At 34.9% G+C, this 72,089-nt stretch overlaps 6 protein-coding genes and 3 non-coding genes across 9 annotated transcripts; 5 read left to right on the plus strand and 4 right to left on the minus strand.

Moving 5' to 3' along the window:
• The first annotated feature begins 5,204 nt into the window (after positions 1-5,204).
• On the plus strand, positions 5,205-5,949 carry LOC130988840 (11 kDa late embryogenesis abundant protein-like). Its single transcript, XM_057912790.1, has 2 exons — positions 5,205-5,338; positions 5,613-5,949. The coding sequence occupies exons 1-2, from the start codon at positions 5,264-5,266 to the stop codon at positions 5,805-5,807; spliced, it is 270 nt and encodes an 89-aa protein (XP_057768773.1). The 5' UTR covers positions 5,205-5,263; the 3' UTR covers positions 5,808-5,949.
• Positions 5,950-11,837: 5,888 nt separating this feature from the next.
• On the minus strand, positions 11,838-17,916 carry LOC130988841 (uncharacterized). Its single transcript, XM_057912791.1, has 6 exons — positions 17,778-17,916; positions 17,229-17,307; positions 15,324-16,892; positions 12,606-12,887; positions 12,419-12,526; positions 11,838-12,333 (listed from the first exon to the last, which is right to left on the minus strand). Exons 3-6 carry the CDS (start codon positions 15,345-15,347, stop codon positions 11,935-11,937), a joined length of 813 nt encoding a protein of 270 aa, XP_057768774.1. The 5' UTR covers positions 15,348-16,892; positions 17,229-17,307; positions 17,778-17,916; the 3' UTR covers positions 11,838-11,934.
• LOC130990533 (uncharacterized) lies at positions 15,369-16,890 on the minus strand. Its single transcript, XM_057914761.1, has 2 exons — positions 15,521-16,890; positions 15,369-15,444 (listed from the first exon to the last, which is right to left on the minus strand). The coding sequence occupies exons 1-2, from the start codon at positions 16,888-16,890 to the stop codon at positions 15,369-15,371; spliced, it is 1,446 nt and encodes a 481-aa protein (XP_057770744.1).
• A 4,593-nt stretch (positions 17,917-22,509) lies between the features above and the next one.
• LOC130988842 (zinc finger CCCH domain-containing protein 14-like) lies at positions 22,510-25,826 on the minus strand. Its single transcript, XM_057912792.1, has 3 exons — positions 25,536-25,826; positions 24,851-24,911; positions 22,510-23,500 (listed from the first exon to the last, which is right to left on the minus strand). Exons 1-3 carry the CDS (start codon positions 25,600-25,602, stop codon positions 22,744-22,746), a joined length of 885 nt encoding a protein of 294 aa, XP_057768775.1. The 5' UTR covers positions 25,603-25,826; the 3' UTR covers positions 22,510-22,743.
• Positions 25,827-35,680: 9,854 nt separating this feature from the next.
• LOC130988843 (60S ribosomal protein L21-1-like) lies at positions 35,681-38,237 on the plus strand. The gene is made up of 2 exons (XM_057912794.1): positions 35,681-35,976; positions 37,600-38,237. Exons 1-2 carry the CDS (start codon positions 35,740-35,742, stop codon positions 37,855-37,857), a joined length of 495 nt encoding a protein of 164 aa, XP_057768777.1. The 5' UTR covers positions 35,681-35,739; the 3' UTR covers positions 37,858-38,237.
• Positions 36,143-36,266, plus strand: LOC130991085 (small nucleolar RNA SNORD14). Its single transcript, XR_009091048.1, has one exon. It is a non-coding gene; the product is annotated as a small nucleolar RNA SNORD14 (small nucleolar RNA).
• On the plus strand, positions 36,536-36,658 carry LOC130991123 (small nucleolar RNA SNORD14). The gene has a single exon (XR_009091086.1). It is a non-coding gene; the product is annotated as a small nucleolar RNA SNORD14 (small nucleolar RNA).
• LOC130991059 (small nucleolar RNA SNORD14) lies at positions 37,209-37,331 on the plus strand. The gene has a single exon (XR_009091023.1). It is a non-coding gene; the product is annotated as a small nucleolar RNA SNORD14 (small nucleolar RNA).
• A 26,040-nt stretch (positions 38,238-64,277) lies between the features above and the next one.
• Positions 64,278-67,504, minus strand: LOC130988844 (zinc finger CCCH domain-containing protein 14-like). Its single transcript, XM_057912795.1, has 3 exons — positions 67,118-67,504; positions 66,626-66,686; positions 64,278-65,361 (listed from the first exon to the last, which is right to left on the minus strand). The coding sequence occupies exons 1-3, from the start codon at positions 67,179-67,181 to the stop codon at positions 64,587-64,589; spliced, it is 900 nt and encodes a 299-aa protein (XP_057768778.1). The 5' UTR covers positions 67,182-67,504; the 3' UTR covers positions 64,278-64,586.
• Positions 67,505-72,089: the final 4,585 nt, after the last annotated feature.

The following is a 72,089-nucleotide window of genomic DNA, read 5'->3' on the forward strand; positions in this document are numbered from 1 at the left end:
GGGTTATATGAAGCTATTCTTTATAGGGTTAATTGCATCAAAATACCTTACATTTTTCCAAAATTTGGTTTTTTGACAATCTTTTTAATTGTAGCAAAAATTTCATCCATATTTCAATTTATTGCAATGTCCGTCCGGGAAAAATTTCTGGCCAAATTAAATGAGAGTTGGCAGCCGGAATGCTGACGTGGCATCAAATATGCCAAATCACACCCACATAAACTCATCCCACGTCACTCTCTCTCTCTCTTCCCCCATCCCCCTTTCCCCTCTCCCCGTTGGCTCTCTCTCTTGTAGACCCCTCCCCCTTCTCCACCCCAGAGCCGCCGCATCTTCTCCGGTCGGCGAACCCTTCCCCTTCTCCACCCCTCCGAGGCCGCTGGTGTTGGCTCTAGAAGATGCCACTGCTGGTTACAGTCCGCTGCCGATTCTCCCACCTCCCGCCGCGCCACTTCCTCCGCCTCTTTCTCTCCTCCACTCGATTCCCGACAGATTTTCGATTGAAAGATGCCATCGCTGGACGATAGAGAAAGCAGCGTGGGGTGATATCCAACTGCCAGATCCGCCGATGATCCACCCCAGATCCAACTACCAGATCCGTCGATGATCCATGTTGGGAACTTTATGGAATATCCTAATCCTTATTTTGATGATACCAAAATCCATAGATTTCATTTGTAATAGACTAGAACTGCTCGAACTCAAGTGTTAGAGTTCTTTTTCTAGTTTAGTTGCTGTTCTGAAGACTGAAGACTGAAGAACGAAGGACTAAAGACTGAAGACTGAAGTTACCGACTGAAGCAGCAATCGAAGAATCAGTCTTGAACTGATTACTTAATGCGAGCCACGTGGAATCAGCGGACTGATACTAAAGTCAAGTATCAGTTAAACATTCTTTCCCGGACTGAACCTCCAACGTTCAAAGGAAGCCACATACTCCAGAAGTACAGCCGCATTAAATGCAGAGATCTCAGGATCGTCATTTCTCTGCAGAGGTCATTCTTATTTGGTGACTACTTTATCAGAGACGTCGCATCTCCTGCTCTTCCACATAGCCGTTCTCACCAAACAAGGAACCTCGAAGATTGAAGCCTCAGCCCAAGTTCAAATTACTCTCTAACGGAAGAAATCTTGAAGACCTTCTCCACCAACGGATCTATTCAAGACTTCTCCTATAAATAGCGCTCGATGATCACTTCAATCTTCACCGATTCAACAATATAAGCTGAAGCTCTGCCAAAATTGCTTCTCAGCCAAAGCTCAAATTCTCAAAGCTTGAATCGAAGAAGAGAATCCCAAAGCCAAAAATCAGTCACTGCTGATTGCATAAATTTTCTTAGACCTTAGGCAAACCTTGATTATCCAAAGCCTAGGTCAAACTAACTCCAAAGAACTTGTTCTTTGAAGTTTAGTTGGCAAGATTTCAAACCTCCCTTCGCGATAGAATCGAGTGTTTGAGTTGCAAAGGAGTTCAGGAAGGTACTTTGTCTCCGTGAGGTCCTAGTGCCAGTTCGTGCTAGGAGTGAGAAATCCAACAAGGTGTGTTGGTACTGAAGATTAGATCTTCAGTTGTTTCGGTTGTGTGCACCCGCAAGCACATGTTTCGGTTTGCTGTGCACCCGTAAGCACGAGCATCGGTTTGCAGTGTACCCGTAATCACTTGCAGAGTGAAGTTGTTGGTCTGATCAACCGACCGTGGATGTAGGAAGTGTTTTGCGAACCACGTAAAAATCTCTGTGTTATTTACAGCTTTCAGTATTTCATTTCTTACTTGTGTTCTTCCTCTCTTCAACTGAAAACTGATTAATTGTAAAGAGAAACTTAAGACTAACAACGTGCTCAACCCAAAAGGCTATTGCGAAACAAAAGTTTTCCGCTGCGTGTGTTATCAGTCTGACTGATCTGTCATCTGATAGTCAGTGAGATTTATAACATCTCTGTTTATCAAACTCGACTGAAGCCTTACGTGCATCAGTTAAGTTCTTGTGACTTAACTGATAACTCTTTACTGAAGAGTCTTTCAGTATGAGTCGTCAACCCTGTTTTGGTCAAAACTCTTTTCAGTAAACATGTGTCTGAGTTTGTGTTTGTAGTTTCTCTTTTGATCTCTGTATTAAGATCTTGACAAAAATAGCCTATAGGTGTATTCCCCCCCATACACCTATTCGAGACCCTCCGGACCTAACAATCCACCCCAGATCCACCTCGGACCGTCGCGATGGGGTTGAAGGGCTCCACGAAGTGCCCTATATCTGTCCTAGATCTGCCGGAAATTTTCGGCCTTGCTGCCGAAACTTGGAGATGATTTTTTGATTTGGAAATTTTCGATCGATTGAGGAATTTTGGCCTAGCCAACAGAGGTGGTGAAATTTGGGGGTTGTGGAGGCTCACTTGGGAGTTGTCTGTCGATCTGGCGAGGACGGAATGTGTGCATGAGGAAGATGGAGATGGAGCGACAGACGTGGCTGAGACGATGGAAGGGAATTGTTGCGGTTAGCGGCAGACGTGACTGAGACGATGGGAGGGAATTGTTGCGGCGATTTCAGAGCCGCTGAAATTTGGGGATCGTGGGAGGGGGGAAGGGAAATAATGACATGGGATGAGTGTATGTGGGTGTGATTTGACATTTTTGATGCCACGTCGGCATTCCGGCTGCCAATTCACATTTAATTTGGCCGAAAATTTTCCCCGGACGGACATTGCAATAAATTGAAATGTGGATGAAATTTTTGCTACAATTAAAAAGATTGTCAAAAAACCAAATTTTGGAAAAAGGTCAGGTATTTTGATGCAATTAACCCTTCTTTATATGCCTTTCGGAGTTAATTTATTTTTTTGAGACTTGAATGTGATAATGTATTTTTTAATTAACTTTCATAGTTATTCGTTCGAGAAGATTATGAACAATATTGTGATCTTTAATTAGGGCTGAATTAACTTGGTAATTGAATCAATAGGTTGAATACATAAGTTTAATTAACGTCAATGCATTCCCCATGACCAGTGTCTTTATTATCTGATTTTATTCTTTACATTTATTTGTTTTGCCTTGAGTGTAGTTTTAGTTCTTCGTCGTATTCTTGTTTGCTTGGATATTGGATTAGTACTTGTGTACGATTATTCATAGTGTTTTTTATTCTTCAGTTCATGTGGATAGGGGTGGTAATTGGTCCGGTTCAGTTATAACTGAACTGATTAGCGATGTAAACACTAACCAAAAATCGAATCAGTTTTTGGTTCGATTAACCGATTAAAACATGGCAGTTTATTCAGGCAGATCGAAATTTAAAAAAAAAAAATTGGACTTCAAATGTTAGTAATGTTTCTAAGTGAAGTAGTATAATTTTTACAGCTTTTATTTTATGTAATGTTCTGTTGTTCCTAGTTAGTGCTATGATTCTTTGTTTGTGAAGTTTGAAATTTTCAGAATATGTTACTCAAGAAAGGGTGTGTTTTCGTGACTTTGATTCAAAAGGGGAATTTACATAACATAAATGAGTTAAAAATAAAACCTTTTTGTAAAGGTTCTGCGGGGTTGGTGGCATGAGTATGTGCAGCTGTTGAAACTCTTAATCTTGCAGGGTTGATTTGTGTGAAACGATAGAGATAGAGTAAAATGAATGAAGGAAATTGTGAAATTTGATGTTGGAGTATAACCTTGAGGAAATGAATTTTGTGAGTTCCGTCAAATTGTTGAGATTGAAACTTGCTGCTCTTGTCAAAAAGGGTGAAAAATATCTAGAGAAATGAGGTTACTTTAAAAATAGAAGAATAAACAGTGATTGGAACATGGATGCACTCTATCCATCAAATCTTAATCTCTAATTAATAAAATATCTTAAGGTTTAGTGGGGTGATTGAGCTCAAGGATTAGTGGATTGATTGGGCTTAATGGGCTCAATGGGCTTCATCTTCACTACTTAATACTCCCTCCGTCCCTGAAATAAGTTCCTCTTTTTCCTTTTTGGGACGTCCCCCAAATAAGTTCATCTTTCTTTCTTTTCATTTTTGGACAACTACCTCACCACTAATAATACTTTATTTATTCTTACTTTTCACTTTTTCACCACTCCCAATACTAATTATAACACTTTTTCACCTTTTCACCACTCTCAATACTAATTATAACATAGTATTTTTTTCCACTATCAATACACTTTACCACTTTTCCTTAAAACTCGTGTCGTCCCCAAAGAGAAACTTATTTTAGGGACGGAGGGAGTATGAATTAAAAGGTTAAGGCCCAAATATAAAAATTAAAGCCCAACGTGCATAAATAATTAAAGTCCAACATAGACGATAATTTAAATATTATAAAAATCAATACTAATTATATATAGAATATTTCACATACTCATTTTCAAATTAGTATGCAATGCACAAGAATTTAAATGACTTAAATATTTACAAAAGCTTTTGTAAATCATTTTTGTTGGAATTAATAAATTTATTTTCTTTTATTCGGCGTGAAACATCCTGACTTCTAAGTTCGAAATTAATCTAAACTTAGCTACGAGGAAACGGGGTATTACAAATTATGAATTATAAAATAAATTAATATATTTATAATTATTTATTATTTGAATTGGAAATGTAATTTAAGGATTATTAACTATAAAATAAAATAATAAATTTATAATTATTTACTATTATTATTTAGATGTGGATTGTACTAAAAAAAAACTAAGAATATGAATAGAATAAGCCCTAATTATTATGCAAGGCCCGTAAATAGCCCATCATCAACCTCACAAATAAAATAATGCTAGCTAGGCAGGCCCAGATATTTTATTTTTACATCTCTTTCTGCTTTCTTTTTTATCTTTATCGGAATTCTAATAAATAAATAATCTTCTGTTGTTCACGGACATTTTATACTTGAAAAAGGAAATCCAAAAAGTTTCAAGAGAAGGATTGGTTAAATGATCAAAAAGTTTACACAATCCATTTATTTTTATTATATAAAATATAAGAAACTAACAGCTGAGAAAGCATGAAAACATATTTTTGTTAACAAGATAATACCTATCCGTTTATGGATATTGTAGAGGATAATATCCAAAATTTATTTATAACAAGTTTAATATATTCAAGGTGACACCTATCAGACACGTGCCAACTGTTTGTCCACGTGGCAGCTACTCAACTTCCTGTAACCGCCACTCATACCGTTTAAATTCCCCCCTTCCGCTCTTTCGCTTCACAAATTCAAAGGAAACAATTTCGAGTTATTTAGAAAAGGAAAAAGTTGAGAAAAGAAAAAATGCAGTCAGCTAAGGACATGGCAGCTTCAGCCAAATCTGGCATGGAGAAAACCAAGGCCACGCTCCAAGAAAAGGTATTTTTGTAATTCATTGGCCCAGTATCATTTTCAATCTCTTCATTTGGAAAAATTATTATATGGATATAAATGTATCATCACATTATCTGAATGAGTTCGTGATGTTCAAACATAGTAAATTATTTGAATTTATTATTTTTTTATAGGACATTTCTAATTTAATTTTTAATCAACCTTCTATACGAAAATTTTAATGTTTTATAATAAATTCATTGTGTTTCATATATATTTGACTCATTTGAAGCACTTTGGAAATGCATATATAATATAGGGCGAGAAGATGACAAGTCGCGATCCTCTCCAGAAGGAAATGGCGACAGAGAAGAAAGAGGAAAGGGTCGACGAGGCGGAGCAGCAGAAGCGCGAAGCCCAGCGCCGCAATGATGCTAACACCGGCAGGACACCTGATTACACGGCGGAGGAAACGGAAATCGGCGGCGGGCATCACGGCCGCGGCACTTATTAGTGTAGATGTTGTAATCTAGTAATAATGGAAAAATAAATGGGTCGATGCGTCTATGTGACCATCGCTTGCTTCTCTTGTAGTATTTTTTATATTTTGTAATGAATTTTCTGTGTGATTTTTATATATTTACCCTTGCTGAGACTGAGACTGGCCCCAAGCCCACGATTTATTTTTTAATTATATTATACTTCTTCCATTTCATTACAAATATTATCTCATTAAGTTTAGGCACAAGACTAACGAATGTAGATATTAAAAAAATACTCCCTCCGTCCCACCCAAGATGCTACATATTCCTTTTCGGGCCGTCCCAACGAAGATGCTACATTTATATATTTCGCAAAAATAAGGAATTTTAAACATTTAATTAACACTAATTAAATATTTCTTTATTACCTTCTCTTTCTTACTTTATCACTTTCTCTCTCTTACTTTATCACTTTATTATTACACACTTAAAACATTAATCTACAACTCCTTAAATCCCGTGCCAAAAAGCAAATGTAGCGTCTTGACCGGGACGGAGGGAATATATAGGAAGTAGATACAATGGGTTATTGGAATTGTTCTAAAAAAATGGGTTATTGGAATAATGTGACATTTGTAATTAAAAAAAAAAAAAAAAAAAAAAAAAACGAATGAGATATTTGTAATTTAAAAAAAATAAAAAAAAAGAATGACATATTTTTAATGGAATAAAGTGAGATATTTGGAATAATGAGACATTTGTAATTATTAAAAAAAAAGAATGAGATATTTGTAATTAAAAAAAAAAGAATGACATATTTGTAATGAAATAAAGTGAGATATTTGTAATGAGAAGAGAAAGTATTTGAGCTGGAGTATTTTATTTTATTTTTAATATTTTATGTAATAAAAATTGTAATATCCGTTTAAATTTACGATATTTACTATTGAACAAAAAAATTATGAAAATCAGCTGACCATGTATCCTGAGAGGTGACCTAAAATAAAAAATGAAATCAACTTGAATGAACTTTTGAATGTGTATTTAGTAGTATCAATCATGAAATCTAGCAAATCAAATTAAGGGTACTAAATTTTATTTTAAAGAATTTATAAAATAAAATAATTTAAGTCAATTAAATTTATTTTAGAGTTAATAAGTTTTGTAATTCTTTCATTCACAAAAAAGAGTTTCATATCATCTTGGATATAGATAACAAAGTTATTAAAGTTATTATTAATAAAATAATTGTAAACTTTGAATATGAATTTTAACAAAGTGGTTAAAGTTATTATAAGTAAAATAAATGTATAATTTTTAGGGATAGTATTAGTATAAAAAAAATTAAAACAAACATATATATTTATTTGAAAAATGAAATAAAAATATTTTCACTGTTCCATCTCATTAAGGAAAGTAAAATTGTAGTGTAAAGTGAATATAAATCCATATTTATAGTGAAAATTTATTACACAAAAAAAAACATGTCAAGTTGAGTGGGACGGTCCTAAAAGTAAACTAGAACATTGTCGTGTATGAGATATTGGTTGATGTTTTATTTACGAGTTGGGAGTCTGCCTAACCCCTCACCATTCGAGTGTTTGTTTTTAAAGAAAAAAAAGGGGGACGAAGGAAGTACAATTTATATTTGCATTGTTTCTTAGCTTCAGTAAGAACTGGGCAGCCACAAACTTTGCATTCACTTGCATATTAACTTATGCTCGTACACAGGAGTGTGTCGCATTCAATGTTTTAATTATAAATGTAGGTTGTCCATATATAATTAAAACAACTTACATATAACCTCCATTTGCATCTTGCACTATAAACAACTTGCACCTTACCATAAGAAGTCTTTGTCCACTTGCTATTGTAGTCGTTGGCAACAACTCATTGTTGAACTACATCTTAACACTCTTTCGCATCCTTAAATCTCATATCAAGCTCCACTTTAAATCATTAAATGGGATACGATGCTCTTAGTGTAGAGTTTGCTCTTCAGTTTTTTGTTGTCCTCTTCATCCAAACATTCACAAGAAGTATATGAACCTAAGTTATCCTCATCTGGTATGACAGCCACTGTAAAATGCACTTTAGAGTTTTCATGTAGAATGTCCTTTCCCTTTTGTTGGAAAATAGAAGAAATATTCTAACCTTGTTTTGATGATTCCAAAACTCTTAGACGTTTGTCTCTAGACTAGACTCTTTTCGAACTCAAGTGTTAGAGTTCAATTTTCTAGTTAGACTGAAGCGGCAAAGCTTGAAGACTGAAAACTGATGAAGACCTGACTGAAGAACTTGGACTGAAGTACTGACCAACTGAAGCTCACCTGAAGTTATTGCAACAATAAATGAAGGACTTGTACTAGAATGAAGAAGCAATCTTTAGTCGAAACATTCTCTAAAGACTTGTTTAAGGATTAGAAGAATACAGCGGACTGAAGCTACAAAAAGACGGACTGAAGATGCATTAAAGTACATATCACTTGGTTCTCAAAAAAAAAAAGTACATATCACTTAGACGAATAAAGATAAAGGATATCTTTTGGTACACGCCACATTAAATGCAAAGGACAATGCATTAAATATTGCTGGGATATGGCAAATCGTCCTTCACCGAGCAAAGTTACTTAATCTATATTACTTTACACTGTAACACCACCTCCCCATGCCTGAAGACTTTACCCATTTCAGCGAAAAGGGAGATAGAGGACGAAGACCCTGAACACAGATCAAATCAAGTGTCAACGGCAGTATTTGAAGAAGGATCTCCTCCAACGGATCTATTTTACATCCTCCGCCTATAAATAGAGCTCAAGGAACAACCTTCAACCTCACCGATTCAAAGACTTACGCTGAAGCTCTGCCAAAATATCGAGTCAGCTACTTACTTAGCAATCAAAACTTGAATCGAAGAAGAGAGTAAATCCTGTTGTAAAAATCAGTTCACCTGATTTATAAACACTCTCTTAGAAGTGTCTAGGCAACCATATTCATACATCCTTAGCCTAGTCCTTGATTACTCGAGAGCCTATTCTCAGTAATCTTAGTTGGAAGATTTTCAAACCACCCCTTTTCAATCGAGCGAAAATAGCGTTTGAGTGTTAGAGTTTTAGACGGTTGTCTAAACTCGAAGAGTTCTCAGCCCCCGCAAGCAACACGAGTGAAGTCTTAGCGTATCTGCGAGATTGAGAAAAGAGAAGAGAAATCCAACCCAGTGTGTTGGTACTGAAACATTTGTTTCAGTTGATAGGTTTGTTGTGCACCCGTAAGCACAAACGCAATCGATTGTCAGTGTGATCAACTGACCGTGGACGTAGGAAAGTTTTCCGAACCACGTTAAAAATCTCTGTGTCATTTACTGCTTTCAGTATTTCATGTTCTATCTGTGCACAAAGCTTATATACTGAAACTGTTAACTTGAAAAGAGAAACCTTAAAATTGACAATCTGATTCACTAAAGGTTATTTCCTTAAAATCGTTTCCGCTCACCAAGTGTTATCAGTCTAACTGACAAACCTTTGGGTAGTCAGTAAGATTTATTACACTCACTCTGATTTCATCTGATTAGACTGAAGCCGTAACTGAAATATTAGTTTGTCGACTTGTTCTTCATACTGAAGTTATCCACTGAAATATTTTCAGTATCAATCTACACCTTCTTTTAACTGATCTTGATTTTCACTAATCACGTCAACACTACTTACTTCAGTTATCGAAAGAAGTTTAAACTTTAAAAATAGTCTACTGGTGTATTCTCCTCCCCCTCCCTTACACCAGTTCAGGGGCCCAACACCTTTGTCTTGAGTGTCTTCCTGTAGAATCCCATTTCCTCTGTCTTCAGTGTTTTTTGAAACAATCTTCTTTTTTCTATTTGGCCTTTCATTTATTTTTCTAGCTTCAAAAAACTCATAATCTTCATTAGAGAAATCAATATCCTCCAGCCCATCATCACTTGATAATGGATCATCTTCAATAATTTTCTCATCAAGCTCCCAATTAGTGACTCCTAATTCATGCAACCCTCTTGTGGAATACCCTTCATCCACTCTCTTATCTTTCTCTTGTTCTACCTCTGTCACATCTTCTGTTACATATTTCTTGCACTCACAGAAAACTTCCATAATCTTTTTATCATCAACAAACTTCAATGCAAGACTAACAAAATCGGTCTCATCATCCTCATCAACATTCATAAATGTAAATTCACCTGTTTTCTTTGTCCTTGAATCCATATCTAGACCAAAAATCAACAAACAACAACTCATTAATAAATGACTCCTCGCACTTAGAAACATCATATTCATGGATGTCCAAAAACTTCTCCTATATATTGATTCTTGCTAACAAAAACTCCGTCATACCATATCCTAAGCATAAACCCGAAAGTTTACATTCTCTACAATGAACAATGAAGAGGAACTTTATAAGATGTCAAAAACAAATACAACCAACAATAACTTTGATTAAGTTTCAGCCACAAATAAATTTGCTAAACAAAAATTTCCTAAATTGACATCATTTATAAATTGAATCCACCATTTAGCAAGGTTCGAGCAAATGAGAACATGAATAAATTGAATTGCAGAAAACAACTTAAGAAATGAGAATATGCATAAACTCCATGGAAAATGAGAACACGAATAAACCAGAACATAAATAAGTTTTGAGGAAATGGAAACATAAATCAACATTATGAAAAATGAGAATTGCATAAAACAAATCAGATTTTCCTGTTCAGGGTGGAATTTTTGAGACATAAGAAGCTTCACTTGCTTGTTCGAGAATTGTGTGTCCTAATAGGTGGAGTTGCCCTAGTTCAAAATTGGATCCCGATCCTGATCGGCGGCGATGAAGGTGTCCTGATCCTGATCGGCGGTGACAGATGTGCCCTTGTTCGAGGATCGCGTGTCCTAAGCGTGGCGGCAGCTGAGGAGGTGACAGAGGCTATGGGCGGCAGAGGGCGGAAGAAGGTGGTTGTGTGTTCCTTCATAGGTGTGGCCACATGAGAGATGTGTGTGATTTTTTTCTAAGGGTTGAAGAAACGTAGAAATCGTGTTGAACCGTATTGTTTATTTGATTTTCAGAATGCGTTTTTAATTATGTGGATTTTTTTTGTTTTTTTATTATTATTTTATTCCATGTGTATTGACAACATGACTATTCACCGGAACACGTCAATTATCTATTGTTGAATTATTTTTACGGATCACAAACAAGAAAAAATATGAAACGATGAGTATTGTTTTGTAATTAACCTTAGGGTGGGACATTTTGAAAAAAATACTGAAACGATGAACAAAAAAATAATATTTACCCAATATTTTAAAAGACTGCATAATGATAAACCCACAACTAAAACCTCTACCATTAAAATCTTTAACATTGGACATTATCTACACTACCATTAGCCGACACACTTAGCTCACGTTTGGTTGGGTCACTACAAGAATCTGACCGATTACTGACGGAAAATTCCGTCGGTAAAGTCAAAAATTCCGTTGCTAAATACTAATACCGACGGATTAACGACGGCGCGCGTACGTCGCTTAAAATAAGGTCGGTAAAATTTTTACCGACGGAAATTAAATCTGTTGCTAACTTACCGACGGAATAGCAACGGAATGCCCGCCGGCTGCAAGGGGACGACGACGGCATCGTCTAGACTTACCGACGGAAATAGCAACGGAATTTTCCGTCGCGATTAGCAACGGAATCAAATTCCGTCGGTAAATTTCGTGCGGGTATTAGCAACGGAATCAAATTCCGTTGGTAATTTTCGTACGTGTATTAGCAACGGAATCAAATTCCGTCAGTAATTTTCGTGCGGGTATTAGCAACGGAATCAAATTCCGTTGGTAATTTTCGTACGTGTATTAGCAACGGAATCAAATTCCGTCGGTAATTTTCGTGCGGGTATTAGCAACGGAATTAAATTCCGTCGGTATTTTTTAATACAATTTTTTTTTTTAATTTGCATTATACAATTTAACGACGTCCTGTTACACGCTTCTTTTCAACTATATAACCATCAATATCGAAAACACCAAATGATATTTAAATTAGCATTCGAATAGTCATAACTTAACAAATTATTCAAATGTTCACAAATATATAATAGAAATATTCAAGTATTCAAAATACAAAAACACAACATAATCAAGATGATGGTCCAGTGGGTGGAGTGGGTCCAGGTGGAAGCCTAGCCAATATCTCCTCGAACATACGCTGCTGAGCCTGAAATCGAGCATTGGTCTGCTCATCTTTCTGCCTCATCTCCTCCTTTTGACGTGCTATCTCCACTAATGCATCCTGTAATTGCTGCTCCACGTCCATAAATCGTTGAGGATCGACAAGAGGGCCCTGAAACTGAGATGTACCACTCGACTGCTCACTACTCCGTAAGCTGGCTGCAAGTCCACCAACTCCAAACATTCTCTTCTTCTTGTCGAGTCCACCAACAGCCTCCACGTACACCTTGTTCATATCGATCTCTGGCGGATCAGAATCATCATCCACAGTCTGACTCTGAGAAACAACTATATCCTGCACTTTTTCCTACAATACGCATCAGGAGTTAGTACTTAAGAATTTGAGCAACAAATATAATAATTGAATAAGTAATTAAAACTTTACTACATACTCCAATCCGTCTAGACCTCTCGTCTGTATAAGTGCCATCCTTGTTCTTATGAAGGATCTCATAAGCATCATACAAACATTCAGTCGGCTCCACTCCTTTTCTCTTACCCTTTTAAAAACATAACAAATATAAAATTTTAAATATGAATGTCAATGAAAAATGCAATATGAATACAATTTCAACGTACCACTTCTTCAGCATACTGAAGAATAGACCTCGAACCTCCTTTGTGCTTCGCTTGACCAGTTCCAGGACCTAAAGGCTCAGACATCCTACACTTTTTCGCTATCTCTGATTTGGCTTTGACTTCATCAGAGTCCCAGTACTTATTCCAATTAGGCCAGTGGTCCTCGTGAATAAAAGGAGGCCTCTTGCTCCTCCTTTCCTTGATGTCATGGACAAAATCACTATACCTCCGCGCAGCACAAGCATGCCAAAGCTTGTAGACAGCCCCAAGGGATGTAAATTCCTACAATTAATATTCAAAGTCATTAGAACAGAAATATCATTTATTAATTCATAAGATTGTATAACTATAAAAATTATACCCATATTTGATGATGAGTGTAGTACGTCCAGTCTGTGTAGCCTCTGATGCCTCAGTAGGGACCGATGCCGAAGATGAAGGTGAATGAGTCAGCTGTATATCCCGTACAGATGCAGCAATCCCTCCATCTGATCCTGTGGATGATGTAGGGTGTCCTGCGGATGATGCAGCACCCCTACCACTAGAACCTCCTCCCCTACCACTAGAACCTCCTCCCACCATCTTCAAAAACCAAATAAAATTTACTATTAACAATTGTAAACAAAAATCTCTATCATCACATAAATAAATTATCTTCATATAAAGGCAAATAAACTAACTCTAATAGTCATCATCATCATCATCATCATCATCATCATTATCTTCTTCTTCACTAATCACTGTATCTTCCTCTTCTTCCACTTCATCATCCATATCTATCAAGTCGCCACTAGGATGAACTATGTTGGGTGCATCATCTGTAATTGTGTGTATTGAGCTCATAAATTCATCTTGAAAGGGTTGGTCGACCTCCACAGTAGATGCTTCAGTTGGTACTTCAACTTTAGATCTAGCTTTTATCTTACACACCTCCCACCAATCTTTTTTAGATTGAGTTTTACTTGGATAAGTACAATAGTACACTTGAATTGCCTGATCTGCTAACACAAAAGGTTCGTACTTTCCATACTTTTTGGTGTGGTTTATAGACACCAATTTGTATTGGGGATGCACCAATGTCCCATTCCGTCCCGGATCAAACCAGTCACACTTAAATAGTGTGGTTGTCTTCTTTGGCAGACCTTGATACTCAAGCTCACACACCTCTTCCAAACGACCATAATAATCAAGCTCGCAATTATTATCTGCACCCCTAATGCACACTCCACTATTCATAGTGGCTCGAGATGTACCATGTGAAAGCGTATGAAATTTGAATCCATTAACAAAGTAGCCGGGATATGTTGATATCATTGTTAAGGGCCCTCTAGAAAGACTAATAAGGAACTGATTCGTCACATTATTAACAAGGTTCGCCACCTAAAATATTGGAACAACGGATGAGTAAGGTAAAAAGGTTGGAAAGTAATTTGGAATAGAGTACTAAAATTGGCAAATAAAACTCACGTATGATTCGAACCATCTCGAAAATTCAGTTTCCATCTTACTATCAATTTCCCCCTCAGACATCCCCAATATGCGCAATGATTCGACAAATAACCTTGAAGCATATAATGTGTGAGTTAAATTCATATGTGAAATAATAAATTATACTAATTTTAGTGAAATACTTACTTGAGATATGTCTGGGTAACTTCTATACAATTCAATACGACATATGTGTGAGCAGCATGATACTCTTTGCTATCAAGGTATCTCGTAGGCATTTTCCCAAAAGAATGTCCCGTTTGTTTGAAAACGGACAGTCTATCAGGATGTCCATCAAACCTAATAGGATCTTGAGTATCGAAATTACGTGGCACATTCCTATGTTTGGTTCTCACATGTTCCTCAAAATAATAGGAGCAGAATGTGGATGCTTCTTCCACGATGTATGCATTGCAAATAGATCCTTCTACTCTAGCTTTATTCCTCACATTATTTTTCAACTTTCGCAGGTACCTATATATTAATCAACATATCATACTAAAAATATGTTTGAAGTGTATATAATTTCTATAAAATTTATGGATTACCTCTCAAATGGGTACATCCATCGAAATTGTACTGGGCCTGCAAGTCGTGCTTCGTCAGCTAAATGGACGGGGAGATGTTCCATTGAATCAAAAAAGCTAGGAGGAAAAATCCGTTCAAGCTTGCATATAGTGATTAGGATCATGTCACTAAGTCTGCACATATCTTCATTCTGAATGTTCCGGGAGCACAAGTCTTTAAAAAACAAACTGAGTTCTGTGATTGCATTCCATACATGGACGGGAAGCAATTCACGGAAAGCAATTGGTAAGATGCGCTGCATGAAAACATGACAATCATGACTCTTCATCCCAAACATCTTCAGCTTACTCAAATCAACACATCTCCCCATATTTGATACATAACCGTCAGGAAACCTCAAAGTTTTAACCCATTGACACAACACCTTCTTCTCATTTGTGTCAAGCGTGTAACAAGCTTTTGGGTACTTGTTTGTCTCTTGATTTCTTTGTAATGCAGGCCTTGAACAGTATATGTTAAGCTCTTCTCTAGATTTGATAGTATCCTTTGTCCTTCCTGGAACATTCAACACTGTATTGAACACATTATCAAACACGTTCTTCTCAACATGCATGACATCCAAATTGTGTCGAATTAAAAGGAATTTCCAATAAGGCAAATCCCAAAATATGCTACGTTTTTTCCACCCTGTGCCGTGCCTACGACTCGCTGCCTTGTTAATTGCATCTTGATTATCTTCAGTTACTTTCACAAATCCCATCGCTTCAATCTCTGCCAATATCTCTTGCCCAGATTGAACTTGAGGTGGTTGTGCAGTAACCACCTTATTTTTGATAAAACTTTTCTTATCCCTTCGGAAAGGATGATTCATTGGTAGAAACTTTCGATGGTTGTCAAACCATGATTGCTTGCCACTATGTGATAAAGTGAAAGCTTCAGTTTCATCCATACAATGTGGACAAGCTAATCTTCCAGCCGTACTCCACCCGGATAACATTGAGTAGGCAGGAAAATCGCTAATTGTCCACAGTAAAGCTGCTCGCATATTGAAATTTTGCTTCAACGACACATCATATGTAAGCACACCCACATTCCATAATTGTATAAGCTCTGCAATCAATGGTTGTAAAAAAACATCTAGTTTTTCCTTTGGGTTGCGTGGTCCAGGGACCAAGATTGTAAGGAACATAAATTGTTCCTTCATACACATCCAGGGTGGGAGATTGTAGGGTGTAACAATCACTGGCCACGAGGAATATTGCTGGCCCGATTGACCAAAAGGTTGGAAACCGTCTGTGGATAAACCTAACCTAACATTCCTCACCTCTGTTGTAAAATCAGGAAATATATCATTCAAATGCTTCCAAGCAGGTGAGTCTGAAGGATGGCGCATAACCCCGTCATCTATAGATGATGCATGCCAACGCATGTTTGCTGCCGTGGCTTTAGAAGCAAATAATCTTTGTAAACGTGGAGTTAGAGGAAAGTAGAACATTCGCTTTGCTGCTACTAATGTCTTTCCACTGCTTCTGGAGTCTCGATTGTTATTTTTGTAACGAGACTCGCCACAGTACTTACACTGAACCAAATCCCTATCATCCTCCCAATAAAGCATGCAATTATTTGGACAACAATCAATTCTTTGCGCAGGTAGCCCCATCCCACTCAGTAACTTTTTAGTGTCGTAAAAATTAGTAGGAGCCAAATTATCAGGAAGGATCTCTTTTATCAACTCAAGCCACTGATCAAAACATCTTTCCGACATATTCCCCTCTGCTTTTAAACTCATTACACGAGCAACAAGAGACAATTGTGAATGAGTTTTGCAACCGGGCCACAACTCTTTATCCGCTGCTTTCAACATATTATATAACAATTGGGCTTCCGGATTTGGGGGTTCTTCGATGTTTTGAATGTTATATTGGGATGCAGCAATATCCATAACCATATTCTGATAATTATCTTCATTAGCCTCTTCTTCTTCAAAATTATGATATTCAGTCGTGGCCATTTCAATTTCACCATGAAACCTCCAAATATGGTAATCCCGCACAAATCCGTTCTTTGCAATGTGATACTGAACATTATTTTTAGTATGGAAACGTATATTATCGCATTTCCTACACGGACACCTAATTTTTTCACCATCCATTAAATCACGTCTACTGTTAGCGTAATCAATGAAACCTTGAAGACCTCTTTGAAAATCGGGATTCAAAGCTCCATCAGATAGAAAACGCCGATACATCCACTCACGATTTTCACTCATTTCTACAATTTGGTTCATTTAAGTATGTTAGAAATTTAAAATCTATTGATTTTTTAAGTATGATAATTAATATAACACATGTTGAACACAAAATCTATAAATCAAACACAAAAGCACATACGCGGCTCCAAGCCATCACCACAGCAACAAAATGGGATGGAACACAGCCATCCCCCAACCTAATCTCCATTTACTACCTAGATACATGCTCATCTAAAATATATATAAAAAAAGAATAAATACACTTACATACATGCTCATCTAAAATTTTAAAATCTCACAATGGCTACCATTTGAGCCATACTAACATTTCAAAAGATAATGTAATGAAAACTTACTTGTTTTGTTACTAGCTTTTCTTTTCGATCACCTTGACTTCTTTTTTTCTTCCTCAAGAAGCAATGGTGGAGTGAAATACTACAAATGAGAATTAATCCAAAAAAGAATTAATAATTATTCAAGAACCAAAGTATATAAAATTATAATTTAATAAAACTAACAATCAAGTTTATTTTTCTTGAAAATACTATAATTCAATCAAGTTTATTTTTCTATTTTAAATCCAAATCTTCTGATTATGAGGAATCAAGTTAGATATATATATATATTATCTTCATTCCATCATACAATATGTCAATTACAATCCGACTCAAAAAAAATGTTATTTACAAATATAAAAGGAGTACGATGAACGCCAAAAACTTAGCAATTTTATGTGATATTGTGAGTAATATTATTCAGAATTCTCATAAATTAATTTATGGTGATTAGTTTAAAAAGTAAAGTAGAGAAAGATATATTTTTACAGAATATTAATACAAAATTTACAATAAAACATAATAGGATTTTTCAAATAATTAATGGAAATTAAAAAAAAAATTACAAACCTATGGAGCAATCCGACGGACGCAGGCAGCGGCGGAAGAGGACCGGTGGCCGCGGAGGAGGAGGACCGGTGGCGGCGGAGGAATCCGGCGCTGGCAGCAGAGGACACGGTGCCAGGGAGGGGCGGGGCGAGCAGCAGCGCGGCGTGGGACGGGCAGCGGCGCAGGGCGGGGCGAGCAGCGGCGCAGGGCGGCAGCGGCGCGAGGCGGGGCGACCAGCGGCGAGGCGCGGGGCGGGCAGCAGCGCAGGGCGCGGAGCGGCGCGGGGCGGAGCGAGGCGGGCAGCAGCGCGGCGTGGGACGGGCAGTGGGGCGAGCAGCGGCGCGAGGCGGGGCGACCAGCGGCGAGGCGCGGGGCGGGCAGCAGCGCAGGGCGCGGAGCGGCGCGGGGCGGAGCGAGGCGGGCAGCAGCGCAGGGCGCGGAGCGGCGCGGGGCGGAGCGAGGCGGGGCGAGCAGGGGCGCGGTGGAAACGGCGGCGTGGACGAGTCGCCGGAGGGGAGCACGCAGCGGGAGTCGCCGGAAATGGGGAATCGGAGGGGGGAAATTTAGGAATTTTGAGAAATAGAAGTGAAAGGTGTGTTGAAAAAATGAAGGAGGAGGCGCGGTTCATTCACCTTATTTTTAGGGCTCAGCAACGGAATAGCAACGGAAACTTCCGTTGCTATTTAGCAACGGACGTAATTTCCGTTGTTATGTTTAAAATAAATATTTTCGGTTATTTGAATTAATTATTAGCAACGGAATAGCAACGGACAATTCCGTTCCTATTTAGCAACGGACGTGAATTCCGTTGCTATTTAGCAACGGACATGAATTCCGTTGTTATTTTTAAAATAAATATTTTCGGTTATTTGAATTAATTATTAGCAACGGACAATTCCGTTACTATTTAGCAACGGACGTGAATTCCGTTGCTATTTAGCAACGGACTTGAATTCCGTTGTTATTTTTAAAATAAATATTTTCGGTTATTTGAATTAATTATTAGCAACGGAATAGCAACGGACAATTCCGTTACTATTTAGCAACGGACGTGAATTCCGTTGCTATTTAGCAACAGACTTGAATTCCGTTGTTATTTTTAAAATAAATATTTTCGGTTATTTGAATTAATTATTAGCAACGGAATAGCAACGGAAACTTCCGTTGCTATTTAGCAACGGACGTGAATTCCGTTGTTATGTTTAAAATAAATATTTTCGGTTATTTAAAATAATTATTAGCAACGGAATATCGTCCGTCGGTAAATAGCAACGGAATTGTCCGTTGCTATCTGCAATTTTTAAAATCGCGAAAATTAAAAAAAAAAGAAATAACAACGGAAAACTTTCCGTCGGTAATTTTCCATCGGTGATCCGTCGGTAATTCCGTCGGTAATGTAGCGGGAAAGATTCCCGCCAACACCCGTCGGTAAATCCGTCGCTATGTATGAAAGAGTATTTCCGTCGTTAATCCGTCGTTATTCGGTCGTTATTTTGTAACGGAATTAATTCCGTCGGTAATTCCGTCGGTGTCCGATAGCTTTTCTTGTAGTGGGTGTTTTTAGAGGTTTTAAAGGTATTCAATTAATTGAATCCATTAATTATTGCTTGGTTTGGGTAATGAGTTAACAATTACCCTTACTTGAGGGTAACTCAATCACCCAATTTGTTACCCCACAAAATAGAGGGGAAACAAATCAAAGAAAGGGAATCTGTTACTAATGATTCATTTCCATTGTTAAACCAAATACTCAATAAGGAGATGATTGGTATGATGTGTGCGTGTGTTGGTTAAGCTGTAAGGGGTTAATGCGTAAGGTCAAAGATCTTGGGTTCGAGTCTCATGTGGCGCGGCCTTTAAATTTCTTTATTTAATACTGTTAGTTTAAAAAAAAAGATAATTGGTATGATGGAATGGAATAAGGGGGGAATGGAAGTAGGAATGGAATGAAGATGAGAAAGGAATAACAAACATTACGTGATTCCTATGCTTGGTATGCATAAGGAATATCAAAGGAATGGAATTGTGATTCTTTGTTTGATTCCTTTCCTATGATAGGTAGCTAGAAATAAAGTTATGGAATTTATTGAAATTATTTTATTTTATTAATTTACCCTTTACATCACTTTAAAAGTATAAAAATTATAAATATAATTGAGTAGATAAATATTTTATTGATGTTTTTGACGAAAAAAATTTAAAATTTTAAATTAAAATGATATTTTTGTGGATGTAATATATAGTTCTATAGGATATACACCTTTTTCTTACAATTTTTTTTAAATAATGATTATGGATAGATTTAAGTATTTGTAATTCTATTTTTTTTAATTTCTTTAACTTTATAGAACTTAAACATTTGAATTAATTAATACTTAATTTATGTTAAGACTAAACAAGATATATATATATATATATATATATATATATATATATATATATATATAGGGTGTGGTTCTAGAGAGAACTATATTATTTGTGAGAACGGGAGAACCATCAAATCTAATGCATCCACTGTAAAAATTAATGCATTCGCTGTTAAAATTAATGCACTAAAAAATTAAAAAAAAATGCTCCCTTCAGGATTCGAACCCAGGATCTGCATTCATCCAACAAGATGATGCATCCACCGTAGATCTTGATGATCGAATGGCTGAAAATGGTTCTCCGGTCTTCTTTTATTTATGGTTATATATATATATATATATATATATATATATATAGGGAGAGGTTCAAGAAAGAACCACTAAATAAAAAAAAGAACGGAGAATCATTTTCAGCCATTCGATCATCAAAATCTACGGTGGATGCATTATACTGTTGGATGAATGCAGATCTTGGGTTCGAATCCTGAAGAGAGCAATTTTTTTTTTAGTGCATTAATTTTAATAGTGAATAAATTAATTTTTACAGTGGATGAATTAGATTTGATGATTCTCACGTTCTCACAAATAATGTAGTTCTCTCTCTCTCTCTCTCTCTATATATATATATATATATAATAGAAACATGAAAGAAAGAATGAGACAAATTATATAAAATAAATACGTAAAATCTTATTATATATAATTGTGTAATATGTTGCATCAATCGGATTCATATATTAGACTATTGCTTATCTAAAGTTAATAATATTTATTTTTAAAAATACTTTTTATATTTTGAATAATAATAATAATGATGATGATGATGATGATGATGATGGTATACGTTTCATATATACATGTTTCATACAAATATATATACATGTCAAAATTTAAATTTAAAAGGATTAAGAATGGAATGAAATAGCTAATATTATGATAGGTAGAAGAAATGGTGATTCCCATAGATGTAGGAATGATGGTTCTTATAAAGAAAATATACCAAACAAATGTATGGAATGAAGTTAGGAATCACCATTCTATTCCCACCTCCATTCCATCGTACCAATCACTTCCTAAAAATAATGAGTATTGTTACTATTTCACTCCTTTATTTGATTTCATTCACTTTTCATTCATCTACTTAATCAAACGAGCACTTGTTCACAACTTTAAGAAAATACTATTGTAAAGGTTTAATTGCATATAATGTCACGAATTTTGCCCGAAATTCATTTTCCACACGATCTTTAAAATTTACATTTTTTTTTATCAAATACTTTGTCATTTGTTCAATTTCCCTATGATTTTTTTTCCTCTCAAATCAGAATCGACGTGACGCTGATGTGGTTCGCCGGAACACGCCATTCCCGTAAATTAAATGTTGTGTTTCTGTTTGGTGATAAAATATGTAGAATTAAACATTAAAATTCTAGTTCTCAAACTAAACGCAGCTTCCCTTTTCTTCCTCCCGTTTCAGTATTATTGCACCCCCGATAGTTTTCTTCCTCTTTTCCTCTCTCATCGCGTTGTACACCATTTTCCCTCTTTTTCTTTCTCGTTTCCTTCTTCTTCAATCTACAAGATGTCTTCTTTTTAATTCTCTTTTGATTCTCCCTCTAATTTCATTGTTTGTAGGTGTAAACAAGCAATGTCGAAAGAAATTGCCGCCTGACCTGTAAGCCATGGCGGGAAACGACGACTTTGATTAAAATCACCCAAATTTCCCCTTCTGTCACACCACTAGTAATCGGCAAAGCACCGGCCAACAATCGGTGTATTGCCCGATCTTCGTGAGCGTATTGCCCACCAACGCCAGTAATTGGCAAAGCATCGGCGCCAACAATCGACAATCGACAAAGCACCGGCACTGGAGGCTTTCGACAAGAAGATTAATTATGAAGTAATATGTGCGATTCTGGAAAGCTAAGGAATTAATTCCCTTTTGCGTGAAAAAAGAAGGAATTAAAAGAAATTTGAGCTTTTTTATTATTATTATTTAATATTATATGTATAATTTAAAATTCATATATATTCCACGTCGGTGTTACGTGTAAATTAAATCCACATCACTGCTATGTCATTTTTTCGATCATTGTAAAAAAAAATCGCAAGGAAATTGAACAAATATCAAAGTATTTGTAAAAAATAAATTTTTTTAAGATTGCGAAAAAAATGAATTTCAAACAAAATTCATAATATTATATGCAATTAACATTCATAATATTACATGCAATTAACCCTATTTTAAGTGCCTGTATTATGATAGACCAAAAACTAAAACATTTACTATTAAAATCTTTAACATTGGGCATTAGCTACAATATCATTAGGCCTACACACAGTTATGCACAACTTTAAGAAAATACTGTTTAATACTAATAGAAGGATGCATCAACTATTTAACACGAGTAAATAGCCAAAAATAAAAACTGTAACAAAACAAACATAAGCCGAGACATGATTCCTCACAGCTAGCTACTCAATAATGCTGTACTCGTCTTAAGCCACTACCAATTACCAAAGCTGCTACATAATCAAATCTATCACTTCACTACCTTTGCACAGCTAGAACCAAAAAGTTTCACAAAATTCGACCACCGCTGCTACAACACTCACACTCCTTAGCCCGTTTTCCGCAGCTCGGCTGCCCCATGTGCGAAATGGCATCTCTCCCCAAACGTGCACGACCCTTTGGTGAAATTCTCACATAGCTTCGTCTTGAAGTTGCTACCAGTGGAAGCCGGTCCCCCACCTCCCCCGAAGCCCTTGCCAGGCCCTCCCCCTGGCCCGATGCTCACGATCAGCTCCCTCACCATCGCACTCGCTTGCTGAATTTGTTCAAATGTACCTTCAAGCTCAATGTTTCTGAGATTCGGATCTGTCTCGTGGTCTCTGATCGATAGCTTGGCCCCCGTTTGCCTGCATATCTGCTTCGAGTTCACTCCTCCTTTCCCAATGACAGCGCCAGCTAGGGAAGCATCCACACTGATCTTGGCAGTGGCTGATGCGCCAAAGCTGGCTGCAGGCCCCGGTACATGTGGCTCCATTCGGCCACCGCCAAACCTGCCGGGCATAGCTCCACCACCACCACCACCACGGGGATCCTCATGAGACGGTGCAATGGGTTTACCGAGCTCCCATTCCCCGTGTGCGAAGTGGCATTTGTCTCCAAATTTGCAGCCTCCTTCACTTTTGAATTTGTTGCATACTTTGGTTTTAACGGCACCCGGAGCAGAACCATTCTGGGCATGCATGGGACCTCCGCCTGCTCTCGGGGTCGGAGCGGGGGCCAAGTTCATCATCTGAGCAACAGCATTGTAGCCACCAGGAACAAAGTGCAGGAAATGGCAATTCTCGCCAAAGGGACAACCAGAAGTGCTGCAGAAACAACAAAAACTAATTATACAACTGCTGCAGAAAGTTCTTACTCGTTGGACAGGAAAAGCAATGAACCCTTCTATCATTTTTTTGCCAAAAGCACTGATACACACTGGTCTAATATAGTACCACTCATATATAGGACGTTGTAATACAAAGATACTTCTAATTATACCTACATATCAATTAACTGGCTTTCAAAATAAAACATGCATGCATAAGTCAACTATTAGCTTCTTGCCTACTTAGCATTAGTCCCAGCAAGTGGCTTCTTTCCTTTTTCCTTTTTAAATGAAATTATCACACCTAAATCACCATCAACATGGAATGACAAAGAACTATAGATGATTAGAAGAATGTGTTGGAGACTAAAGAGATGTGTCCCATATCCTTCGGATATTCCTTCCTCTAATATGAGGGACAACCTTGTGCAATTGGAGATGCCTCCAGCGATCAAGATCTTCAAGAATAGATGCCATTCCAAAAGTTCCTTTCTTTGCTCAACTATGTAAATCAGTAAAAACTGCTTCTTCTTTTTTTTTTTTCATTTTCATTTTCCCATATTACAAACAGACTGTCAAGTCTTGCATCATTAAAGAATATGTTCATTTAAGACACAGACTCAACATTCATACCAGTTCCTCTGGATATTCAGCAAAAAGTTACCCAGAAAGTCGACATATTTAGTTCCTACAGATTATTTTATTTCTATCTATCCACATCACATACAGAGAGAACCCAGATTAAGGCAAAATATCATAAATCTAACCAAGTTGTTCCATCGTAGAAACAGAAACATGACCTTGAACATAGACAAAGCTGTGACCAAATAATTATTATGTATTTAAAGGCTGATAACACACTTATGAAAATAATTACTCAACAATGTGCATGAATTGAGAGATTCAGCTGAATGCTTAAATGCTAAATGTGACATAAGGCAAGTAACAAGAAGCTACATTGCATATTAGATGACAAGTATTCTGGCAACTTATTTGAATAAAATTGATTGATTAAGATGACAAGTATTCTGGCAACTTATTTGAATAAAATTGATTGATTAACACATATCAAGTAAGCCGTAAACACTATTTTCATGCAGATCAAATCTGGATAATATGCCAATAGTGTGAATTGGTGAAGAAATCTGCTAAATATCAAGCAAGAAATTGGTTACTGAACTTCTTCAGGGCCATAACCCATGCTGCATCCAAGAATAAACCCTTAGTGTTGACTATAACCAGATTTGCTAGGGAAAATACTACAAACTTTTATTAAAACTAACATTAGTGCCTGCCTGTTTAAGTATTAAAACTTCAAATATTATATTAGGTAGGTTGAGATTTGAACCTGAAAAACTTCGTGCATGGCTTCGATTTGCTCCCTATACCACTTGATAAGGAGTCCATTTCTGTTGCAAGACATTAATTACTTCTTCTCAGTTAGAATTTGTATTGATTCTTACCATTGTTCATATAATGATTAATAATATCAATGACACTTACTAGCATCCAAAATTTTAGAACAAACTCTTGAAAGATTAACAAAATACTGCTACTTACCAACCGAGAATAACAAATACAACCCACAACATAAACTACACCAAAATCCTCATTTGAGTGGTTTCACATTAAAAAAAAGAAAGAAAAGAAAATACTTTATCTGAAGAAATTAACCAGCAGAACCGCATTGAGTTCTTATTTGAGTACTTATTTAACAGCTATTAAAGATCCAACTATTGTTTCTTTGCATATTTTCCCGCCACAACCACAGCAAAAAACACGTAAGTTTCAGCGTATCTAGAAACTCAAACGACTAATACACATAGCTACATGAAAGCAATTAAAATTTAAAACTCCATCGAAATAACCAAGAAACACTTCTACCTCAGCTTTGCAATGGAAAAGAGAGAGAGAGAGAGAGAGAGGAGAGAGGAGACGGCTAATGATGGGAAAAATCCATCTCCCCAAAGACACTGATGCGACTAATACAAAGTTAAAGCGCGAATTCGAACCTAACTCGCAAGAATATATACCTGGCTTAGATTTCTTGAAACCGCCACCGTTAGCAAATTCAGCTCTGCCTCTTTTGCGAGTATCCATAGCTCACAGATCCAAAAACGGAGCTCCCAAAAGACTTAATCGAGAAAAAGGAATCTAAAAACTCGCGGGTAAAGGAAATTGTAGAAGCTAAGCTACAAGAAAGAGTAGAAAAGAAAGAAAAACACCAATTAATTGGTCGAACCCTAATCCTACTCCGAAACTAGGGTTTTTCTTGCAGCTAGAGAGAGGGGGAAGCGAGGGAGATAGCGGCCACTATGTTGTCGATAATCGATAGTTATAATTATGGGAAAAGCGGGCTCGCAACATTAATATTGATAAGATTGGGGGACCTTTATTTCTATCATGGCATATTTTTGGGGTCTGCTTGGAATTAAAAACTTTTATGTGATGATGAAATAAAAATCGGTGGATGTTGGGATATCACGTGCTCTTGGAGAGACCCACCAGAGTCACGTGCACAATTAAATGGGCCTAATCTTTTTAGCAAAGGACTCTAGTCAGCGAGATTAGACCAATATAGGCCCATGCCGCCCATCAAATTAAGTTCATGCTGTCCCCTAAATAGTTGCATGTAGGGATGTTAATCGGGCCAGTCAATTCGGTTTCGGGTTATTTTCGGTTCGGACTAGTTGGTTTTTTTATTTTTCGGGCTAAAATTTTTCGACCATAACCCTAACCGACTCGGTTTCGGGCTAGCCCGTTCGGGCCCGCAAGTTTTACGATTTTTTATATGTTTATTTTTTTTATAGATAATCATATTCTTGTAATAAAAATATGTCGTATTTTTTAAATCATGACATTTCGCTTTATTTTTAGATACAAAATTTAATATTTTTTCAACATAAGTTTACATAATATCTAACTTTAATTTCGTTTATGATAAAAAATTGTATATAGATTTAACATAAATGACTATCTTTATTTGACTTTTATATTATAGATGTTTGTTATTAACCGTTGGAAAAAATCAAAACATATTCTACAAGCATCAAAATGTTATATATCGAATTAAAAAATAACGTATTAAAGTTTAAAAATTAATTATTAAGAATGTGTTCGGTTAATCGGGCCAACCCTATTGGGCTCGGGTTATTTTCGGTTCGGGCCATTCGGGCTAATTTTTTTTCGGGCTAAAAATTTTCAGCCCTAACCCACCTTTTTTATCGGTCTATTCAGGTCGACCCGTCGGTTTCGGGCTTTTTTGACATCCCTAGTTGCAGGGAAGTTTGATACTTCCTCGGTCCCGTCGAACTTGAAGCATTTCTTTTCGATACGTGATTTAAGGAATTTGTGTTTAGTTATTTAAGTATGTTTGTAGATTTGAAGTTAAATTCTTATCTATATAATTAATTATTTTGAATTATTTTTAATTAAAAATTTTAAATTTCATAATCTGATTTTTATTTCTATTTTTGATTTAATATTTTTCTTAACTTTAAATCATAAATTACAATAATCATAAAATTTGATTTGTGCTCATATTTTGTGACAGTAATTTGAAACTCAAAATCTATTTATTATATGAAAACACAGTTTGTGGCAAAATTATAATTAAAGAATCAATCAAATGGTATTTATAAAACTCAACAAATCTCATAGTACAATGTAGAGAATGTGATAAAATAATTAAATCTTAGTTTTATTTTAAAAAATAAGCTAAATAAATTAAATTATTTTCTATTTAGGTAAATTATGGGTGGCTACAATGTGGCTGTTTAGCATTACTTTTAATATATAATGTAAGTTTGAAAATTTTGAAAAAATTAGGGCACGTTTATGTTATAAAAAAATTATTACGAAGGCAAAAAAATTCAAGATTGTGTGTATTATGAAATAAAAAAAATTCTGAAGCTAATGGATCAACTAGCCTTGGATAAACCCTAGCCGCTCACACTAGCCGCCGGTGTTTTTTCTTGGTGGCTAGTGTGAGCGGCTAGGGTTTATCTAGGCTAGTTGATCCATTAGCTTTAGAATTTTTTATTTATTTCATAATATACATAAATGTGAATTTTTTAGCCTTCGTAATAATGTTTTATAACACATAAACGTGTCCTCATTTTTTCAAACTTAGGGCATATTAGGGTTACAAAGTGACGTGACTTTACAATAAATGAACATTTCTTAGATTTTGTACATTTTTTAACTACCTATCTTACACAATTGTACTTGTGTAAGAAAAATGTAAGAACTTTTACAAAAATCAATGCAAACTTATAAACATCAATTGTGCTTTTGGTAGTTTTAATAGATAGATTATATGAGTGAATAGTTTTGATAGATATATTATCAAAGTGGGTAGTTTAAATTCTCACCCAAATATTTAAGTATCTTAATAATGAAAAAAGAATTTCACATTAAAAATAATATTAAATTATTTATGAATAAATAAGTGTAAATTATAAAAGTAAAATTATCTAAATTATATATAGAATAATGTCTAAAAATAGAAAGTATACATATGTAGAAGACGATGCAAATAGAGCATTTTTTTTTTGCTGAGATATACACACACACAAACACACACACACACACACACACACACATATATATATATATATATATATATAGGTTAATTGCCATAAAATTCAAAAGCCTTTGGAAATTTCGCGATATTCTCACCAATTCAAAAATCGGCGTATGAATACATGAATCAAGAATTTGTTCTTAATGTTCCCAAAATTAAAAAATCGCCCCAATTTGAAGTTGACATGGACACTGGAATGTCTAGCGTGGCGATGTCGGCCGACCAACTGTTTTGATTTCCAACTACAATAAAAAAAAAATGGGGCGAGCTTTGGACCAGACCACCACCGCCGCCGAGCTCTAGACTTCCAGCCACCAGACCACCGCCGCTGCTGAGCACTGGACTCTCACTGTCTCCCTTTCTCATATCCGCCCGTATCTCGAGAGGTGGCGCCGCCCATCTCCCCCTATTCTCAACTGACAACAGCACACACACTCACAGATCCCGACCTTTCTTTTTTTTCAAGTGAAATCCGCCTCTCTCGTCTGAGTCGTCAGCGGCAAGCCTCCCTGCTAAACCAGAACACCCCTACCGCCGCCGCAGTCGTTGCTCCTCCCAGAACTGGCCCGCTCACCGCAGCTCGTGTCCTAGGCCCCAAATCGCGGTTTCCGAAATCGCGCCCTAGGCCACCTAAATCGCAGCCTCCGAAATCGTGCCCTAGGTTGAAGGGGATGATAATGGTAGTGGTTGAGAGGTGAAAGGAAGGGGACACGTTCGTCCTCGCTGGTCAGAGGCGGCGGTGACTGTTGTGAGGGTGGAAGAACAAAGGGAGATGGGAGAGGGGTATGGGTGTGCGTGTCCTTCCAGTTGAAAAGTGAGCAGAGAACGAGGGGCAAAAAGGAGGAAGGGGATCGCCGGTGGCGCTCTTCGCCGGGGAAGAAGAGAGGGACGCCGCACTTCTGTGTCGGCGACTGTGTGTGAGGGGTTTGGAAGGGGGGGTTCAGGGTGTTTGGGGTAGGGTAGGTGATTTTCTTTTAAATTAATTATAAATAAATAAGATTATTAAAATAATAAAATAATGACATGTCATAGCTGATTGACATGTAATTGATCATGTCATAGGTGTTTGCCATGTCATCTCACCGGAATTTTTAATTTTGGGAACATTAAGAATAATTTATCGATTCATGTATTTCTACGCCGATTTTTAAATTGGTGATAATATGGCGAAATTTCGAAAAGCTTTTGAATTTTACGAGAATTAGCCATATATATATATATATATATATATATATATATATATATATATATATATATATATATATATATATAATTTTAATGGACGAATAAAGCATTTCTTTTTGCTGAGAAGAGGATATATAGAAATATAAGTTGCTAAGTACTCTATTTAATACTAATGTCATGTTATTTTAAAATATAGTAATTCAAGTATAATGTTTGGGTAATTCTTTTTCTCTCCGTAGTTGAGAGCCTTTGTTCTTTCTCTTTGTAGTTGAGAGTCTTTGTTCTTTTTTTTCTGTTGAAACCTTTGTCCCTTCCGGTTGTTTTTGTGGATCTGCTAGGGGTGCTTGTCTATGGAGAATCATATGGCGGGCCTTAATCTAGCTTCAGAGGATGATGAACTTGTTCTCGATGATGTGACATTGTTAATGAATCTAATGTTACAATTGATCTATGTTTGGTGGGTCGATTTCTTACTGATCAAGGCATAAATTTCAACTTTATGCGCAGTCTGATGGCCAATATCTGGCGGCCTGGAAAAGCAATGTTCATGAAGGACATTGGACTTGGGAGGTATATCTTTCAATTCTTCCATGTCGTGGATCTTCAAAGAGTGTTTGATGGAGGACCATGGGTGTTTGGAAACATATATCTAATTCTTCATCGGCTTAAGATGGGTGTGTTAGAGTTATTTTAAATCTAATAATGTAATTAATTAATTTAATGAATTAATACCATTTTTAGTTTTATCTTCTTCATTAATTGTCAAATATGAGAATTAATATAACATTATATATTTTCGGTTTCATATTTATTATAAGGGTGTCAAAATTAAATTTGATTTTGATTTTGTTCAATTAAATTGCCGAAGATCAATCAAGGACATATCAACAATTATAGATGATAGGTTTCGCCTATCATCTATCACAAACGATTTTCTAATAGATGATAGGTTTCGCCTATCACAAACGAAGTTTTGTTATTTGACATACATGTTGAAGTGTCTGCTCCGCAGAGCCCCCTACTATATTAAAAACACCTTTATTATAAGTGGAAGAAAATGATGATTGAATGATACTACTAAAAAATCATTCACATTGTACATTTAAAGTTCACTTAAAGTATAAGTGGGAGAAACGAAGAAATGTCTATTGAAAATAAGTCTTTAATGCTTGTATACAATATTCTGTAAGATTTTCGCTATTTTTTTTCCTACATGAAGTAATTACATAATTGCATTTATTAATGTTCCATTGTCTCAATAATAGATCATATGGTGTGTTGTAGATCATTAAAGATCATATGATCGATGTCTCATGAGATATAAACAATTTTCACTGTTAAAGTGTTTGCGAACGAGTTACTGCTTTAAGTTGTAGTATAAATAGTTAATTAGCTTGTCTTGGCAATTTTTTTATACTAATACGTATTAAAAGGACCGCAAAGAGGCATATTCTCTTTCCTCTTATCTCAAAGGAAAACTAAGGACTAGCGAACTTATTAGTCTAAATTCCGATAGATTTTCTAAGTGTATGCAAGTGTCTGTACTGATGAGCAGTGAATCCTACATAAATCAATTAATTCCGATTTTAGTCTAAGTGTCCAACATTCTTATCTACATTTTTAGGATTTAACCTAAAAAGGAATTTAAGGGCCCAAGATTGAAGTTAGGCTTATAGGCACATGGACACACCAAAACTGAGGAAATGCGAGAGTCTCTCTCAAAGTGTAGAGTCGAAAGCCTCAATCGATCAAGTGTCACGGTGGCACTCATGAGGCACCCAGGTCATGAAAATCGAACTCAAGACCACGGTAAAGCCTGTGAAGAGGTCAAGTTGTGAGAATGCTTTCCCGAGGTGTCCAAACCTTGAGAATAAATTAGATGCCGCGGTGGAGCCTTAAGGAGTTGCCTCCAAGGAGTCCAAGTCATGAAGGATGAGAAGCTTGATTAGGTGCCACGGTGGAGCCTTGAACGCACTACTCTCAAGTTGAGGTGTCAAACGGGTTGGGTCGGGCTAGCCCGGCCCGAACCCACCGGGCTTTCGACTTTATCGGGCTGGGTCGGGCTGGCCCAAAATCATATCGGGCTACCAAATGCTAGGCCCAGCCCAGCCCCTATCGGGCTATCGGGCGGTCGGGCCAAACCCGCCCATTTTTTTTTCTTCCGAAAATCTTATTTTTTATTACAAAAATAATAAAAAATGAAATAAATTAAAAAGAATAATTCTACGAATTTACTTTTTTGTATACATATTTACTGATTTACAATTTATACATTTAAAGTCATACAGAACAAATTAAATCAATCTTATTTTGCAAAATCTTATTTTTGGAGTCTGTTGTATCGTAGACAATATTATATATAATGTGTGTGTATAGTTTAGCAGAAGTTATGCCACCTTATAATAATATTTTCATGTTTTAATTTGAACCGAGATAGATGTTGACAATTGTTTTATTAAGATTGTTAACCTGACGAGTGTGCTTGTATACAAATTTACTCCATGAAATAAATCTTATTTTTTTATACGCATTTACTGATTTATAGATTAGGTTTAGTTAATTCTTAGATTTTAATTTTATAATTTGTCTTTTAAAATATATAATTTAAATATTAATTAATTGATTTCGGGTTTTAGCCCGAAAACCCCGGGTTTTTAGCCCGAAAGCCCAATCAACCCGGCGGGCTCTATGGGCGGGCTTTTTAGGCCCGATTTTTTATGGGCCTCAATTTTTAGAGCCCAGCTCAGCCCTAATTCCGGGCGGACCAGGCCGGCCCATCGGGCCGGGTCCATTTTGACAGCTCTGATGGCTCTCTCTAGTGACAATTACTTTACGCCAACATTTGCAGTTTTAGTGTGCGTGTATTGGCCAAGTGATAAGGGGTTAATGTCTAAGGTAAAAGGTCTTGGGTTCGAGTCCTCTGTGGCGCCGTCTTTAAATTTCATTATTTAATATTGCTAATTTTTCAAAAAATAAAAATTTGCAGTTTGTGATTTGTGAACAGTTGCACGCTTCATTTGTCGAGCTACTATTCATCACGATAAGTTTGGATATATTTTTTTTTGCTTTTCTTTTGTCTTTCTTTTTATTTTCTTGTTTTTATTTCTTTTTGTTATTCATATAAAATACTCCTTATTTTTTATCTTGTTTTATATGAAGAATACGTTTTTCTATTTTTTTATTATTAATATGTTTAAATTTTTGTGTTTAATTTATAAAAGACATTATATAAAATTTTAAAATTGCAACATCATAAAAATATAATAATATAAAATTACAATAATAATAAAATTACAACAACACAAAAATATCATGAACATAAAATTACAAGAAATAAAAATACAATAATATTAAATTAACAAAACATTCAATCCTAGTAAGGTCAAAAATCATCTTCAGATCCTCCAACATCACTGCTAGATCCGCCAAAAATTTGAAATTCATGACCTAATAATTTCAATGTAGCAAGTCTTATCGAAAATCAAAATGCTATAGCAATCTACATAGTTACTTTAACCCGTCCAACATCGAAAATTACTTTAAATTGTGATTTAAATTAATTTATATAATATAATTAACTTTATAGTATAAATTATTTTTAATTAGTTTAATTTGATGTAATAGAGTTTACGTTATATTAATTTCAATCATATTCATCAATTAAATTTGTGTTAGTATATAAGTTTTTGTTTGATGAAGTTTTTAAAAAGAATAACGTGGGATTGGAGATTTTAGAAAAATCAAAAGAAAAAGTATGTAAATTTGATGGAAGGATTGATGTGCTACATTCAATTGTATATAGACAATATTTAGTAATCTTGTACAAATTTTTATATTGACGGATAAGAATTAATTTAAGACCTCATATGTCATATAAACATCATCTCATTTGAACTCTGTAAAACCTCATACGTCATCTAAGCATCATCTCATCTGTTTTTCTATTATACATGTGATCATTTTAATACTTGTTCTGATCCCAGACCCATATAATAATGAAACAATGGTGGCCACATTGAAGATGCAAACACAATATTTGGCCACTAATTGAAAAAACACAAATTATGTCATTAATTAATGCCTAATATACCCCTAAGTCAAAAAAAATTATTTTTTATTTTTTTAATTCTCTGCGTCCTATCTACCCCTTGACCCCATCCCCCCCACCCACCACCCACCCCCAAGCCAAAACAATTTATTTTTACTCCCCCGCCCCCAGACCCCCCGACCCCACCCCACCCCCCCACCCCCAAGCCAAAAAAAAATTCTTTTTTACTTCCCCTGCCTTGTCTACCCCCCAGACCCCCGACCCCACCCACCCACCCCCCACCCCAAAGCCAATTTTTTTTACTTCCCTTGCCTTGTCTACCCCCCCCCCCTCAAACCCCCCCCCACCCACCCTCAAGCCAAAATTTTTTTTTTACTTCCCCTGCCTTGTCTACCCCCCCAGACCCCCGACCCCACCCACCCCCAAGCCAAAAAAAATTTTTTTTTTACTCCCACGGCCCTGCCTACCCCCCCAGACCCCCGACCCTACCCACCCCACCCACCCCCAAGCCAATTTTTTTTTTACTCTCCCTAGATAAAAATAAATCAAATTTTACTTTTGTTATTTTATTTTATGGCACTATTAGTGCCATAAATGCCAAAATGACCTTTTTAAACACTTCCCCTAGGGTTTAGATATTCCATTTAGGGTTTAGATTATTCATTTAGGGTTTAGATGATGTTGTTGTTTCTATATTTGTTCTGCATGTTTGGCACTTATGGCATAAAAAGACTATTTTACTTTATTTTATTTTGGATTTTCATTGGCACTTTTGGCTCTAATAGTGCCATAAAATAAAATAACAAAAGTAAAATTTGATTTATTTTATCTAGGGGGGAGTAATTTTTTTTTTTTGGCTTGGGGGTGGGTGGGGTCGGGGGTCTGGGGGGTAGACAGGGCAGGGGGAGTAAATTTTTTTTTTTGGCTTGGGGGTGGGTGGGTGGGGAGGTTGGTGGGGTCGGGGGTCTGGGGGTAGACAGGGCAGGGGGAGTAAAAAAAGTTTTTTTTTTTAGCTTGGGGATGGGTGGGGGGGTAGGTGGGGTCAGGGGTCTGGGGGTAGACAAGGCAGGGGAAGTAATTTTTTTTTTTGGCTTGGGGATGGGTGGGGTCTAGGGGTAGACAAGGCAGAGGAAGTAATTTTTTTTTTGGCTTGGGGGTGGGTGGGGTCGGGGGTCTGGGGGTAGACAAGGCAGGGGAAGTAATTTTTTTTGGCTTGGGGGTGGGTGGTGGGTGGGGGGGGTTGGGTGGGGTCGGGGGGTCTGGGAGCAAGGGAGTAAAAAAAATTTGTTTATGGCTTGGGGGTGGGGGGTGGGTGGGGGAGTGGGGTCAAGGGGTAGATAGGGCGCAGAGAATTAAAAAAATAAAAAAATAAATTTTTTTTACTTAGGGTATATTATGCATATTGCCTAATTAATAGGGCTGGAAATCGGGTCGGGATCGGGTACCCTACCCGAAAAAATCGGGTACCCGATCCCGAATAAGACCAAAATCCTATACCCGATCCCGAACCCGAAAAAAAATCGGGTACCCTAATACCCGACTCGGGTATTCGGGTACCCTAAATTACCCGGTCAAAATTTCATCTTTCAAGTCAAACTGTGAAAAAGGGAGAAGAAGAAGAAGAAGAAGAAGAAGAAGAAGAAGAAGAAGGAAAGCCATACCTGGGGACGGCTGGCGGCGCGTCTGCTGGGAGCTCGGAGGCGGCGCGGCTGCTGGGACGACGACTGCGAGGGAACACAGGGAGTTGGGAGGTGGGCGGGACTCGGACCTGGGAGTGGGCACGACTGGGCGAGGGTCGCGAGAGGTCGGCGCCGCTGGATCGTGGCGGGTGGGACGACGGAGGCCGGCGCCGCTGGGAGTTGGGAGGCGGGCGGGAGTTGGGAGGCGGAAAGGAAGTTAAGGAACAGAGGGAGTTGGGAGGCGGGGCTGGACAGAGCACAGAGGGAGTTGAGAGTGGCGTGGGGCAGGGTTTGACTCAATTTGAAAATGAAAAGAATTAATTAAATTTAATTAAATATTTAATAAAAAATCGGATATTTCGGGTGTACCCGATACCCGATTTTTTAACACCCTAATTACCCGATCCCGAGCCCGAACCTGAATTTATCGGGTATAAGGTACCTGATACCCGATTTTTTCGGGTCGGGTAATAGGGTACCCTATACCCGAACCCTATCTTCCCACCCCTACTAATTAATGGCCATAATTTGTATTTTTTCAATTGGTAGCCAAATATTGTGTTTGCATCTTAAATGTGGCCATTTGACACCATTGTTTCAATAATATTAAGCCCAATTCCCAGCCATGAGCGGCCCATTCCCCTGAGAAAACCTTAAAACCCTAATTATTTCCCAATATATATGATTCATCATCTTTCCCCAAAACCCTACACTCACATTCAGCTCAACCTATCAGAACAATGCCGGCTGGGCACGGACTGAGGTCGCGGACCAGAGATACGTTCTCGCGGCCTTTCAGAAAGAAGGGTCCGACCCATCTCTCCACCTACCTCCGCACCTACAAAACTGGAGACTATGTGGATGTCAAGGTTAACGGGTCGATCCACAAAGGCATGCCTCACAAGTTCTACCATGGTCGAACGGGTCGGGTCTGGAACGTCACCAAGCGCGCCGTCGGCGTTGAAGTCAACAAGCAGGTATCCATCAAATCCTTAATGCTGGACTAGTTTTGTTGAAGTATTTTCCTTCGCGTATTCAAATGGTGTTGTTTTTTGTTTTGTTTTGTTTTTGTCTTTAAAATTTCGTATTGTTTAATGATGGGACAGATTTATATATATATATCCTATTTGGGTTTAATTTGGGTATCTGTGATGACAAATTCTAAGGCTGTTTCTCAAAACATTCGCAGTAGCCGCCTGAAAGCTTTCGCCTTTCGCCGGGCTTGAGAGCTTCTGATGCTTTTATTCTTCCTTGGATGTCTGAGACCCCGATTTTCAAGTTCTTTTTTTTTGTGTAAATTTTTTTATTTATTGTATTGTGTTACTGAATGTGTGGATGATTAATTTCCGAAAGTGATTAAAAAAAGCTATCTTGAATGTGTTTCTTTGTGTGAGGTTTTTGAATGATCACTTGAGATTGTATTCCGTGCATGTATTTTTGGCAATAAGTTATAGCTATTATTGGATGAAATTTTGAACTGGTTAATGAATTGCTTCATTTTGATGGAGTTATTATTGTTTTATTGATCACTGATGGTGTCTGTGATGACAAATTCTAAGGCTGTTTCTCAAAACATTCGCAGTGGCCGCCTAAGAGCTTTCGCCTTCGCCAGGCTTGAGAGCTTCTGCTGCTTTTATCCTTCCTTGGATGTCTGAGACACCGCTTGTTGTTTTCTTATACTCGTATAAAATAAAATTGCTATGATATTTTTGCTTTGTTTTGTTTTGTTTTTGCCTTTCAAATTCGTATGGTTTAATGATGGGACAGCTTCTTTTATATATATATATGTACATGTATATTTTTATTTATTTATTTCCATTTGGGTTTAATTTTGGTGCATGCGATGACCATTCCAAATTCCAAAGCTGTTTCTCAAAACATTTGCAGTAGCTGCCTGTAAGCTTTTGCCGTTCGCGCTTCTGATGCTTTTATTCTTCCTTGGATATTTGAGACCTCGATTTTCAAGTTATTTTAATGCAAATTTATTGTATTGTGTAACCGAATATGTGAATGCTCAATTTCCAAAAGTGATTAAAAAATGCTACCTTGGACTGTTTCTTTGTATGAGGTTTTTGAGTGATCACTTGAGATTGTATTCTGTGTATGTATTTTTGGCAAGAAGTTATAGCTATTATTAGATGAAATTTTGTACTGTTTAATGAATTGCTTCATTTTGATGGAGCTATTATTGTTTTGGGATCACTGATGGTGTCTATGATGACAAATTTTAAGGCTGTTTCTCAAAACATTCGCAGTGGCCGCCTAAGAGCTTTCGCCTTCGCCAGGCTTGAGAGCTTCTGCTGCTTTTATCCTTCCTTGGATGTCTGAGACACTGCTTGTTTTCTTATAGTCGTTATAAAATAAAATTGCTATGATGTTTTTTTGGGTGATCACATGAAATTGTGAGTACTGTAGCTATTGCTTGAAAGAATCTATAGCTAGTCTCTCAATGAATTCATAGTGTCTTTTAAATAAGATCAGAACAAGTTTTGTAGTGTTTTTAGCTTGTTTAAAGCTTGCTTTTGCTGTAGACTGTTGATTTCCCTCTGGTGTTTCCCTTCTTATTTGACCCTTCTCTTGATTGTAATGCATGATTTCAGGTGGGCAACAGAATTATAAGGAAGAGAATTCATGTTCACATTGAACATGTTCAGCAATCACGATGCCATGAAGAGGTGATGCTGAGGATAAAGAAGAACGATCAGTTGAAAGCTGAAGCGAAGGCGCAGGGTAAAATCATAAGCACGAAGCGTCAGCCAGAAGGGCCAAAACCTGGATTCATGGTGGGAGGTGCAACATTAGAGACTGTAACTCCGATCCCCTATGACGTTGTCAACGATCTCAAGGGTGGTTACTAAGGATTGGCTCTAGGCTTATCAGTTGTAGCGGAGAGTTGCAAAATCAGTTATGGTGGAGATAAAGGCTGTAGAATCAGTTGTAGCGGGGAGTTGCAAAATCAGTTACAATGGAGATAAAAAGAGTTGATTGTAGCAGAGAGTTGCAAAATCAGTTACGGTGGAGATAAAGCACTACAAAAAAACGCGAAAATAGCGGCCAAAATTAGCGACGGCGAAGCCGCAACCGGCAATTACCGACGGCACAGCGGCGGCAAAAACGGCGACCCTCCTTTTGCCTATTACCGGCGCATTACCGACGGCAAAACAACCGCCGCTAATTAGCGGCGGTTGTGCCGTCGCTAATTTAAATATATGTTAATTTAAATACAAATTATTTATTACCGACGGCGTTGCCGCCGCTAATCACCACCGCCGGTGACATCCGGCGATAGCACCACCGCCGTCCGGCCAAAATTACCGACCTTAATATTTACTAAGGTTATGAATGGTGTATAAACTAGATTGATAAAAAAAAAATTGAAAATTAATAATAAATTAATTAATAAATATTTTTCCGACATAAAAATAAGAACGGAAACGAGCACAAGCCGTAATTAACAACATTTTTTGTATATCATCTTGACATATTTTAAGGTTATGAATATATATGATATTGTATATTGAAGTAGACTTTAAATGAATTAATAGATACTATATATATCAATAATACGAGTGTTCTGTACTGGTGATCATTCGAAAAGAACTTCAAGGTTAAGCGTGCTTGACTTAGAGCACAACTAAGATGGATGACCGACTAGGAAGTTCGTCTAAATTATGCAATACTGTATAAATATCGAAATAAATTATGGATATACAATAAAATAAATAAATAAATGAATAAATAAAATAAAAAAAATAAATTAAAAAATATTACCGAGGGCAAATGCCGTCGGTAATTACCGACGGCATTTTGCCCTTGGTAATACCTTGAACAACTCCGGCGTGTGCGCCACCACCGTCCGGTGGAAATTATCGACGGTGATATCGCCGTCGCTAATTACCGACGGCATTTGCCGTCGGTAATTTTCCAGCAACTCTCCGCCGTTCAACGGCGGTATTTAACGGCGGAAATGCCGGCGGCGGCCGATCGCTGTCGGTAATGACGTTATCGACGAGCCGGTTAGCGACGGTGATTTGCCGCCGATAACGCAGTCGGTAACCTTTATCACCGGCGACCGTGCCTTATTACCGACGGCAAAATGCCGTCGGTAATCGTACGTTTTTTTGTAGTGAAGGCTGCAGAATCAGTTGTAGCGGGGAGTTGCAAAATCATTGATTACGATGGGGAAGTTAGGAGTACATGCGGAGTAAGATTTTAGATAAAAAGAGTTGATTACGATGGGGAAGAGATTTTAGATAAAAAGAAGAGAGATTTTAGATAAAAAGAGTTGATTACGATGGGGAAGTTAGGAGTACATGCGGAGTACGTGAAGAAGAAGAGATTTTACATTACCCCTTGTGTAATTTATTCATATAAATAGAGGAGTTATCTATCTATTATTAAATACAATACATATTGAAGACCTCTCATTCATTCTCTATCCTATGTGGCACTCCCACAAATGAGTATTTTGATCATTCTCAATTTTATATTATATGGCATTTTTACATCTTTTCTTCATCCATCCCACATTGAAATTATCCTAAACTTCATCAATTCATAATCTATATAAAAAGGCTCAATCTTCATGTAGACATTAGGCCATCTATTTTTTCCACATTGATATTATATTTAATCATTGGAAAATATAGATTAAGAAATACTTGTAATATGTATTTCAAATAAATAGTTTTCCACATATTTTGATAACTGCAATAGATTTTCACATTAAATTTATAATAAACTTCATAATTCAAAATATAAAAAGTCGAAATTAAATTTCAATATTTGCAAACCTAAATAAAAGTATAGATGTTTCTGAAATAAATAGGTTCTTAAACTAAACTTGGTTAAAATAAATAAAATGATCGTTAGGTATATTTTAAATAAATAAGTAATTTAATTTAATTTGGTCATATAAAATAAAGAAAATGATAGTAAGATATATATTAAATAAATAAGTTCTTCAATTTAATTTGATCACGTATATAATTTGAAATAATCCTCATTTTCACATTAAACTCATAACCTAAATAAAAAGCTTAATTTTCATTCATATTTTAGCTTTTCATCATTCTCACATTAATATTCTATTGAACTTAATCACTGAAGATTTAGATAAAGAAACACTTAAATTATGTTATTTCAAGCACATAGTTTTTCATATATATATATTTTTTAATTGCAATAGTTTTCCACATTCAATTGAATTTGGATATATAAAATAAATAAAATGATACTTGAATATATTTTAAATAAATAGGTTATTCAATTTAATTTGGTCATATTAAATAAAGAAAACGATACTAAGATATATATTAAATAAATAAGTTCTTCAAATTAATTTGAAATAAATCATCATTTCCAAATAATCTCATAATAACATGGGTAATACAGGTGTGGATTTATAAATTTAAAATGAGTTTAATCAATTGTATAATATCCAAATATGTACCTTAAATTTGATTTTTTATATTTTGTTATTTATCTATGTACTATATCAATTATTTACATACTGAGAGGTCTCCACTATTCTTTATCCTATGTGGCACTCACACAATTTATATTTGTTTCACTCCCAATTCTACACTATATGACATTTATACATTTGTTTTCATCTATCCCACATTGAATTTATATTAAACTTCATCAATCATAATCTTAATAAAAGGGTCAATCTCCATGAATACATTAGCCCATCTATCTTTCTCACATTGATATTCTATAAAATTTAATTATGGGAAAACCTTGATAAAGAAATACTTATGATATGTATTTTAAATAAATAGTATTCCATATTTTTTTTAATAGTTGCAATAGTTTTTCATATTAGATTTATACTAAACTTCATAATTCGAGTCTAAAAAAATTATAATTAGATTTCAATATTTGGAAACCTAAATAAAAGTATAGATATTCTCGAAATAAATAGGTTATTCAAATGAATTTGGTCGTATAAAAAAATAATACTTAAATGTATTTTAAATAAATAAGTTATTCAATTTAATTTGGTCATATAAATAAAGAAAATGATACTAAGATATATACAAAATAAATAATTTCTTCGATTTAATTTTGATCAAATAAAATAATTTGAAATAAACTTCACTCCCCCACTAATCTCATAAAGATATATCTAAATAAAAGGCATAATCTTCATTCATATATTAGTCTTTCATCTTTCGAGTTTTTGTTGAGACGGATGATCAGTTAAGGTAACAAATTATATTTAATTATCTATATATTTCAATAACTTAAATAAGTATGAGTAGTAGTGGGTATTACTATAAATTGGTCCTCAATCAAAATGTATATTAGATAATTCTTTATTAATTTTCAAACGAATACGGGTATGGATTTATAAATTCAAAATGGGTTTAATCAATTGTATATATAATATCCAAATATGTACATTAAATTTGATTTTTATATTTTGTTATTTATCTATGTACTATATCAATTATCTTCATATTAGAGAGCTCTCCACTATTCTCTATCTTATGTGGCACTTGTGGGAAAGATAGATGGGCTAATGTATTCATGGAGATTGACCCTTTTATTAACGTTATGATTGATGAAGTTTAGTATAAATTCCACTCCCAATTCTACACCATATGACAGTTATACATTTGTTTTCATCTATCCCACATTGAATTTATACTAAACTTCATCAATCATAACTTAATAAAAGGGTCAATCTCCATGAATACATTAGCCCATCTATCTTTCTCACATTGATATTCTATAAAATTTAATTATGGGAAAACCTTGATAAAGAAATACTTATGATATGTATTTCAAATAAATAGTATTCCATATTTTTTTTATAGTTACAATAGTTTTTCATATTAGATTTATACTAAACTTCATAATTCGAGTCTAAGAAAATTATAATTAGATTTCAATATTTGGAAACCTAAATAAAAGTATAGATATTCTCGAAATAAATAGCTTATTCAAATGAATTTGGTCGTATAAAAAATAATATTTAAATGTATTTTAAATAAATAAGTTATTCAATTTAATTTGGTCATATAAATAAAGAAAGTGATACTAAGATATATACGAAATAAATAATTTCTTCAATTTAATTTTGATCATGTAAAAATAGATTACCAGATTTTTTTATAGTTGCAATAGTATTTCACATTAAATTTATATTTATGTTAAACTTCATAATTTCAAGGTCTAAAGAAATTGTAATTAGATTTCGATATTAGCAAACCTAAATAAAAGTATAGATGTTTTTGAAATAAATATGTTCTTCAATTGAATTTGGTCATATAAAATAAATAAAATAATACTTACATGTATTTTAAATAAATAATTTATTCAATTTAATTTGATCATATAAAATAAAGAAAATGATACCAAGACATATATAAAATAAATAAATTCTTCAATTTATTTAGGTCGTATAAAATAATTTGAAATAAATCTTCATTTCCACATTAATCTCATAATGATATATCTAAATAAAATGTTTAATCTTCATTCATATATTAGCTTATCATCGTTCCCGCATTGATATTTTATCATTTTCACATTGATCTTTATTGAACTTCGCCATGAAAAAAAACATAAATAAAAGAATACTTTTGAGATGCATTTAAAACAAATAGATTCTTGTATTTAATTTACTCAGGAAAAATAATTTCACATAAATTATCCTTCCCGAATTGATCTGTAATGACCCGACTTTTAATTGAGGATTAAATTCTTCTAATGACTTATTTAAGGATTTATTATGATAATTAGGGTTCGGCATCCATTAATAAAATACAGACTTATATGAATTTGATGATTTATATACGTGATGATTTATTTTTATTTTATTTTCAATGAGTGACACTCAAAATATATTTTGAGTCCATTAATTTATTAACGATTATTTAACATTGAAGTGTTAATTATGGATCTTTTAATTGATTGTTAAAGTGAGCCTATGCGATTATTTAATTTATTTAAATGGCAAGCTCAATTAGATTTTATACTTCAAATGAGGAATTTGGCTTATATGTATTAACGTATTTATATGAGTTTCGGACTACATAATTATTGAATTGGGCTCAAAAGTTTATTTAATTATTTCTTCTTTAAAGCCAACCCCATCACTTCACCATTTTCACACCACCATATTCAACTACTACAGCCCATTTTCATCAGCAAGATTTACGAGACAAAAATTCCACAAGCATGCTGAAGAAAATTCCACAGTCATACAGCATGCTGAAGAGAAAGTCCATGTTCATACTGCATGCTGAAGAAAGTCCATGTTCATAATTATCAAGCTGAAAAAGAATTCTGTGTTCATACTAAAGTTGAAGAATTTCCACGACCCTCACCACCCCATTTTTCTTTTATAATCTACACCATTCTTCACCCAAACCTCACCACTTCACCATTTCTAAATTCTGCAGTCTCAATTTCACACAGCAAGTTAAGGTAATAGAATGAGGATATTCATCTCTTTCAATTTATTTTTTTCACAACTGACGTTCTAATCTTAGTGATAAACAAAATCTGCAGAAATAAATATCTTCCACCACACCTATTCAAGGTATTCCCCTTTTATCCAATATATCAGAGAACCACCAAACGAGAATGATCCAAAAGAAAAATTTATATGTATTAACGTATGAACTGAAATTTACAGTATTTGATTTTTGCTCAAATCCTATGTGCTAAGTGTTCGACTGAATTTGAGGCTTGAAACCTTTGAAGGAGGGGCTGACCCTGCCTTGTGTGTGTGAGTCGAGATCAGAGGGAGGCGGCAGCCTTGGTGACTCGTCGTCGCCGGCGGTCAACGGACGGCGACGGAGCCGCGGTGGCTTCCGATCTGCCAAAGAGGGGGAAGGGAGATAAGTTTTCAGATTTTAATTTAGAAAAGGGAAAGGATGAGGGAAGGAAAAAGAAAAGGAGAGAAAGAAAATTAGAGTTACCTGTTTTCAGACGGCGGTCAGCGGCGGAGCCATGGTGGCTCGTCGTCGGCGGCGGCGGCGGTAACGTGACAGCCGTGACGTCGCCGTTGCTCCGATTCAGCCAAATCAAAAGAGAGAGAGAGAGGAGTTTTCAGTTTTAATCTAAAAAGGAAAGAAGGGGAAAATGAAAGAAGTTAGGGTTTTACCTGGGCTCTCCGGCGACGGTGGCGTCTCCTGGCCGTCTGTCCACCGGCGAAGGGGAGGACGACGCGGCGGCGCGGCTTTCGCCGTGTCTGCGTGCGTGTGTGTGTGAGTCAGTGAGAAGAGGAGACCGAGGGGGTGAGAGAGAGAGGCGAGACGTCCGGCGAGCGGCGCGCCGGAGGCGGCGCCGCACTCGACCGATCAGAGAGAGAGCAGAGAGAGTCGGGAGAGGTCCGAGAGAGAGATGAGAGGCGCATGTGTGTGTGCTGAAAATGTGTTTAAGTGTGTGTTTATTTAGGGTTAGTGTGAGAAGTGGGCTTGGGCTTCTATATGTTTGGGCTGAAATTTAATTGTTGTTGGGCCGAGACTTGGGCCATTTTATTAATTGTTGTTGGGCCGATTTTATAAAGTATTTGGGCCCTTATTTAATTAATTGATGGGCTTAGATTTAAATATTTGGGCTTCTTTAATTTAATTGTTTGGGGCTTATTCAAAGAAAAATATGATAGACTTAATTTATCTAATTAATTTGGGCTTATATCTATTTAAATTATTTGAGCTCTTAATTATTAATTTAAATTGAGCTTGATTAATTTAATTATATATTGACCTTTAAATTAATTATTTAAATGGAGTTCTTTATTTCAAGTATTTATAAATGGATTATAAAATAAAATATTTTGAGTTAAACTCTCATTTAAATTAATTCTTTTCAAATGACTTATTAATATGGATTATTTGAAAATGATTAAATGATTTTAAATATAAGAAAGCATGATCTATGATGATATAATTTATCTATGTGATATTATAGGATTTGTTTTTAAATGACGGAATATTTGACTTGATGACATAAATAGAACGAGTTATGATTAATGCGCATGTTGATGTTCGAATAAATAGTTTCGAACCTAAATGATAGTTATGTGATAATGTTTTGAGTTTAAGGTTTTGACGAGATAAGATTAATATGGATGCTAGAACCCTAAAATCATTAAAAAGGAGATAGTTTAGTTTAGAGATCAATCTTCCTGTCTTTCACGACTTCTTCTCGAACTTATCGATTCTTCGTCAATAAAGGTCCAGGCGGGAAGTGATAGCTAAAAAGGGAAGTAACTCTACGCCCGTTGTGGGAACGAATAAGGTGGGCTTTCTTAAAACACGTATATAGAGATCCCCTGCATACAGGCCTCTTATACGAAATGAAATGAATGACATGATATGACTGTATTATTTCAAATGGTAAATGGTTCTTATGAAATGAAATGTTTATGGAAATGATTAAATGATGAATGGTTCTTATGAAAGTAAATGAAATGTTTATGAAATGATTGTCTGCCAAAAAATGTTTATGTTTTATGTATGTATCCTATCTGTGTTGGTTCGCCAACTATAAAGGAAATCGAATTCGGACCCTACGCTAGACGAAGGTTTGCTAGTAAGGGTTAACGTGTACACCCATGGAGACTGTGTGTCGCTTGCGACCGGTCTTAGCGTCCGTGGAAGGAGGCCTCCTTCCCGGCGTGTAAAAGGAATAGATATGGATCATATAGACTGAAAATGGGATGCGCATCCAACTTTATGAAATGAAAGAAAATGTTTAGTAAGCACAGGTCCTTCAAGTAAAACCCTGTGTGTTACTGTTGGCAGTACAATAAATGATATAAAATGTTATATTTCCGGCATATGTTCACTGAGTATTTTTACTCAGCCCTGCATGTTGTTTTCCCTAATGTGCAGGTTGAGCGGGTGATGGAATGGAGTGGAGTTGAGCGGATGTACCTTTTGACATAGAACAATAATGTAACCTTGAGTATACATCTTCATATGTATAACTCACACGTATTTCCGCTGAAAGATACTCTGATTATGTTAATGTTTTATTTTAAGTATGATACTCTTTTGTTGGGTAATCCACTTCAACGGGCCTTCCTGAACGAATGTCTTGTTTTTGCCCAAGTGATCAGTTATGATCTTAGTGTTATATAATAAATGTCTCATTTCGTAAAATGTTTGATTGTTAAGTAAATGCCCCTTTCTTTCCCCGCTTCTTAATCCCCTTCCCGAGTCATAACCCCGGTTAAGCCATCCTTAGGGATTGCGGGCTGTGACAGAGTGGTATCAGAGCAGTTCGTTTGCTCTGGCCCAAGAATTTTCCTTCAAAGTAAAGCCTAGATCGAGTCATTAGACTTATATGGGTTCAAACGACACCGCTCAACACTCCATTGCATCACGCTCAATCAAAGGAAAAGGTAACTGAAGTTACAATGTTTAATTATGTTATGGTTTTAAACAGTTGCAAGGATGTGATTGTGAAACGCATGTTATGAATGATATGTTGATACTTTACCTTTTTATGGCACAATTTGTGCATATTATGTTGATACGATTATACGAATGAAAGGACATGGACACGTTTTTTCAAGGAACATAGATTGCTATGAGTTACTTGATCATAATTGGAAAAGAACATAGATTGATGGATCAATAGGATATTCCTATATTCTAGATGCTTGATATGTTGAATGAGAAAAATGACTGAACACCTCGAATGTTTTGGTCTCCTTCGGGAGACTGTAGTTTCGTTAAAACTCAAAGATAGACTGAAAAGATACGTGCCACGATGATAGTAAGTCAACAAAAGGTGGCAAGAGACAACTTCAAGATGGGCGTTACACCACGAAGGTTTTTAAGCATAGTCTCTACGTTCGATAGTTCACACATGACGGAACATCGAATTAACTTTGTTTCATGATGAGTTATAGAAAGAATATGGTTGGACTGTTACATTACTATGTTGTAATATATCTACTTATGGAAGAATGTTGAACGTTCAGAATATAAGTCTAAGAGATAGGACCCTATGCTTCAGCTATTAGCTTACTGTTACGAACTTAAGTTTTGTTATGTATAGTATGATGAGAATTTAGAAGACCCAGAATTACCAAGTTCGGGATGATGTTTCCCGTGTAACTGGGAAGTGATTATGTTGGACCTGGCCAGTCCACATGATCCAAATCTCAGTAGACGTCTTTTGGGTTTATAAACCCTGTATTTCAACTTCAGTTTAAAAATCAGATGGGTTCTCACTCTAGGTCATTTTGTTCGACCTGGTAGTTACTCCTTTCTACCCTCTGGTTATTTATTTGAGTCTCTTGAACAAATTTTCTGCAACACTTTATTCTGATATCATTTGAGATTTGAGTTTTTGCAACTTTTGAGTTGCCCTAGTAGATTCTTTTGAGGTATACGACTAAGAAGTGTTAGTATATTGACTTAGTAAGTCACCCAAACTATAGCTTGGTTAACTGTCCATCAGTTTGTGTCTAAAATTAGTTGACATTAGTTCTTCTCCTATGATTATTATCAACTATACATTTTGTTAGCAATTTATAGTACAAACCGTAAGGTTTGAGAATAAGGACTTGAGTTATTTTGTCTATGCTGATTTCACGATGGAATCATGGAAAAGTGTTACGCATGTGATATGAGAAAAGGAATGTATTGATGATCGTTTTTCTTTGAAAAATAGAATGTCTGGTAGATGAGAAGCTAGAAACGAGATGGGGACAAAAATGAACCATTACGAAAGATGGATGAACTTTTTCTCGAGTAAAGCTTGTTATAGCTATGAAACCAAGAATCCAGTTGAGGGTAAACTCTAGATTAAGACGATGAAGAGAACCTTTGATTTTTTTGTACCGCACAAAAAAAAACGACTTCATGTGTTGCGTTCCAGTTGACTAGATCTACAGATTTTGGTGGGAGGCCAAAAGAAAAGCAATGACTCAAGAATGTGGTTAGCAAACTTGTCTTAGAAAGACTTTAAGACGGACACATATTACATATTTTTTTTATATCTGCGATAGGAGAAGAGAAACGAAAATGTTCAATCTAAAGCAAAACAGGATATCTATGACCGAGTATGACCACATTTGTTGTGGCATGTCCGTTATGCCCCACAATAGGTGGACACCAATGAAAAAAAAAAAAAAAAAAACTCCCGAAGAAGTTTCGCCTTGGCCTAAAGTATGAGATAAGAATGGCATTCGCCAACCACGGTGAGTTTACGTACTTTGAATTGCTCAACAAAACTCTAGATGCCAAGGTAGTTATGCTCGAGGATCAACCGACACAAATTCAAACTGAACAAAGCGATCAAGATATGAAAAACTTTTCACCCATAGAAGGAACGACGATAGTGACACGTAGTTATATGAACCTGTAATTGAATGTAGGATCACTTAAGGTGGTAGCGAATAACTTGATGTTATACCAATATGGAACGTAGATGTAACCCTAAGAATGGACTGGTTAGCTGAGAACTATATGCTATGATTTATGCAATGAATGGGAAATCTCCTTCAAACCTTCAAGAATAGACGCATTAAGTTTTCAAGATATAAGTATAAGGAGAGAATATCAGTTATTTCATACATACAAGCCATGAAAGTGATAAATAAGAAACATTACCAAATTTTCCTTGTATATCTAAACGGATGAGCTAGAACAGAAAGGACAGTCGAGGACGTAAAAGTTATACCTGAATTCCATTATGATTATCCGGAGAACTTACCAAGACTGCCACCCAATAGACAAGTAGAATTTACCATCGACCTAGTACCAAAATCGACACGTGTATCAAAAGCATCGAACAAGATGACTCCAAAGGAGTTGGAGAACCTAGAGATCCAATTGCAGAAAACGATTAGACCTAAGTTTAATCATGTCTAGTGCATTCCCATCAGGAGCGCATATTTTGTATGTTATGAAGAAGTATGGTACTTTAAAAAGGCGCACAGACAATAGAGCGTGGAACAAACTAATACTCAGGAATGAATATCCTTTACCGAGGGTAGATGAATTGTTTGACCAACTCAAAAGTGCAAATGTGTTTTCCAAGATCGATTGAGGATCGGATGTCATCACCCAAGACAACTTTTAGAACGGGTTATGACCACTACAAGTTTGTAGTTGTGCCATTCAGGCTAACAAATGCCCAGATATATTCATGGGCATCATTGATAGAGTATTCTACCTTCACCTGGATAAGTTCGTCTTAGTGACTCCAAGAATGAAGATGAACATAAGGAACATTTAGGGACCATGTACACAAGTACTATTGGGTGAACGAATTTATGCCAAATCAGTAGGTGTGAGTTTTGCTCAAGGAAGTGGCATTTTCTGGAACATATTGAATGATTTGAGTTTATATATGTGTTTATATTTATTAAATATTGCACGTATAATTTACTTAGATTAATTTGAACACCAAGGTTCAAATTTGATGAAGGCCGTGAGTCATAAGGCCAGAGACGAGCGATGCTCGATTTTAATTGAGTTATTTTGAGCATGCCAATGTGTTTAGAATAATTAAAAATATTTGTATTTAAATTTTTGGAATTTATTTCCATTAAATACGAATTTTCTAACTATTTGATGATTTATTAAGTTGAGATATGTGGAGTATGTGAAGTCATGTAAGTGAACTAGCAGTGCATATGAGTTAATGCTATGTTAGTAAGACTATATGAATTATTTGAGTATTTATGAGATGAGCATGATTAGTAAGTTATTGAGCTTTTTGAATTGCATGAGAAATGCATATAAAATGGCTAAGTATGAGAAATTAGCATGGATTAGATTTATTAGTTTAAATGAGATAAATAAATTAGAGAAGCATGTTAATTAATTATAGTTGGAATTTAGTATTTAATTACAAAGTCCGAGATTTAATCGAGAACTATGAGCATGATAAATGGTTAAGATATAATTTATTATTTTGAGTTTGATATCGATTATGTGTCTAAATGGAGTGAGTGTGAGAGTTATGATTAACGCACATAAATGTTGGTATCTGACACTCGAACAATTGGTGTCGAGTATAAATGATAGTTTAATGATAAAGAGTTTTGATGATTTTGAATTGTAGTGCTAGAGATTCTAAAACCTGATAAGGAATTTGTAGTAGCTGATGAGACAAAGAGGATGGGTTGAACCCGTAAAGGATTATGATTTTGGTATTAACCATCGCATGGACAAGACCAATGTAGTAGATGATGCAGTGAGCCTGAAGGTCTCGTCTAAGATAAGATAAGATGATGATAGAAGTGATTAAACCACCAAGCTTGAGGAAAATGGTGGTAGAAGCACGAAGGAAGGATGAGAAGTTACGAGTAAGAATAAGGATAAGAAGTTTCAAGAATTACCACGAGGAATCAAATAATGCTATTTTCTTTGAAGGGAAGATATGCATCTCCATGACAATGAACTTAAGAATAAAATAAAGCCACGACACCCTTATACTATCACCAGGAAGCACTAAGATGTATTAAGATCTAGAAAAAAAAAAAAAAATCTAGTTAGGAGGAATGAAACGAGATGTAACCTCATTTGTTGAAATATGTCTTGCGTACTAGCAAGTGAAGGTTTTATAACATATCATATTGTCACTTTGAGTCTTTGAGCTCATAAAGTCTAGCTTAATATCGTGTTTGGGACAAACCGAACCCTTAACGAACTAATGGATTTGTCGAGATGGATTTTTTCAAATCCTTCAGACTTAAGCAAAGGTTGTCACGAAAAGGGGTAGCCAATGCCCACATGACTCAAGATTCCGTCGAAGAATGAATAAAAGTTTATAACGGCGTTTTTGGGCTAGCTGCCTACATGCTCGAAATGGTAGGTCTCCTTACAAACTGTTTAAGTTGCCTTAAGAATGCTTTAGAGATATTAGTCATTATAGTTCCGCTTAAACGACATAGAAATTACTAATAAGGTATGTTGAAGACGACCGAGCTAAACCGGGGTGAAAGCTGAGAACATGTTTTTGCCACTCATTGTGAGATATATAATACCAGTTATCAATCGACTATCGATAGGTTGGCAAATGAGGCGTTATACCTTAGGAAATATAGATCACCACTTTGTTGTGATGAAATGGCTAGACGATTGAAATCATCCGTCAAAATTTGATAGTGAATAAAAGAGGGCCATGATTGACAGAGTCATATGTTGACAAATGACGAATTGACCTATGATGTGAAAGTGGAGAGATAATTTCCATAAAAGTTTCTCCATCAAGAGAAATCATTGGATTCAATGTGAAGGGTAAACCTAAACCCCGTTTTATAGGCTCATACGAGATTGTAGAAAGGATGAGCCCAATAACTTATTGGTTAGCGTTAGCGCTAAGCTTTGAGAATGTGCGTAACGTATCCCTTGTGTCGCGAATAGAGAAGTATGTTTACGATTCAAAGCATATGATCCATAAGAACAACATTGTTATTAGTCAATATTTGAGTTACGAAGGAAGATCCAAATCTATCTTAGATCGGGAAGTTCAGGTACTAAGGACTAAGTCGATACCGATAGTAAGGGACCTATGAATATATCATGGTCAAGAATAGACTACGGTCTAACAGGAAAGTGAAGTACTCAGAGTTGTTTCCTGAGGTACAAATTTCGGGACGAAATTTCTTTTAAGGGGGATAGTATGTAATGACCCGACTTTTAATTGAGGATTAAATTCTTCTAATGACTTATTTAAGGATTTATTATGATAATTAGGGTTCGGCATCCATTAATAAAATACAGACTTATATGAATTTGATGATTTATATACGTGATGATTTATTTTTATTTTATTTTCAATGAGTGACACTCAAAATATATTTTGAGTCCATTAATTTATTAACGATTATTTAACATTGAAGTGTTAATTATGGATCTTTTAATTGATTGTTAAAGTGAGCCTATGCGATTATTTAATTTATTTAAATGGCAAGCTCAATTAGATTTTATACTTCAAATGAGGAATTTGGCTTATATGTATTAACGTATTTATATGAGTTTCGGACTACATAATTATTGAATTGGGCTCAAAAGTTTATTTAATTATTTCTTCTTTAAAGCCAACCCCATCACTTCACCATTTTCACACCACCATATTCAACTACTACAGCCCATTTTCATCAGCAAGATTTACGAGACAAAAATTCCACAAGCATGCTGAAGAAAATTCCACAGTCATACAGCATGCTGAAGAGAAAGTCCATGTTCATACTGCATGCTGAAGAAAGTCCATGTTCATAATTATCAAGCTGAAAAAGAATTCTGTGTTCATACTAAAGTTGAAGAATTTCCACGACCCTCACCACCCTATTTTTCTTTTATAATCTACACCATTCTTCACCCAAACCTCACCACTTCACCATTTCTAAATTCTGCAGTCTCAATTTCACACAGCAAGTTAAGGTAATAGAATGAGGATATTCATCTCTTTCAATTTATTTTTTTCACAACTGACGTTCTAATCTTAGTGATAAACAAAATCTGCAGAAATAAATATCTTCCACCACACCTATTCAAGGTATTCCCCTTTTATCCAATATATCAGAGAACCACCAAACGAGAATGATCCAAAAGAAAAATTTATATGTATTAACGTATGAACTGAAATTTACAGTATTTGATTTTTGCTCAAATCCTATGTGCTAAGTGTTCGACTGAATTTGAGGCTTGAAACCTTTGAAGGGGGGGCTGACCCAGCCTTGTGTGCGTGAGTCGAGATCAGAGGGAGGCGGCAGCCTTGGTGACTCGTCGTCGCCGGCGGTCAACGGACGGCGACGGAGCCGCGGTGGCTTCCGATCTGCCAAAGAGGGGGAAGGGAGATAAGTTTTCAGATTTTAATTTAGAAAAGGGAAAGGATGAGGGAAGGAAAAAGAAAAGGAGAGAAAGGAAATTAGAGTTACCTGTTTTCAGACGGCGGTCAGCGGCGGAGCCATGGTGGCTCGTCGTCGGCGGCGGCGGCGGTAACGTGACAGCCGTGACGTCGCCGTTGCTCCGATTCAGCCAAATCAAAAGAGAGAGAGAGAGGAGTTTTCAGTTTTAATCTAAAAAGGAAAGAAGGGGAAAATGAAAGAAGTTAGGGTTTTACCTGGGCTCTCCGGCGACGGTGGCGGCTCCTGGCCGTCTGTCCACCGGCGAAGGGGAGGACGACGCGGCGGCGCGGCTTTCGCCGTGTCTGCGTGCGTGTGTGTGTGAGTCAGTGAGAAGAGGAGACCGAGGGGGTGAGAGAGAGAGGCGAGACGTCCGGCGAGCGGCGCGCCGGAGGCGGCGCCGCACTCGACCGATCAGAGAGAGAGCAGAGAGAGTCGGGAGAGGTCCGAGAGAGAGATGAGAGGCGCATGTGTGTGTGCTGAAAATGTGTTTAAGTGTGTGTTTATTTAGGGTTAGTGTGAGAAGTGGGCTTGGGCTTCTATATGTTTGGGCTGAAATTTAATTGTTGTTGGGCCGAGACTTGGGCCATTTTATTAATTGTTGTTGGGCCGATTTTATTAAGTATTTGGGCCCTTATTTAATTAATTGATGGGCTTAGATTTAAATATTTGGGCTTCTTTAATTTAATTGTTTGGGGCTTATTCAAAGAAAAATATGATAGACTTAATTTATCTAATTAATTTGGGCTTATATCTATTTAAATTATTTGAGCTCTTAATTATTAATTTAAATTGAGCTTGATTAATTTAATTATATATTGACCTTTAAATTAATTATTTAAATGGAGTTCTTTATTTCAAGTATTTATAAATGGATTATAAGATAAAATATTTTGAGTTAAACTCTCATTTAAATTAATTCTTTTCAAATGACTTATTAATATGGATTATTTGAAAATGATTAAATGATTTTAAATATAAGAAAGCATGATCTATGATGATATAATTTATCTATGTGATATTATAGGATTTGTTTTTAAATGACGGAATATTTGACTTGATGACATAAATAGAACGAGTTATGATTAATGCGCATGTTGATGTTCGAATAAATAGTTTCGAACCTAAATGATAGTTATGTGATAATGTTTTGAGTTTAAGGTTTTGACGAGATAAGATTAATATGGATGCTAGAACCCTAAAATCATTAAAAAGGAGATAGTTTAGTTTAGAGATCAATCTTCCTGTCTTTCACGACTTCTTCTCGAACTTATCGATTCTTCGTCAATAAAGGTCCAGGCGGGAAGTGATAGCTAAAAAGGGAAGTAACTCTACGCCCGTTGTGGGAACGAATAAGGTGGGCTTTCTTAAAACACGTATATAGAGATCCCCTGCATACAGGCCTCTTATACGAAATGAAATGAATGACATGATATGACTGTATTATTTCAAATGGTAAATGGTTCTTATGAAATGAAATGTTTATGGAAATGATTAAATGATGAATGGTTCTTATGAAAGTAAATGAAATGTTTATGAAATGATTGTCTGCCAAAAAATGTTTATGTTTTATGTATGTATCCTATCTGTGTTGGTTCGCCAACTATAAAGGAAATCGAATTCGGACCCTACGCTAGACGAAGGTTTGCTAGTAAGGGTTAACGTGTACACCCATGGAGACTGTGTGTCGCTTGCGACCGGTCTTAGCGTCCGTGGAAGGAGGCCTCCTTCCCGGCGTGTAAAAGGAATAGATATGGATCATATAGACTGAAAATGGGATGCGCATCCAACTTTATGAAATGAAAGAAAATGTTTAGTAAGCACAGGTCCTTCAAGTAAAACCCTGTGTGTTACTGTTGGCAGTACAATAAATGATATAAAATGTTATATTTCCGGCATATGTTCACTGAGTATTTTTACTCAGCCCTGCATGTTGTTTTCCCTAATGTGCAGGTTGAGCGGGTGATGGAATGGAGTGGAGTTGAGCGGATGTACCTTTTGACATAGAACAATAATGTAACCTTGAGTATACATCTTCATATGTATAACTCACACGTATTTCCGCTGAAAGATACTCTGATTATGTTAATGTTTTATTTTAAGTATGATACTCTTTTGTTGGGTAATCCACTTCAACGGGCCTTCCTGAACGAATGTCTTGTTTTTGCCCAAGTGATCAGTTATGATCTTAGTGTTATATAATAAATGTCTCATTTCGTAAAATGTTTGATTGTTAAGTAAATGCCCCTTTCTTTCCCCGCTTCTTAATCCCCTTCCCGAGTCATAACCCCGGTTAAGCCATCCTTAGGGATTGCGGGCTGTGACATGATCTTAAACATTCTCATATATATTGAATTTATACTAAGATATATGTGTAATAAATAAAATTTTCAATTTAATTTTTCATGTAAAATAATTTGAAATAAATATGCATTTCCACATTAATCTCATAATGGTATATCAAAATAAAAGGCTTAATCTTCATTCATATATTAGAATATCAATTATCATTGTTCCCACATTGATATTTTATCACTGCGCATTGATCTTTATTGAACGTCACCATGAAAAAAACATAAATAAAAGGATACTTTTCAAATGCATTTAAAATAAATAGATTCTTCAATTAAATTTGGTCATGAAAAATAATTTCAAATAAATTATCATTCTCGAATTTATCCAACACATGCTCATATATATTGAATCTATATTAAATCTCATAATTCACAATTTAAATAAAATGATTATTAAACTTTACCATTTAAAAATTTAAATAAAAAATACTTAACTTTGAAAAAATAATAAAAATATATTTAAATATATTTTATATAAATAGGTTCTTATTGTTTGAAATTTTATCGAGATTATTAACTAATTATTGTTTGATATTTTATTTGTTTATATACATATCTTATAAATTTAAACAAATTTGAGAAATTAGTTGATATTATTATATGGGTTTAGGACGAGAATAAGTATTAAAATCATCACATATCTAATAGGAAAATGGAATACTCCTATGTGGCATCACCATATTTTTGCATTTTTATTTATCCTAATTCTCTGAACATTTTCATATTTATTCATTCTTATTTATCTAAATCTTCTCATCAAACATTTATTTTTTATGAGATTTCACCAAAATAAAATCTATATAAAAGGATGTTCTTACTCTTCAAACCAAAAATCCACATTTAATTGGTGTTGGGAACCTTGTGGAATATCCTAACCCTTGTTTTGATGATACCAAAATTCATAGGACTTAAATGTAATAGACTAGAATCGTTTTGAACTCAAGTGTTAGAGTTCGTTTCTAGTTTAGTTGCGGTGTCGAAGACTGAAGACTGAAGACTGAAGACTGAAGACTGAAGACTGGAGTTACCAACTGAAGTGTCAGTTGAATAATCAGTTGAAGACTGATTATTTAATGCGCGCCATAGACTGATACTAAAGTCAAGTATCAGTTGAACATTCCTCCTAGGACTGATCTTCCAACGTTCAGAGGAAGCCACGTACGCTCAAAGTACAGCCGCATTAAATGCAGAGATATCTCAATATCTTATCTCTGCAGAGGTCATTCCTATCTGGTGGCTACTTTTCAGAGATGTCACATCTCCTGTCCTTCAAAGAGAGCCGTTTCCACACAGACAAGGAACCTCGAAGATTGAAGCCTCAGCCCAAATTCGAATTGCTCTCCAACGGAAGAAATCTTGAGGACGATTTACGCCAACGGATCTATTCAAGAGTTCTCCTACAAATAGCGCTCGAGGATCACTTCAATCTTCACCGATTCAACGACATAAGCTGAAGCTCTGCCGAAATAGCTACTCAGCCTAAAGCTTAACCGCTCAAAGCTTGAATCGAAGAAGAGAATTCCAAAGCCAAAATCAGTCACTGCTGATTACATACATTCTCTTAGACCCTAGGCATATATTCTGTGTACCCAGAAGCCAAAGGTCAAACTTGCTTCAAAGAACTTGTTCTTTGTAAGTATAGTTGACACTCGTTTAAACCTCTCCCACATAAGAGTGTTTGAGTGACTCGGAGTTCAGGAAGGTACTCTGAACTCTGAAAGGGAAGTCTGAGCATGAGGTGTGCTTAGCAGGGAAATCCTACGCGAGTTGTGTAGGTGCTGAAATCCTACGCGAGGTGTGTAGGTGGGGAAACCCTACGCGAGGTGTGTAGGTGCTGAAGAGAGTTTATCTTCAGTTTACGGTTTGCAGTGCACCAGGCAAGCACTTGCGGAGTGGATTGTTGGTCTGATCAACCAGCCGTGGATGTAGGAAAGAGTTTTTCCGAACCACGTAAAAGTCTCTGTGTTATTTACAGCTTTCAGTTTTATATTCATAACTGAGCTATTTCAATTGATAAAACTGAACACTGACTAACAGCAAGAGAAACTCTAATCCAACTATCTGCTCCACCGAGGCTATTCGAAACTAAGTTTAATTTCCGATGCGTATGATATCAATCTGACTCACTATCCTCTGATAGTAAGGAAGAGAGATATCATCTTCATCTTTGCAAACACGACTGAAGCCCTTACGTGGATCAGTTAAGTTCTAGTGACTTAACTGATAACTCTTTACTGAAGAGCTTTCAGTATCAGTCGTCAACCCTGTTGGTCAAAACTAATTTCGGTTAAACAGGTGTCTGGTTTGCATGTAAAGTTTCTTTTCTATCTCTGACTGAGATCCCTCTGATTGAGGTTGGTAGATAGCCAAAAATAGCCTATAGGTGTATTCCCCCCCCATACACCTATTCGAGACCCCCCGGACCTAACAATTGGTGAAGTGATTGAGATTAATACAATTTAAATTGCAATAAAAGTTGATCAAATTTATTTAGTTGAATAAAAAAATATTTAAAATTTTAAAAAATAAACACTTGTGATTAAATAAATTATTTCTTCATTTTAATTTGGTTATGAAATAAGATATTTTGCATAATTTTTTTTTTATTACACATTGATTTTTTTTATGAAAATTTACCAATTGAAATACTAAATAAATTGATATGATATAATTTGAATATCACATCAATTTTCTCAAACCTTAGACGAGATGATTCTCAGAACTTAGTTATAGTCTTTCAAACTTCAAACAAGATGATTCTCACGAATCGGTTTTAATCTTTCAAACTCCAAACGAAATGATGCTTGAAACTCAGTTATGATAATTTAAGCTCTAAATAAGATGATGCACAAATGGTGATTTTTTAAGCTCTATACAAGATGATGTTTAGAAGTTAGTTATAATCTCACAAGTCAGCCCTGGTATTTCAAGCTCATAATGAAAATGATATTTAGAGTGAATTATGATATTTAAAGCATCAGATAGTGATGTTCAAACGATTGACGCATTAAGTCAAGCATAGAATTTTAGGGTCTAGACGAGATAATGCTCAAAAGTCAGATATCGTCTTTTGAGTTCTTGATGATCATGAGATGAGATGATGCTTAGATTAAAAATGAGATCTTAAATTAATTCTTATCCATCAATATATTAAAAATGTACAAAATTTATATAAATGGATATTTTTACTATTCCAAAAAAGTTAACATTTAATTGACGAATATAATTAAGATTAGTATAATGTAAATTCTATTACATCAAATTAAATTAATTAAAAATTAATTATATTATATAAAAATAATATAAATAATTTAAATTATAATTTAAAATCCCGTCGAATTTCGACGGGTTATACACTAGTTCATATAAATAGAGGAATTGTAGGCATTTCGTGGACACATTCTATCTTCAACCGGAAAATTAATACAAATAGAGTTCTCTCATTTTTCTGTTGTGTTTGATACTCAGGTTTTAGCTCTATTTTCTCTTTTATTTACCATTTACCTTGATGTGTTATGAGTTTACACATCATGTACATTACTTTGACTTACCATAAGTAAGAGTTTTTATAGAAACTCAATATGCTTCGTATCTTGGGTGATGATAGTTCGTGTGTAATGTTCAGTTAACTGTATTGGAAAATTGTGTCCATTAAAAATGATGACATTCCCTCAATAAGCTCATAAAGTTTATCATACTGAATCATGCTGGTGGAATTTATTACGGTATTGATAATAAGGAATTGAGTAGTATTTAATTGATGATCATCTAATTAATTAAGAATTGTAAGATATTTAATTTATGTGTGATATCATAAAACATTGACTATTTTTAAGTTGAATTTATTAGCCATGATTCATTATTGAAATAGAGCGATAGTTCAACATTAATTTTGTAATTAAATGAATTAATATTATAAATTAAATTAATATTATGTGATGAATAATTAAATTTAATTTATGAAGGCCCAACTCCAATCTTAAGTGGTAGATCTTTGGACTAGCCCAACATAGCTCAGTCAATCTAATGAACGAGAAGAAAAATGAGCCACTTAATGTGGCACATGCGCCACTTATTAAAATTGTTTTACGTCGTGATTTATAATCATTTTACATTATTTTTATGGTCATATAATATATGAAACCGTCTTCATATAATTTTTTTATTAAATTGTTTTAACCAAATTAAGTTGGCAGTGTCTTTCAAATGATGTTAATTTCAATCACTTTCACCAATTAAATATTAATTTTGGACGGAACAATAAAAATACTTTATACATAAATTTGAAAAGGATCGATGAGAGATTGAAGATTTTAAAAAAGTAAAAAGAAAAATTATATGTAAAAATTTAACGAAAAATATAATAGAGGATTGACATGTCACATTTGTTGTTCATTATATAAAACAAGATTTATTAATTTTGCACATATTTATTCTATTGACGGATAAGAAATAATTTAAAATTAAATTTATGAACCTTGTAAGATTATTATCATTTAGAGGTCGAAAGATCAAATTTGACTTTTGAACTCTAGACTTTGAGTATTATCTCGTCCGAAACTCGAAATCCCACATTTAAGTTTTGGATGTTGGACTAAAACCGACTTTTAAACATGATCTCTTATGAAACCTGATATTAGGATTAATTATAGTTTCTATCTTAACCTTTTATAATTTTTTCAAATTTATCCTGACTTTTACAAAATAATTTTAAAAATATTTTCAAGTCTACCAATAAAGAAGGCGTCAAATTACTGACATAGCATACCGAAAAAAAAATACAAAGAGAAACACGTTTTTTTTTTTTTTTTTTTTTTTGTTTAAGGAAAATTTACACATAAGCTTTTGGTATAGCATGTTTCCAATTTAGCACGGGAAAATACAAAATATTTCTAAAATATCAAGTATAAAAATTGATATTTTATAAAGACTAGAACACCAATTCGTGCGATGCACGGCAAAATCGAAATTAAATGATGTTTTAAATATATATATATATATATATATATATATATATATATATATATATTAAACAGAATCAAAATATAAATACATGCAAAAATATAGTTTAAAAATAAAATATCAATTACTCAATAAAATTCTAAATTTAAAAAAATAATTTTCAACTATGTATAAAATATAGTAATTTATAGTCATTAAATAATTTTAAATTATTTGATAATGAAAATAAATATACACATTATTATTATAGAGTATTCCACTTAATAATAAATAAATATTTTTTATATACATACACAAATAAAAAAGTTGTAAAATTTTAACAAAGAGAAAGAAAGTAAAATATTTTAAAATTTTAGTAACCTATTCGTTTTAAATTCATTTTTGATGATTTTTTATAGTATATTAAAGATCTTGTTACGATTTAAATTTAAGATGCATATTGAATATTTTTTTTCATAAATCAATTACGACGATATTTAGAAAAGAATTAAAAGAAGGGTTATTAGCGCCTAAATACACCAATTTTGGGGGTAGTTTGATTTCGCACATGAACTTTAAAAGGTGTAAAAAAAATACATGAACTTTAACGTTGTAGCAATTTTATCACAAATTCAAATATTAAATATTCGAACTCCATAAAAATCTTACGATTTACGGGTTTAGAGATGTCTTATACGATATCTTTTAGAGATGTCCTATACGATGTCACAAATCCAATTTTTGTTCAAATTAAAGTTGGCGTGGCAAGTTGAAATATTGACGTGTATTCATCGGACGTTTTAAAAAATGACATTGTATATGACATGATCTTTAGAGATATCGTATAAGACATCTCTAAACCCGTAAATCGTAAGATCTTTATATATATAAAGCGCTAAGTAAATGTAATTTCATTCAATTGCAAGGATATAATTGGAATTGAAGTGAAAAATATATTATTCACAACCAAAAAACGTGGACACCACTTGATTAACAAAAAAAACTGCTACATGAATTAATGATGCAATTAAGCTGAATATTTAATATTCTTACGGATTAATAGTAAATACAATATAGCTGGTTGGCAAATTTACTATTCATTTACTATTGATCATTTACTATTGTTTTAAATAACTTAATTTTTTTTGAGTGATGATATTTTGTTTGAAGCTATAAATTGTATTTCAATTTTTTTTCAAATTCTAATTTTTTTAATTGATCATATTATATATTTATATTTATTTTATTATTAAAAAGTTATTAATAGTACACTATATAATTATCATAAAATGTTAGCATATTATAATAATTAATTTTAAGAAACACTAATTCAATAATTTTATCTATTCAATTGAATACTTCTATAGTTCTATTATTTACGTGGACTTTCTCAAACTCTCATCTAATTATTGAATATTAAATTATTCTTCAAATTGTCTATAAAAAAATTGTATACATGTACTTTCTTGGACTATCAGCCAAGTAATTAATTATTAAATCTTGATAATACTTCATACATTTTTATTGAATTCATTAATAATTTGTTTAAATAAACTAATATTGAAATCACTATAAGTTAGTATGTTAGTAAAAATAATTACAAACATTTAACTTTTCCAAACAGGGAAGATAGTGATTAATTATCCAATAGTTAGTTTTTCAAAGAATGTTGAATGTGAGTAAAATTGATAACGAAATATAGAAAGTTATACGTAAGCTATTTATATTACAAAAATCTAAAAACTCATTGTTGTAAGTTTTTTAAATTTTAATTTTAATTTTCAAATGTAAAAAAATTCAATTCAGTATTCGCTAATAGAATTTTTGTAACTGAATGAAAAGTTATAGGAAATATGGAGAATCATACACGATTGAATTTGTTTATTGTTATTTTAAATCTATATGTTTGTATTTTGTTGTTTATTATTATTTTAAATCTATAAATATTAAATTTAAATTTTAATATTATTATATTAAATTATTAATTATAAAGTGTTTCATATATATTGTGCGACGAACCCTGTGCGATTTTTTACAAAAATAAATGATAAATTGTAGATAAAAAATAAATAATACTTTAATGCATGCAAATGACATTTTTAGTAACAAAAACTAATACTTTTTCTTAAATGCAAATGATTATATGCAAATAATATTTTGTATAAATAATAATGATACATTTGTAATGATAATTTTAATGCCTGTGAATGACACTTTAAATAACAAAAAGTGATTTTTGTCCAAATGAGCGAGGCAAATAGGGCAAAAAAAAGAAGGCGAAAGGAAGGGTCAAGCCCAACGCAATCGCAGGTTTGACACTCATGATAGAAAAGTTTGCCAAGATTAAACATAATGCTCCAAAAAAGTATATATGCAATGCATTTATATTTCTAAAATTTTCACATTTCATTACTCCCTTCGCTCACGAAAAAAGTAGAAAAGATAATGAAGATATTATTTTTTAAATAAAAAGATAGATAATTATTTGTGGGCCACAATGACATTTAATGTAAATAATGAGTTGAGTGAGAGTGTTAATTATGTACAAATTTTTCATTTGAGGAAGAAAACAATGTGGTATATCAAATTGGAACGAGAGTAGTAATTATTATAAAGTACATACACAATTTATGTGAGTTTAAAATCACAATCATCGCGCATAGCGCGGGTGGTACACTAGTTTTTATAATAATATTGAATTTGTAATAAAATTGCTACAACATTAAAATTCATGAATTTTTTTACACCTTTCAAAGTTCATTTACCCCCAAAGTTGGTATATTTAAGTGCCAATAACCCAAAAAAGAAATAGAAAAAAAAAATTAATGGGAAAAGAGAGAAAACTCTTCTTTTATTATATTATATAGATTTTGATAAATTAAAAGAAGGGTTAATTGCATATAATATCACGAAATTTGCCCGAAATCCATTTTTCCCACGATTTTTAAAAATTACATTTTTTATCAAATACTTTGATATTTGTTCAATTTTCCCACGATTTTAATTTTACACGTAACACTGACGTGAAATATATATGAATTTTAAATTACACATATAATATTAAATCACAATAAAAAAAAGACCTAATTTCTTTTAATTTCTCATTTTTATAGGGCAAAAGAAAATCAAATATCACTTTTGGCGCTAGAAAAAAACGATTGTTTTTCTTTCCACCACCTCTGTCGACTGTCGAAGGGTTCCTCTCCAAACCAGTGTGGAAGTCTTTGTGTCTAGGTCTTTCAAACCATTGGCGCCGATTGCTGGCCACGATAGCTTCGTGTTTCCGGTCTTCCAAGCCCACGCTGATTATTGGCGCCCTTGCTTCGCTAATTGCGGTATAAAAATTTTCATACCGTTGTCGTACCGAACCCTTCGGTATACCGACGGCATACTGAAAATTTCGGTATGAACTTTTCTCATGCTGATGTATCGATATTGCGGTATACCGTATTGAAAGTCGGTATACCGTACTTTACGGTGTATCGAAATTATTTGTATATCATTTGATGCTTAAATTTACCAAAATATTACGATATATCGTGTATTTGTCCATGCCAAAATTTCATTAAACAAATATAAATAACCTTCCAAGAAATCTAAAATTATATGTGTGTGTATATATATGTAATTTATTTCAATCAGTACGGTATACCGATTATTTTGATATATACTGGTATTGTGGTATATACCGAAACAACAATATATACCGATTTTACAGTGTATACCGCGGTATTGGTATATATCGCTATACGGCGGTATGAGAAAAATTGATACCGTTGTCGTACCAAAGAATTTCGCTACGGTACAATACCGTACCGTAATTTATGGTATACCAAAAATTCGATATTTTCGACATTTTTTCAATGCGGTAAGTGCGGTGAACTAATTTTTCGGCATTTTAATCCACCCCTAATTTTAATGTTTAAACTGAAACGCATCGTTTAATTTATCGGAATGGCGTGTGCCGACGAGCCACATCAACGCCAAGTCGATTCCGATTCGAGGGTAAAAAAAATCGTGGAGAAATTGAATAAATGTCGAAGTATTTGATAAAAAATAGAATTTTTAAAGATCGTGAGAAAAATAAATTTCGGATAAATTTCGTGATATTACATACAATTAACCCTTAAAAGAAACTACGAAATTCATGTAAAAACTATAATTGACTGAAAACATATAAAAATGATGTCACAACTTACAAGCAACTAACGGGACAGAGACTCACGACAAATGGAAAAGAAATTGAGCATAAGATGTAAGAAATCTTAATGTTAAAGCAAAAACAAAAATAGAAAAAAGAAAAAAGGAAGACCTGCGACTGATGCTACACTGTCTTAATCTTAAAATATCATCACCTACGTAGCTGCTACAAGATTCAATTCATGAGTTGTATTACTCTGCACAGGTAAAAAATTCAAGAAAACACAGACCACACACAACAAAATGATGGATCCTATCCTGTTTTCCTTAGCTCAGCTGCACCATGTGCGAAATGACACCTATCCCCGAAGGTGCACGACCCTTTCCCGAAGTTCTCGCAAAGCTTTGTCTTGAAGTTGCCCCCACCCCCGGTGGAGGCCGCGCCTCCACCCCCGCCCCCGAATGCTCTCCCCGGTCCGCCTGACCCGCCTCCTGAACCAATGCTGACGATCAGCTCCCTCACCATCGCACTCGCTTGCTGGATCTGCTCGAATGTGCCCTCGAGCTCGATGTTTCTGAGATTGGGATTTGTTTCATGGTCTCTAATGGATAGTTTGGTGCCTGTTTGCCTGCATATCTGCTTCGAGTTCACTCCTCCTTTCCCAATGACAGCGCCGGCAAGGGAAGCATCTACGCTGATCTTGGCCGTGGCCGTTGCGCCAAAACTAGCTGCAGGTCCAGGTACAGGTGGCTCCGGCCGGGCACTGAACCTGCCTGGGGGCATAGGTCCGGTCGCACGGGGATTGTCGTGGGATGGCATGATGGGCTTACCGAGCTCCCATTCCCCGTGGGCGAAGTTGCATTTGTTGCCGAATTTGCAACCTTCTGCAGTCTTGTATTTGTTGCATACTTTGGTTTTGACAGCAGCCGGGGCAGAACCATGACCGTTCTGGTGGGCAGGCGGGGGACCGCCCGCTGGTCGTGGGGTGGGAGCAGGGGCTAGGTTCATCATCTGGGCAACAGCATTATAGCCGCCGGGAACGTGGTGGAGGAAGTGGCAGTTCTCACCAAAGGGACAACCAGCAATGCTGAAAACAAAAAAGGATATTGGACCTTAGCTTTTCTCTGACTCATTAGATAGGAGAACTCCCTTGAACTGTTACTGTTAGCCGTTTTTTGTGATTACCACTAACATACTAATGCATGCATATATATCAAGCAGATATCGAATGCCAAAGTTTACTTCTTATAGATGAAATTAAACAATAAGATGTCGCATATGAGAGAGAATCATTGGAGAGGGACTTGTAAGGCAAAACCGCAAAAGTAGCTGGCTATATAAGTATTTCACAAAAAATAAGGTCTTGAAAGCCCCGCTTGAGTTTGGTTTCTTCTCAAGTGCTTCTCTTCCTTATTTCCCTTTAAATAAACTTATCAAATATATAAATCACAATTAACTTACAGGATGTAGGTTACAAGAATATATTGGAGACTAATTAAATTTTCCATACTATGCATTGGAAAATTTTCTTGCCATTTCACTAAGAAGACAAATGGAGACCATTAATATCTTCAACCACAGATACTGGGAAACTCCTAGTATAGAGCATCACTTCATGACAGTATATGTTGGCTTGAAAGCACACGACAAAGTTGAAAGAACTTAACAATCAAGCCAGGTTTCTGAGAATTTCAGTATATAGATGCCGGAAAACTCCCAATTCTAATTTCTACAGATCATATGTTTCCATTTATCCTCACCCAAAGAAAGGAACCCTATAGCAAAAAGACCATAGCTCCTACAAAACATTTCAATCAATAAAATAAAAACAAGAGCTCAAACAGAAATCAGGTATGACCGAAAATTTCCAACAGCAACCGAATACGTGAAGATTGAATGCCAATAACATACTTATGAAAATAGTAACTCAACTAAGCGCATGAATCAAGGCACTTCCCGAATTTCTAATTTGCTAGAATTGTGGTGAGTGACAAGATGCAATAGTACCACATTAGCTAAAGAGAAATCAAATTGGCAGACGCATAAACTAGCAATTAAAATTTGAGAAAAAAAAAGCAACAGTCCACCAAGAGCAAATGGATGAAAAGCACTGTTAAGTAGTTATCTCACTCATCCATCCGCATCAAATCTGGATGATGATATCATTACTGTTAAATGGTAAAATCTGTATCAAGAAAGAAATTGATTATTCAACATCTTCAGTATTATGAATATCTCCAGTATTAAATAAAGACCCTCGGCATCAACTACAACCATTTATCACAGTGCATTACAGCCTGTTGGTGGATGTTAGAATTTCAAATATTCATTAGGTAGGTTGAGATTTGAACCTGAAAAATTTCGTGCAAGGCTTCGATTTGCTTCCTATACCACTTGATAAGGAGTCCATTTCTGTTGCAAGACATTAATTACTTATTCTCAGTTGTTGATTTCTTAACATTATTCAGATAATGCTTTGGTATTTCATTTGAGCAAACAAAATTTAGAAGTGTCTTGAACATGAATTAACAAAATTTATAGCTACATACAGAAAATAATAAATACAATTCATGATATCAATTACACCGGCAAAATCTTCCACATTAAATGTGTAAATTTTAAATAATGTGACCGGTAGATCCCATTGAGTTCTTAACTGAATAATCATTGACAGCTAAACAGATCTAAAAATTCTTTTTCACATATTTCCTCCACAACCACGCAGGAAATTACGAATTTCCAGCTCTCCCAAGCAATTAAAAAACTAAAAACCGCAGATACACATGCAAATCCAGGTAGGGGAAGAGAAAATAGATAATTATTCTAAATTCAAGCGCTAATACCTGGCTTAGGTTTCTTGAAACCGCCGTTAGCAAATTCAGCTCTGCCTCTTTTGCGAGTATCCATAGCTCAGAGATCAAAATTACACCAAATGAAACACAAAATCAACTAAAACAAGATGCTCAAGAAACCAGTATTCGGTGAAGGAACCTTGAATTCACGAAAATATGAAGTTCTGAGAGGTGAGTCGCGATATAGAGTATAAAAAGAGATGAAAAAAACACTAATTGATTGGTCGAGCTCAAATCTTACTGAAACAGTGAAACTAGGGTTTCTCTTACAGCTAGAGATAGAGAGAGAGACAGAGCACGACAGTGAGCGCAACGAATTATAGAAAATGTGGGGATGAAATACTAATGTTGAAAATATTGTGGGAGTTTATTTATATTACGGCATATTTTGGGATCACCTTGAAATTTGACGCACACTTTTGTGTGATGAGAAAAAATCGATAATCGTTGGGATGTCACGTGCTCTCCGAGAAACTCATTAGGAATCACGTGCGTGTATGGATAGGCTTCAAGTGGGCTTCATCTTTAAGAACTGAGCTCATATTCATGACAAAACGGCCCATGCCTAGATCCTCAATTTGGATAATTCTTTTAAACCGACCTACCCACCACCTAGGGGAATTTCAATTTCTCGTGATATTTTGAAATTTTAGATTTCGTCTAAAATTATAGTATAATAAATTTTTATTTTTAAAAATAAATTTTAATATTTTGATTTGTTTTTACAATCTTTCATTCTTATTTCATAGTAATATATATTACTCCATTTATCCACGGAAAATGTCTATTTTGTGATTTTCATTCGTTCACAAAAAAAAATGACTAATCAATTTTAAAAAATATACCCCACAAACACTCTTAACTTTAACACTCATTATATCTACTTATTTACAAAAAAAATATTGAGAGCGCTCTTGAAATAGTCATTTTGAAGAAAGAAACACAATAGTTGGCCACTAATTGAAAAAACACAAAATCTGACAATTTATTACGTGTTAAGACTATTTTGCCCTTAATTAGGACAGACCGGATTCGAATTTGCACGCGGGTTAGGCACATATAGCATTATTAGTGCCATATGTGTCAACCGAAAAAAAAATACTTCATCCGTCAACCAAGAGTATGTCACTTTCATGTATAAATTATACATGAAAGTGACATGCTCTTGGCGGACAGGGGGAGTATAAGTATATGACACTAATGACACTAATATGGCCATAAGTATCATTCGTATAACACTACATAAAGAGAGTATATGGCAGTAATTTGGCCATAAGTACCATTCCTACAACACACTAAATGAAGAATCTAAATCCTAAATTTTAATAATTTAAACCCTACGGGAAGTGTTCAAAATTATCATATAATTATACCCATCTAAATAATATCAGTACACAGGTATATGGCACTAATGATACTAATATGGCCATAAGTATCATTCGTGCAATACACCAAATGGAGAATCTAAACCTTAAGTGGGGAATCTAAACTCTAAATGTGGATAATTTAAATCCTACGAGGAAGTGTTCAAAATAGTTATATAATTGTACCCAGTGGCAGATTCAATGTGGTGCATGGGGGTGCAGTTGCATCCCAAAAAAAATTAATAATATTAATATTCGTATAAAAATTATTTTAAATTTAAGGTTTGCACCCCCAAATAAAATTTTTAATCCAAAGTAAAAGAAAATTCCAATTTTTAAAATCCTAAATTCTATTGGCCCAACTAAAAAAAAGCTCATCATCTCTTTCTTTTTCTTTCTTTTCATCGAGCTCATCATTTAATCAATACATTACCTTCTTATTTAAACAAAAAAGTTGCAAAGTACATTTGGAATGCAGAGTTTTACTTTCTACAGGAAATCAAAAGGGGGGGGGGGGGGGGAAACAATTCCAAAGCGTGTTTTTTTTTTTAAAGCGTGTTGAAATAAAGAGGAAAGTGTTTTTAAAAATTACTTACATCAAGAATAAGTTGGAAAATAGTATAGGAGATCAAGTTTTAAATGATTGTTTGGTTATTTTTATTGAAAAAGATATGTTTTTACAAGTTTCTGATGACGAAGTTATCAAACACTTTGAAGAATTGAAGACTCGTCGAAAAATAAATTAAATAGTTATGTAATTTTTATGTTTTTTGACAATGTTTTAGGATGTATTTATTTTTAACATTAAATATCTTTCATTCTTGTTTCATAATACACAATAAATTTCTCTTTTTATTAAAATTTTCCACGATGACAAATTCCGACAAAAAATGTAAATGATGTGGCAAAATGTAAATGTAAAATTTTCCACGATGACAAATTCCAACCTTCTATAACCCAATTCGAATGACATCGTTTTTCAGTCCGCCGTATAATTCCTGTTTCATAATAAAAAATATATCATTTTTTTTTTGAAATTTCCCACAATGACGAATTTCGGTCAAAAATGCAAACCACATGGCAATTAATTGTGATTATATAACCAGAATGTTTACAGTAGAAGATTAAAAAAAGCACGATTTATTGTGCATTAAGCAAAATGAATGAAAGATATGTGGGACAAATCAAAATGTTAGAATTTAAAATTGGTCTCTTATGAGACTAAGTGTATGGAAAAAACGGGTCGGGGCGCGGGCGAGAGCAGCAGGTTAATTGGGCACGCCTTTGTAAAAAATATATAACAATTGTTTTCCTAAATAAATACAAAAATGAGGTTGTGCAATAGCTAACTATTACTCTCTTGTTACACTCACCTAAGTTCAAAACTAACTACATGTCTTTTTTTTTTCTACGCATTTTTTCTGTTTCTCGTTTTTTTCTTCAGTGTTTGTTTCTGTTTCTCTTTTTTTTTTTCCAGTGTTTATTTATGCTTTTTTATCTATTTTTTTTCTACTTTCTTTTAAGTATTTGTTTTATTTTTTCTATTTTTTATTTCAAAATAATTATTGTTATGATGAAAACTAATAAGGAGTAATTAATATGGCAAATAATTTTTCCTGTTATTTATTTCAAGATAATTATTGTTATAATAAAAAAAGTAATAATCAATATGAAGAAAATAATATTTTTGAAATACTCCCTCCGTCCCTAAAATAACTTCCTCTTTTTTTTCATTTTGGGACGTCCCCCAAATAACTTCCTCTTTCTTTCTTTCCATTTTTGGACACCTACCCCCCACTAATAATACTTTATTTATTCTTACTCTTCACTTTTCACCACTCTCAATACTAATTATAACACTTTTCACAACTTCCAATAATAATTATATCACTTTTTCTCCACTATCAATTCACTTTACAACTTTTCATTAAAACCCGTGCCGTCCCCAAAGAGGAAGCCATTTCAGGGACGGAGGGAGTATTACATTTCTTGATATCAATGGTTACTTTTTTCTTACGATAATGATTACGTTGTGTAAGTTATTTTATGTATATGATCATGAACATAATTATCTGTTCACAAACCTTAATCGTCTTCAAAAAGATATTTACCCGAGTTTGTTGGCAGACCATACCCAGGAGCGGAGCTAGGGGGTGGGTGGGGTCACTGGACTCCCTTGAAATTTTAAAAAATAGTAGGGTATTTTCATAATTTTATAAATATATTATTAAAAAATAAAAAATATGATTTTATCTCCATAATTATGGAGCCGAACTATTTTACACTATGATTGACATGCAAGTTTTAGAGTTGATGTCTTGATGAAGTGAAGACATAATTAATATATGCATATCATGCTTGGATCTTAATTTCTTAGAGATCCATTTTTTGAATTTGATATTAAAAGTTAATTTGTCTCGTAAAGTTTTATCCGGCCTAATTTATTGAAGTTGTTTTATATGAATTTGAAATTCAGTTTGAAAGGTTTTTTTAAAAAAATAAAAAATAAATGATATTATAATTATATTAATAATAGTATTTATTTTAAATTTAATTTGATTATTAAATTTATTAAAAAAATTGAACCCATGTACCGAAAGTCTGATTTCGCCACTGACCATATATTTGATTAAAAGTTAGCATCAAATTTTTTAAAAGTTTTGCTGAATTTTACAACTTTACAAGTCTCTATGTATTTGAATAAACCTGTGGCACTCATCTCGTTCCACGTTGAATTGGGTGCATTGAAAGACAAATATTGCGCTTGAATAATAGATTAAACTCGTAATAATAATTCAAATAATAGCAATGCTAGTCTACAATCTCATTCAATCTAGTTAGATATAATATTATTTCAACCCGGTAATAATTATACCGCAATACCTAGTACTACGATTTTGTGGTCACAAAATTTATTTCGACATTAATTAGAAATCATGCACAAGCACCATATATACTATTCTTTTTCTTCTTTTTTCTTTTTTGCAGCAGCCAAGATTAAATTGAAATTTGCTCATGTTTAGTATCTTAACTTTCAATGTTTTATTAAATGTGACGTTACACAAAATTAGTGACCAAATGATTAATTATCTCATTAGATTTCTAAAGATAATTTTTTTCTACTTCGGAAAGGTAACAATGGTTCCGAAAATTGGGGCCGGACTCTTCATTCCTTCGAAGACTTGTATACGCTCTTCATCATGGAATTTGCTAGCTCTAGAAAAGCTTAAAAGACGGTTATGTCACTCATGGATATTCTTCAAGAGCCTACCGAGTCTCTGCGAGATTATGCATCACGGTTCAATATAGCTGCCCTCGAAGTACCCGGGGCTAAGTCCCAAATTAAAGGATATGCGTTTGTCAGAGGTATCAAACCAGGCTCGTTCTTTGACGCGTTACAGATAGTACCCCCTCAAAATTTTGATGATATCATATTTCGGTTACCGGGATACATCCAGCTGGAGGACGCCAGGGTAGCCCAAAAGGCCGATATTGACAGAAACAAACCCAGGAATCCTGATACCAAGACAGAGCAAAATGACCGGGCTTATGACAGAACACCATTCAAGGCCCAAGTAGGGATGGCAATCTACCCGCGG

Source organism: Salvia miltiorrhiza, chromosome 6 (assembly GCF_028751815.1).
Source record: "Salvia miltiorrhiza cultivar Shanhuang (shh) chromosome 6, IMPLAD_Smil_shh, whole genome shotgun sequence".
Lineage (NCBI taxonomy): Eukaryota > Viridiplantae > Streptophyta > Magnoliopsida > Lamiales > Lamiaceae > Salvia > Salvia miltiorrhiza.

Excerpts from the sequence above, each read along its gene's own strand:
- LOC130988840 (XM_057912790.1), top strand. The coding sequence starts at position 5,264 with ATGCAGTCAGCTAAGGACATGGCAGCTTCAGCCAAATCTGGCATGGAG. Across the intron at positions 5,339-5,612 it reads AGGCCACGCTCCAAGAAAAG|GGCGAGAAGATGACAAGTCG; the intron begins GTATTTTTGTAA and ends TATATAATATAG.
- LOC130988841 (XM_057912791.1), bottom strand. The coding sequence starts at position 15,347 with ATGCAATTAACAAGGCAGCGAGTC. Across the intron at positions 12,888-15,323 it reads AATTAACAAGGCAGCGAGTC|GAATTTACATCCCTTGGGGC; the intron begins GTAGGCACGGCA and ends TATTAATTGTAG. Across the intron at positions 12,527-12,605 it reads TTCAGTATGCTGAAGAAGTG|GGTAAGAGAAAAGGAGTGGA; the intron begins GTACGTTGAAAT and ends TGTTTTTAAAAG.
- LOC130990533 (XM_057914761.1), bottom strand. The coding sequence starts at position 16,890 with ATGAGTGAAAATCGTGAGTGGATGTATCGGCGTTTTCTATCTGATGGA. Across the intron at positions 15,445-15,520 it reads CATAGTGGCAAGCAATCATG|GTGGTTACTGCACAACCACC; the intron begins GTTTGACAACCA and ends ATCAAAAATAAG.
- LOC130988842 (XM_057912792.1), bottom strand. The coding sequence starts at position 25,602 with ATGGATACTCGCAAAAGAGGCAGAGCTGAATTTGCTAACGGTGGCGGT. Across the intron at positions 24,912-25,535 it reads TTTCAAGAAATCTAAGCCAG|AAATGGACTCCTTATCAAGT; the intron begins GTATATATTCTT and ends GTCTTGCAACAG. Across the intron at positions 23,501-24,850 it reads CCATGCACGAAGTTTTTCAG|CACTTCTGGTTGTCCCTTTG; the intron begins GTTCAAATCTCA and ends TTGTTTCTGCAG.
- LOC130988843 (XM_057912794.1), top strand. The coding sequence starts at position 35,740 with ATGCCGGCTGGGCACGGACTGAGGTCGCGGACCAGAGATACGTTCTCG. Across the intron at positions 35,977-37,599 it reads GCGTTGAAGTCAACAAGCAG|GTGGGCAACAGAATTATAAG; the intron begins GTATCCATCAAA and ends GCATGATTTCAG.
- LOC130988844 (XM_057912795.1), bottom strand. The coding sequence starts at position 67,181 with ATGGATACTCGCAAAAGAGGCAGAGCTGAATTTGCTAACGGCGGTTTC. Across the intron at positions 66,687-67,117 it reads TTTCAAGAAACCTAAGCCAG|AAATGGACTCCTTATCAAGT; the intron begins GTATTAGCGCTT and ends GTCTTGCAACAG. Across the intron at positions 65,362-66,625 it reads CCTTGCACGAAATTTTTCAG|CATTGCTGGTTGTCCCTTTG; the intron begins GTTCAAATCTCA and ends TTTTGTTTTCAG.